The sequence below is a fragment of the Electrona antarctica genome (assembly GCF_951216825.1).
Source record: "Electrona antarctica genome assembly, chromosome: 24".
NCBI classification, from domain to species: domain Eukaryota; kingdom Metazoa; phylum Chordata; class Actinopteri; order Myctophiformes; family Myctophidae; genus Electrona; species Electrona antarctica.
The window spans coordinates 22,335,961-22,397,174 of NC_136803.1; the positions used below are offsets into that span (position 1 = coordinate 22,335,961).

Below are 61,214 nucleotides of genomic sequence, written 5' to 3' on the forward strand. Positions count from 1 at the left end.
ACGATGGAGTTTGTCCAGAAGCAAGTGGAGGAATATAACGTTGGGAAACGCCACCTGGCCAACATGATGGGAGAAGACCCAGAGAACTTCACGCAAAAGGACATTGACGTAAGAGAGAGAGAGAGGGAGGCACGCACTAGAGATGCTCCGATAATCGGCCAGCGATCGGTGATCGGCCATATCGGCCGATATTCACTCTGATCTGTAATCGGCATTTACCCTATCTGGAGAAACTGATCTTTTACACCATTTAAGTGGTATAAATGTCAATCAGATATATAATATAACATCATTTTGCATCTTTGTGACAGGCCTAAACATTCTCCTCATCCTCCCCACACACACAGGAACAGTTTTGACGTGGGTTTTGACATATAATCATTTTGGAAATATTACAATTTGCAACATTTCACAAGATCGGTATCGGCCGATCATGAGAAAAACAATCGGTGATCGGTATCGGTCCCAAAAAACCTGATCGGAGCATCCCTAGCACGCACGCACGCACACACGCACGCACACACACCTTTTCTTCTCAGAACTAGCGTGCAGGTTCTTGCAGTATATTAGGTTAATATATCAAGTTTTCTAAGAAGAGCTTGCTATATATAAAATTAATATAATTATTTTCCATATGATTACTTCACTGAAACCCCAGAAGTGGATTTTTGAAGGAAAACTAAAATACATCGAGGCTACGATTTAATACAATGAGACAAAATGCTATTTCTGAGAGGCTGGATGGGATTTGCTGTGCCCTCTGTAGAAAGTGGGGTCCTTGAGGGAGTTCCAGGGGGTCCCCAGCTAAATGATAGTTAGGAACCAAATGGACCCTTATGGGTCTGTAACTCAGATCGGGTACAAATGGAACCAAATTTGTTTCTCTCACACAACAAACAAAACAGTTTTAAGGTCACACCAATGCAACTCCTTGCAACAACACAGTTTATTGTCACATATTCCATATTCAAATGTATATTCGAGTAAAAAATAAAAGAATAATCAAATTTATAAAATTAAGATTTGAATTAAAAGAATAACAATACAATTGCTGTGAGTTCTGGCGAGACTCTGTGCCACAAACTAAAACATTATACAACAATTAGGCTATTAAGATAATTATGAATCATTCATTTGATCTCGAGAGCGCATTTCTCAGCACCAACCGCGGCCCATACAGGACCGGACCATATAGATAAAGAAAGAGAAAAGTTTATAGCATATTAGGCTGCAATATTCGAATAATATTCATATTAAAATCATATCCATTCGACATTCGAAATAATTCGAAATTCGTTTGAATCCATGTGGTGTTTTAAAAGGAATATTCCAATGTCATTTTTGGCCAATTCTGGCAGCACTAACGGTTGCATGCAACTACTCGCAAACGTTTGGTTGCAAGGAGTTGCGGGGCGAGTCATTGGTGCAGTTTTGGCCTTCAAGAAACTTCTGCCACATCAGGTGGCCTCAATATATAATATAATAAATGTATATTATGAATGAATGAATTCAATATTTCTCCTTTCTCTTTTCCTTTGAACTTCGGACCCACCCTCACTACAGCCAGGCATGTTCTTCTACGTTATAAATTCATATTTGGTTCATCCTGTTCTACCGTCGCTCCCATCAGTGGCTGTTCACATTTCCATTTGGAATGAGCATTCCTATTTAGCATGCGCCATTCAGGAGGCTTAATGAGGCCATAAAGAAAGCATTTTAAATAATCCATTTTGATGTCTTTTCACCGACAGCCAAAACTTCTTGCCTCTCCGTTAATCTGCCATTATTCGCCCCTAATGAGACAGAGACTGAATGCCTTGTGCAGTTAAAGCGTGTTAGACAGCCACTGGACCCCAGATAATTCTCCCAGCATTCCAGCTGATGTGTTGGTGGTGCCGGCTGTGCTCCTGGCCCGCCTGCCTGCCTGCGCTGTCAGCTGTTGTCATTAAGTCGCGTATCCACCGGCAGTGGCCAGGAGGGGCCAGCACTGGGTAATGTGCTGTGTCAGGGATATTAGCGACGCCCTTCACAAGGGGCTTGATTACGTATATCTATATACCGAACATTCCCGGATCTACAAATTCACAAAGCGTCACAGCGCAGCGCTGCGTGAGCTTGTATATCGGGGGGGATTTTTCGGTGCTGGGGCACTGCTGCGCAGCACATGCACACACAGTTCTCAGCAAACGATTAACCCCCATTTCTCTAATCATTTAGACTTGATTTCCCTCCACTCTCTGGCCTGCTTCCTCACGTTGCTCCACTTCTCGGATGTAATGAAAAGAGTTGTTAACGGCAGGCTGTGTAAGCTGAGCTGACGTGATGTCTGCATCATCGGCTAGCTAAGCAGCCACCCGTCCTCGGATGTTTGGACACGGTCGGCGAGTGGGACCCGGGAGGGGTGCAGACAGAGAGAGAGAGAACGGGGCACATGATGCCCCCCAAAAAATGCGCGCCCAGCCCAGTGCCAACCTGGTTTGAGTCCAAGCTCCTCAGCCATGACAGCAGGCCCAATTAACTGGCTGATGGAGAACTCCCAGGAACCCATTGAATTATTTAAATACAACTAATCTGTCAGAGAGTGACGTTGAACCGCTGGTTTTGAAGTAAAGATTAATCGAGCTCAGAAGTGCCATGGGTTGGGATTCTGGGAACATCATTTCTGTCACACAATGGGTTATATATGCAGCCAACACTTCCGCGTTCGGTTTGTGTCGCCGGTCCGGTGCGCTTCCGGTCGGCAGCCGCTCATTCACTGAGAACGTACGGTCGTGATTTTTGTAGGAAAGTTGTGACTATAGTTGCATTGATTTGGGCCTTAAGGGCCTTGCAAACGGGGAGCGATAAAACGCGCCTATAGTTCATTTTCAATGAGACCTGCGTTTTTGCTCGGAGAAGTCGCGGTGCGACAACGCAAGTGTATTTATGTGAGCGCGGCCCCGTGAATTTGTTGCCCGGGTGCTCGTTACGTGCACACGCCCACGACTCACCAGACTTGGATAGTGGGTTTTTTTACGCTTGCGTTGTCACGCCCCTCTTGAGCAGACCTGTCATTGATCCAGGCAACAACGCCTGCGTTCCTCGCTTCACGTTTGAAACGCCCTTTAGATCGATTTTTAAAAGGTGTCTCCTCTTTTCACCAGACTTTCTGTCCATTCCCTGCTATGTGTTGTTGTCTCTGTTTCTCTTCTGCTGTCTCTTCACTTCACTTTTCTTTTCTTTTTCCTCTCTCTCTCTCTCTCTCTCTCTCTCTCTGTCACATTGTCCCCTGGGTCTCTCTCTCTAGCAGATTGTGCAAAGGAACAGGTGTTACCTCATCTGTTCACCTCTTAGCGGTCTTCTTCTCAACTAACCTCTCTCTCTCTCTCTCTCGCTGTCTCACTTGCTGACATGCCTGTACACAAGTTACACACACACACACACACACACACACACACACACACACACACACACACACACACACACACACACACACACACACACACACCTCTCCCTCATCCATCCTGTCACCTCCACTCCTTGTTGTCTCGACAACCTTAAAAGTTGAAACCTCCGCTCCGTCCATGAAGGCAGCACCTGCTCCCTCACTAATGAGAGAGAGTTCACGACACGCACGCACACACACGTGCAGTTGAGTCGCTGACAGGCAGAAACCTTGGCTTGTATCTCCATAATTTTTACGTTATAGTTTTTTTTATATACTTATATATCCTACTACTTCAATACAGCACAAGTACAAGAGTAGCAAAAGTAGCTACTTTTTTAAACTTTTTTATCCCACGATTTTGTAACGCATTTGTTTTTCACCCAGTGTCAATTATCTAATGTAATCCAGGGCGCTACACTTCCTCTGCCTCTTCTCATCAACTAGTACCAACAAGGTCGACTAGTGGATTTACTAGTCGACTAGTTGAATTGTCGACTAGGGAATTGAACATGGTGGACCCTCTTGTAAACAAGTGTAATGCTTAATTGGGTCGTCCACTCACAGTTAACAGCCTTTGTATTGAGTTTGTGCTTGAAATGCACTGTAATTCTGCAAACTGTTAATACATATTTCAATCAATCAATCAATCAGTTGCTTAAAGCCCTAGACTTTCAGAAAGAGGTACTCTCTAGGGCCTAGAGAGTACCTCTTTCTGAAACATTTTGAAAGTGTGTTGAAAGTGAAAGTGTGTACAGTAAGTGTGTCTGAGCAATACTATAAGTATTGCACCAAAATAATACCATTGGGAAAACAGGTTATCCCCCCCACATCTCCCTGACACACCCCCACCCCCTCCCCCCTCCTCGCCATTGCCTGACAAGTCACAGTGTTGTTTGTGGACATCTGAGGTTTCCTGTTGACAAGGACGGTCTGTTGAACTCTCAGTGAACCGGTGGCTGCAGAAGGCAGCCTGTCCTCTCTCTCTCTGTTCAGTGTCATGGTCTCTCTCTCTCTGTTCAGTGTCATGGTCTCTCTCTCTCTGTTCAGTGTCATGGTCTCTCTCTCTCTGTTCAGTGTCATGGCATCCAACAGCCAGAAGCCTGCCGTTGCGTTGCGTGCTGTTCCCTTCCTGTGAGCCATCTCTCTCTCCTCTTAACACCCCAATCACCCAGGACGAAGTTCACCGTCCTTTTCTATTTCTAAGTTTTATCCAAAAGACGAAGTTTATTGATGTGAAAACGGATCGCATCGCTCCACAGCCTAGGAGCGCCTGTTGCGCAATACTCAATGTTGCGTAACAGTGGGACGTCATCGAAAATGTTCCCCCCCTGTTTACGAGAACAAAAATCTTAAAATGTTAATGACTCGCGATCTAAATCATCCCGTCCAATTCTAAGAAAAGATCATGTGTTAGACGGCCCACCGCTGTCCAGTATAACACCAGTCGCTAGTGGTAGATTACCTCCCGTTGTTGTCGATCGCTAGTCGCGATAGATTTAATCATACCTGTGTTTTGGCTACATTTAGCTGCTCCAGCCACATCCGGGATAACATCCGGTCCGTCGGTAAAAGTGCTCCGCTACTATAAATTGCTGGGCGCTATGATTTAATGGATTAAATAACTCCGGGCAATCGGAGTGTTAACTCTGCCCTGCCCTCTGTGTGAACTCTGCACCAGTGTTGTTTATGGCAGCAAATTTTGTATTTTAGTTTTAGTCGTAGCCTCTTGGAATAGTTTTCATTTAGTTTTAGTCACATTTTAGAGTCTAGTTTTAGTCGACTAAAGATTGTCATAAGATTTTAGTCTAGTTTATTCTACAGTTGATTTAGCCGACTAAAATGTATTTTGGCGGGCCTTTATGTCGTCGTAATGGTATAATTTACACTTGCTGAAAATAGGGGGGGTGAGTGGAGGGTTGAACATTACGAGAAAATGGCAGATATCGTCAGATATTGATCGAGCTTGCAGATCTGCTATTTTTGAAATATCGTGAAAGTGTAGCGCAAATCTTTCTTTCAGAGCGAATGTTTTTAACTTAAATCTTTGCTTCTGGGAGGTTCCTGGAACAACATATTTTGAGATGGGGATAATACAGATAATTTTGTTGGGTCCTTTACATGAAGAAGGTTGAGCATCACTGACATAGAAACATAGGTTTTTCAGAAGAATTATTTAGAAGCATTCTTTTTTTTTTTTAAATCGGCCTCAGGTCTGTGGTTACTGGTTAGACTTATAGGTATACTCACACTTGTGTAAACTAAAATGTTTGAATTTGACAAAGTCCCTGAAAGAAAAGAAAACAAATGCTTTTTGTGCAGTCCACCTTGAGATTGTTCTATTTATTTTGTTCTTATTTTAAATAATGTGTAATTCTCTCTCCTCCCCAGAGGTCCATCGCCTACCTATTTCCTTCCAGCTTGTTTCAAAAGAGGGCCAGGCCTGTAATGAAGGTAAGCTGCACGCACGCACGCACGCACGCACGCACGCACGCACGCACGCACGCACGCACGCACGCATGCACGCACGCACGCCAGCTTATTGGCACATGCATTACAATGTATTGATCTTGACTTTAACTGTTCTGAGAGACATTTCCCGTTGTGTTCTTTCTGTCCTTCTCAGCATCCAGACGAGATATTCCCAAAGCAGAGAGGTACGTGATCTTTGCACCACGGACAAAGCTTTTGATTGATTTGAAAAAAAGGGGAAAAAAAGCCTATACATTAACACATCTTCACTGTTGGGCAGAACCCCCAAATTTACATTTTCAGGAAATTAAAAATATAAATTCTTAAGGAAATGAAGAAAACCTTTTTTTTAAAACCAAGCAATACTACCTCATCAAAGTTGGTATTGTGACTTTATATATAGAGGGTTATGCGCGTGACATCATCATCAAACCCGTAAGTTATGCGGGAACGCCTACCGTGTGGAAAAAAACTACTTTCTGGCCTTGACAGCCCATGCATCCAAATCCATCTGATTGCATTAAACGACGTTAAACAATGTTAAACTCAATTTGCCACTCGATTTGCCGTTCACTTTATGCATGCGCATACCTCTCCAGTAACAACGTTATTTGACCTCAAACAAATTGCAAAAAAACAAACTTGTATCTTCAATATGTCCTGAATAACAAAAAAAAAGTTGCCTGGAATTGTCTGAGGGGAAAGTTTTGAAAATGGCCTGTAAAGTATGGCCACCGTTGACATCTATATATAAGGCAAATATTTTCTACATTTTATCATATTTTAAGTAGCATGTGACGTGTCAACCTAGAGGGTTTCCATGATTCTGAATCCATTCCAAGCATTAGTTTGGCACAAAAACAAAATACCTCTCAGTCCCGGCAGAGTAGTTCCGGAGTGGTTCCAACGGATTCTGTGGCCCTAGTCTTTCCCTAGTGGGTCTGATCGAGGGTAGCTACTGGGACGTAAAGTCGGGACTTGATCACCCCGGCTGGGTCACCCGAATGAGGTGTATGATGTTCGCGAGACCCGAAACCCCGATGACCTTGGGATACATCACTGAGGTATTTTCATTCTGTTTTGGCTCAACTGTGCTTCTTCTCTCTCTGTGGCGTTCCAGCGGTGCAGTGGGGAGCGGACGGCCGGCCCTTCCACTTCCTCTTCTACACGGGCAAACAGTCCTACTACAGCCTGATGCACGTGAGTAGTTTTATAATGGCCTGTACTAATTGTTGATATTTTACTTGTTTAGTAAGGAAATGTTCCTCTAAAAGCACAGCCAACTTCATTGGCTTCATTTCTGGTTTCACACAAGGTTTTGTGAAACACAACAGATGAATCAAACATAGGCGACACATCTTTGGCAATAATGTTAAGAATTCTGTCATGCCTGGCTATTACAGTCCTTTGTAAATATTACAGCCGTTTAAAATATATGAGACATAGACTCTAGTCTATGGTCTGATGCTGTCCATGGTGTAGACAGTGAGGGTCATGATTATTGACACACACACACACACACACACACACACACACACACACTGATGCTTGCGAGTACCGCTCTACACAGTCTACAAAGCAGAAAGGCGAGGAGGTTGGGCTGAAGCGTCTTTCGGGGGCCCCCAAGTCTTCCCCTATCCCTTCCAGAACCCCCCCCCCCCCCCCCCCCCTCCTGCCCCGAAGCATTGTACCATGCTCCTCCTGGCCTCCTCCCTTTCATGGCCAAAGTGACAACAGACAGAATGCAAGTGGCCCGCGTTCGTTGTCCCAAAGGGACGGCCCGCTGTCACCTCCTGTTCTCCACGCACAGCGCTACAGCTGAATACAGCCCGGGTGAAGGAGAGGTTGCTACGGTACGGGGGGGGGGGGGAGCGCAGCACGGGGAGGTTAACTTATCCCATTTAGACCTGAGGACGATTCTACAAAATGGCTTCTAATCTAAATCCTGACAGTTTTCTGAAAAACCCTATGTTTCTGTGTCAGACATTCTCAAACATTTTCATGTCAAGGACCCGCAAGATTATATGTAATTGGCCGCCGACCCCCATCTGAAAATTGTTGTTGTTGGGGGACCTCCCCCAGAAGCAAAGATTTGAGTTAAGAAGGTTCGCTCTGAAAGAATATATATTCAAAGATTTGCACTACATTTTCAAGATTTTTCAAAAATAGCAGACCTACAAGCTTATAGCGCGGCACTCGGTGCCACGCTATAAGCTTGTGGATCTGCTATTGTTCAATAGCTAAAGTATAACATAATGCTTAAAAGTTAAAACACTAAAAGGGGTTCCCAACTTCCCACCCAAAATGGGTTAAGATGCTGCCTCAGTTTGAAAGCTACCCCACCCCCCAACCCACCCCAGCTGGACTTGGAACGAAATCCCACAAGAGCGGCCGTATACCCTCTTGTGTATCCCTGTCTCCCTCTGCTTTCTTGCTGTCTGTTTTGAATAAAGCCAACAGATTCCCAAGGAAAAATAAACACAAATAAATCTAAGAATCTAAACTGTTAACTCGTTCCCCCCAGAGAGAGAGGGAGAGAGAGAGTGCATGAGTGAGTGACGCAGACAGTTTATTTATTTATTTCTCTATTGGGGTTTGTAAATGGTGTTTGAGGCCCTAGCCCCTTTCGGACATTAATCCGACCTCGCGGATCGCATGCACCCTTGTCGGGGAATTGGGAACCCCCCCCTCTCTCCCCCCTCACAGAGAGGGTGGGCGTCACCACCACACATACAGTACATAGCCTAACTCCTCCTGTGGAGTGTTGATTTCATCGACTAATACTCTCCTGACTGCTGAGAAGTGTTGATTTCATCGACTAATACTCTCCTGACTGCTGAGAAGTGTTGATTTAATCGACTAATACTCTCCTGACTGCTGAGAAGTGTTGATTTCATGGACTAATACTCTACTGACTGCTGAGAAGTGTTGATTTCATGGACTAATACTCTCCTGACTGCTGAGAAGTGTTGATTATTTCATCGACTAATACTCTCCTGACTGCTGAGAAGTGTTGATTTCATCGACTAATACTCTACTGACTGCTGAGAAGTGTTGATTTAATCGACTAATACTCTCCTGACTGCTGAGAAGTGTTGATTTCATCGACTAATACTCTCCTGACTGCTGAGAAGTGTTGATTTCATCGACTAATACTATGATGAAAAATGTTCGTCAACTACCTTTTCTTTTCACTGACAAACTACATAAAAGCCAAAAAACTACATAAAAACAAAGCCATGATGACTAAGACTAAATATACTGTCAATTTTGTCAACAAATAAAAAATAGACTAAAATGTTAGGAAGGGACTAGTGGACGAGCGATCCAGTAGAAGTAAAATACACAAGTCGTTTTACACTTGGTTGCATGCTGAAAATTGCAGATCTACAAGCTTGTAGATCTGCTATTTTCAGCAATCGTAAAATCAGTCATTACGACGGCATCAAGGCCAGCATCAAGACTCAATCACCTGTAGATTTAGCCGACTAAAATCTTCTGATATTTAGTCGACTAAAACATTCCGGGTGACTAAAATGTAACTAAAACTAAATGAGAACTATTCTGTGACTAAAACTAAAATAGAAATTTGCTGCCAAAAAGAACACTGCAGCTGACACTGTGGTGCGTTGACCCTGTGTGTCCAAACAAAGACCCATTTTGTCCAGCTGTGTGTGTGTGTTTTTTTTCTGGGATGGAGTCTGGGTCCGGGCCCACACACTCGTGTCATTCTGTCTCTGCAGCGCGCGCACGCACGCACGCACGCACGCACGCACGCACGCACGCACGCACGCACGCACGCACGCACGCACGCACGCACGCACGCACGCACGCACGCACGCACGCACGCACGCACGCACGCACGCACGCACGCGCGCACGCACACACAGCGCACTCTATTGTGCCCTGCAGCAGTCTGCTCTCACCCCCTGCTGTTGGTTTAAATAGGTATGTCAGACCTGTCTGTCTGTCTGTGTGCAGGCCTGGTTCCTCTCCTCTCCTCTCCCCTCCCCTCCCCTCCCCTCCCCTCTCCTCTCCTCTCCTCTCCTCTCCTCTCCTCTCCTCTCCTCACTTTTCCTCTCCTCAGAGTCCCACCCTCAACTTTTCTCACTCCTTGCGTGTACATGTTTTGCATCCTGCATATAGAATGCTATCACAGACTAAACATGCGCACGTGTGTGTGTGGTGTGCACAAACTCCCATGCACATACAGACACACCTACACAGTACAGACACACACTTATACACTGCATTAACACACGCGCACGCACCACAGGAGTCCTGCCAGGAGAGGGCAGTGATGTGTAAAGTGGTTCACTGTGGGTCCCAGGCAGGGAGCCAGCGTTGCTTCATTAACCTCTCCCTCACCGCACCGCTGAGCCCTTTATAGACGGACCCCCCCCCCCCCCCCCCCCCCCCCCCCCCCCCCCTGGGAGGGAGACGCCCGGAACCCCCAGACCCCGGTTTTTGGGGGTGGGGGTGGGGGGGGGTTCGTCCGTTTGATTTATTTTTGTATATTTCACCCAGAAGCGAGACAACCTTTTTCATATCAAGCAGTGTTGTTTTTGGCGGCAGATTTCTGTTTTAGTTTTAGTCAGTCTTTGAAATGAAACTTATTTTAGTTATTTTAGTCACATTTTGTCCATTCTGAAAAAATACATGTAAGAGGGTGTCTGCACTGCAGGCTTAGACAAGTCCGATTTAACTTTAATACCTTTTATTAATATTGTGAGCTTGTAGATCTGTTCAAGCTGTTACCTTGGGGTTGTTTATCTGTAAAAACAGACCGATTCATTGGACCGATTAATCAAACCGATGCAGATTAATCTAAAAGCGACTAGAATCGTCCGATACCGATGTGTGTGTGTGCCGATTAATCTCCCATCACTACTGGAAACTGATTCTGAATACAGTGAAATAACTAAACCAAGTATTAATGAATGGCTGTGGCTTTTTGTACAGTTGGGCACGACGTCGCATTACGCCATCCTGGGCGGGAACCCCTCTTGGTGTTTTAACTTTAGCTGTTGAAAAATAGCAGATCTACAAGCTCATAGCGCGGCACCAAGTGCCGCGCTACGAGCTTGTAGGTCTGCTATTTTTGAAAAAATCGTGAAAATGTGGCGCAAATCTTTATATATATATTCTTTCAGAGCGAACCTGGAACATATTTTGAGATGGGGGTCGTCGGCCAAATAGACATAATTCTGACATGACATATTGAGCACCACACTGAGGTATTTCAGAAAACTGTTGGGATTTAGAAGACATTTTTTAATTTCCATGTCAGGCCTAAATGGGTTAAAGTCATTTCCAACGTATTCCTTTCCCCAGTGAGCAGCACCCTATGACAGTGGTTCCCAAACTTGTTCGTGTCAAGGACCCCCAAATCAACATTTATTAGGCCACGGACTCCCCATTTGAAAACATATGCCAGTTTACGGCTCTAGCAGTGATTCCGAAACATATTAATTTCAAGGACCCCCAGTTTCACACACACATTATACTACGGACCCCCGATTTAATGGCATTTCTATCTCTGGTACCCCAATTTATATTGTAAAACCACTGTTCATTTAACTCTGAGTGAACAAATGGAACCAAATGGACCCGTTAGGGTCCATTTGTACACTCTCTGAGTTACAGAACCATAAGGGTCCATTTGGTTCCTTATATCTCTAATTGAGCTAGGTACCCCCTGGAACCCCCTCAAGTACCCTAGGGGTCCCCGGACCCCACTTTGGGAACCCATGCCCTATGACACCTTCCTATGACACCCTATGACACCGAGGCTCTGCTGTGTGTGTGTGGAGAGCACCGGGCGTTTATTAAAAACTACAATAGAGCACCGGGCGTTTATTAAAAACTACAATAGAGCACCGGGCGTTTATTAAAAACTACAATAGAGCACCGGGCGTTTATTAAACACTACAATAGAGGACCGGGCGTTTATTAAAAACTACAGTAGAGCACCGGGCGTTTATTAAACACTACAATAGAGCACCGGGCGTTTATTAAACACTACAATAGAGCACCGGGCGTTTATTAAAAACTACAATAGAGCACCGGGCGTTTATTAAAAACTACAATAGAGCACCGGGCGTTTATTAAAAACTACAGTAGAGCACCGGGCGTTTATTAAACACTACAATAGAGCACCGGGCGTTTATTAAACACTACAATAGAGCACCGGGCGTTTATTAAACACTACAATAGAGCACCGGGCGTTTATTAAAAACTACAATAGAGCACCGGGCGTTTATTAAAAACTACAATAGAGGACCGGGCATTTATTAAAAACTACAATAGAGGACCGGGCGTTTATTAAACACTACAATATAATGAGTTTGTAACTGTAACGGGGGCTCGCTCCCTTTCCCTCTGCTCAGCCTTTCATCTAACCGGCCATTTGTATCATTCTCCGCCATTGCACGCACGCACGCACGCACGCACGCACACCCTCATCCCCATTTCTTTTTTTCTGGTTTTCTATTACCCTCTCTTTTTTAACAGGAAAATTGGTTTTAGCTTGATGTTTGCTTTTTCTTCCAACCGCTTCCCTCTCCCTCTCTCTCCCTCCCTCCCTCCCTCCCCATCTCTCTCTCTCTCTCTCTCTCTCTCTCTCTCTCTCTCTCTCTCTCTCTCTCTCTCTCTCTCCCTCTCCCCTCTCCCTCTCTCTCTCTCTCTCTCTCTCTCTTCCCTCTCCCTCTCTCTCTCTCTCTCTCGCTCTCTCTCTCGCTCTCTCTTCCCTCTCCCTCTCTCTCTCTCTCTCTCTCTCTCTCTCTCTCTCTCTCTCTCTTCCCTCTCCCTTCCCTCTCTCTCTTCCCTCTCCCTCTCTCTCTCCCTCCCCCCCCCCCCCCCCCCCCCCTCTCTCTCTCTCTCTCTCTCTCTCTCTCTCTCCGTGGAGGAGGATTAGGCACACTCTATTAAGGAGAAATTAAACAAACATCTGGGTGAATAATTGACAGGGAAATTAGTTATGTGTGTGTGTGTGTGTGTGTACCATTGTAGTATTATTTGCGTAGCCTCTACTGTATCTGTCCGTCCATCTGGCTGTCTCAATTCAATTCAAAGGAGCTTTATTGGCATCAGTGTTGTTTTTGGCAGCAAATTTTGATTTGAGTCATAGTCTCTTCAATAGTTTTCATTTAGTTCTAGTCACATTTTAGTCATCTGGAATGTTTTAGTGTTAGTCTAGTTTTAGTCGACTAAATATCATGAGATTTTAGTCGACTAAATCTACAGTTGATTTAGTCAAACAAAATGTATTTGGGCGGGCCTTGATGAAAATAGCCGATCTACAAGCTCACGGCGCGTTGTGAGCTTGTAGATCGGCTATTTTCAGCATGCAACTAATTGTAAAATGACTTATAGTGGATCTCTTGTCCACAGATGTGTTATCTGCTATTTTTCAATAGCTGAAGTATAACATAATGCTTAAAACACCAAATGGGGTTCCCACCCAGAATGGGTTAATATCACCCCCACAACGCACACGCACACGCACACGCACACACACGCACACGTACACAGACACAGACACATATAATGCCTTTTCATTTATTTTATTTTTTTTTGTTTTTTATTCATAAACAGATGGTTTCAGCCTTTGTATCTTAAGTAACGCTATGGTATCTCTCTCTCTCTCTCTCTCTCTCTCTGTCTCTGTCTCTGTCTCTCTCTCTCTCTCTCTCTCTCTCTCTTCATTGGGTGTTTCAGGAGATTTACAGTAAAGTCCTGAACATCGAGAATCACCAGGATCGTCTCAGAGCAAAGGGCCTTTTGTCTCTGGATACCAAGCCCATGTAAGCTAATGCACACTGTAATGTTTTATCCATTATAAAACGCATTTAAATGCATACTGGACTACACACTGTAATGTTTTATCCATTATAAAACACATTTAATGCATACTGTACTACACACTGTAAATGGTAAATGGTGCATTTATATAGCGCCCCCTTTCATGACGACGCCAGGCCCAGGAAATAATTCCCAATGCATTTTTCCCATAGACATTTCAAAAAGTATTTATTTAAAGACCTTATAAGTGAAAAAAACAACAACAAAAAAGTGTTGTAACCTGCCGTTTTTTTCTTCTTTCTAATTATTTGTTCGGCCCATGTTGTTTGTTGTCATGATTTGTCACAACTCAAGTTGGCTTTGTACGACGCTTAAAATGTTTTAAAATAAATACTTTTTGAAATGTCTATGAGGAAAATGAACGGGTAATCATTTCCTGGGCCCTGGTAGGGGGCGGGACTGCGACGCTCTATAGCGCCTTCATCCAAGGCGCTTTACATAGATAGTACATTACATTCACCCATTCATACACCGATGGCGGCGGAAACCATGCAAGGCACCAACCTGCACATCGGGAGCAATTAGGGGTTCAGAGTCTTGCTCAAGGACACTTCGACACTAACTCTGGGGGAGCCCACAGTGTTCGGACTGCAACCTTGCGGTTACCACCTTGCTTTATCTATCTATCTATCTATCTATCTATCTATCTATCTATCTATCTATCTATCTATCTATCTATCTATCTATAAGAAGCTCGGGGTGCTGGGAAGATATGTCCGCTTTTACTCTGTAAGCCCCTCCCCCCCTTCCGTTCCAGACAAAACCCGGGAGACATATTTTTGCTTGCTTACCTCTAAGATTACGATATAAGTCGCTGATGATCGCTCGCTTCATATTTTGTGTGTGTGTGTGTGTCACAGTTCTCTAGGAGGCAGCAGGTGGTTGATAAAAGAAGAGTTGGGTGACCTGATAGTGGAGTCCATCTCTGACCACGATGTAAGCTCCGCCTCCTCATCTCCTCTCGTCTCCACCTCTCTTTCTCAACCCATTTAGACCTGAGACCAGATTCTACAAATGTCTTCTAAATCATGACGGTTTTCAAAAAAATCTGCATTTGGCTGCCGACCCCCATCTGAAAATATGTTGTTCCAGGGACCCCTGGATTTGAGTTAAAAACGTTCGCTGTGAAATAATATATATTCAAAGATTTGCACCACGTTTTCACAATTTTTCAAAAAATTGCAGATCTACATGCTCATAGCGCGGCACTCAGTGACGCGCTATGAGCTTGTAGATCTGCTATTTTTCATTAGCTAAAGTATAACACAATGCTTCAAACACCAAAAGGGGTTCCCGCCCAGAATGGGTTAACCCATTTATACCTGAGACCAGCTTCTACAAATGTCTTCTAAATCATGACTTTTCTCTGAAAAACCTTGAAGCAAAGATATGAGTTAAAATATTTGCTGTGGAAGAATATATGTTCAAAGATTTGCACCACATTTTCAGGATTTTAGATCTGTTATTTTTCAACAGGTAAAGTTTAAAATAACGTGTGTGTGTGTGTGCGACTGTGCGTGCGTGTGCGTGCCTGTGTGTGTGTCCAGTACACACGCTTCATCCAGCTGATGGAGCGCATGCTGTCCATGCCCTACGGCTTCACGGAGGAAGAGTTCATCCTTCGCCATCGGTGCCACCTGGAGGTCCAGTCCAGCAAGCAGGTGGTCCCCCCGCTGCAGAAGGACGAGCGGGGAGTAGCCTTCAGCACGGCGGAAGGTAGGACGACAGTTAGTGGAACTTTGTTTTTCATTTATTACGCCTTTCATGCGTGGTCGTCCCACACTGTGCTAAAATACATAGAGCGCCAAAGTCCTGACGTCACTCGCTCATCCCTTGGTTCACAGACATTTTTCTCTATGGAGAATAACATTGGGTCTTCTTAAAATCGTTAACGTTCGCTCTGAAAGAAGATATATTCAAAGATTTTCGACACTTTTTAATTATTTTTCAAAAATAAATTGAGCTTGTCAATCATTTACTTTTGAATTTGAATCCTGAAAAGTAATATGGTCAAAAAGTATACAAAAGAAAGAGTGGCCTTTCTTTCCCGAATGTACAAGCCAAGGAACATGAAGATGCTGCATCATGAGCACAGATTTAGCAATCCATATTTTTTTTTCCTGGTACAAGTGAACGATTAGGCGTTTGGTCGAGGTTCATTAAGGTTAAGGGGCTAGGGAAGGAATCCACTCTACATTGAGAATGGAGCTAGTTTGTGTGCGTGACTGTGTGTGACTGTGATTGTGTGTGTGTGTGACTGTGTGTGTGCGTGTGCTGTGCGTGTGTGCGTGCACCTTCAGGGAGGAGGAAGTCATCGACCAGCTCGGTGGTGATGAGAGACAGCGGCTGTGGACGGATCACGGTCAACGGTCAAGATTACCTCCACTACTTCCCTGTTCTGCAGGACAGGTGAGTGCAGAGTAGAGATTGGTTAAAATCTAATTGAGCCCCCTTTCATGACGACGAGCGACCCAGAAGGGAATCCCCCCGTTCATTTTTCCCATAGACGTTTCAAAAAGTATTTATTTAAAGAACTTTTAAGCCTCAGACAAAGCCAACTGTTCAAGAGAATACAGTATGACTAAAACTAAAATCTAAATTGGCTATCGAAATCAACACTTCTTCCTCTCCATTGCTCCTCTTCTCTCCTGGTCTCCTCTTCTTCTCTTCTCTCCTGGTCTTTCTCTGTTCTTCTCTCCTGGTCTCCTCTTCTTCTCTTCTCTCCTGGTCTTTCTCTCCTCTTCTCTCCTGGTCTCCTGGTCTCCTCTTCTCTCCTGGTCTGTGGTTCCAGGGAGCAGCTGATGTTCCCCCTTCAGTTCATGGGCCTGCTCGGCCGCTTCGACCTGGACTGCACGGTGAGCGGAGGCGGCCGCTCTGGCCAGGTGGGGGCGCTGCGTCTGGCCTTCTCGCGCTGTCTGCTCAGCTTCCTGCCTGAGGGGGACATGGAGACCATGAGACAAGGTGGGCACGTTTTGTCTTTTTATTTGGTTTATTAATTCAAGATAATTTTTTTGTGACCACAAATGTGTTTTGTAGTGTTCCGTAACCACTTTTTCAACCTGGTGCCCCTATTTTGGCCATGTCGTTATTAGGGATGGAGCTAGAAACCTGATACCCGAAAAAATAACCTGATAAGCTTATTGACTACCCGGTATCAACAAGCTTTGGGCTTATCAAGCCTGTTAAAACGCTTTAAAGTGATGGTACACACATTAACCAGCTAACAGTTTCTTCAATATTATTTTCCAAAAGTAAAAAGGTCAATTGCCTTTCGTCTTTTAGAAAAGTACTAAATTTCAAGGCCCTAGTAAAATAAGTTCAGAGGTTATTGTCACCTCCTGTCTTTTCACAAAATAATAGAAAATGATAAGAACCCGACACGATAAGCCTGATCGATCCATCAGGTGCTCGTTACCAATAAAAATTAACAAGCTAATTATAGGCAAATATAAAAAACGTTTTCCCCTCCACACCTCTTCACAAATAGCTAAAATAGCCGATCTACATGCTCACATATCTACCGGTTTGTGAGTTTGTAAATCAGCTACTTTTCGTATTTCTGCACCGAGTGCCACGCTATGAGCTTGTAGATCTGCAATTATTATTATTTTTAAATCGTGATAATGTGGCACAAATCTTTGAATAGATATTATTTCAGAGCGAACGTTTTTAACTCATATCTTTGTTTCTGGGGGGTGTCCCTGGAACAACATATTTTGAGATGAGGGTAAGCGGCCAAATACAGATAAGGTCCTTGACATGAAATAGGTTGAGCACCACCGATGTAGAAACCTATAGGTTTTTCAGAAAGCTGGATTTAGAAGCCTTTTTTAATCAACCTCGGTTCTAAATGGGTCAAACTGACATGTACATGTCATGTGTCTTCTATGCAACAAAATAATCCTCTCTCTCTCTCTCTCTCTCTCTCTCTCTCTCTCTCTCTCTCTCTCTCTCTCTCTCTCTCTCTCTCCAGCTGGGCTGTTGACTCCAGACCCCAGGGTGAGAGAGAGGAAAAAGCCTGGGCAGGAAGGAGCACGCAGGAAGTTCACCTGGAACAAAAGATGAAGAGGAAATGTCACGAGAACTGATAGAACATGTATTGTGGACTGTGAAATTACAGGAACCTTGTTGTTGTATGTCCACAACTGTTGTTATTTTCCAGAAAACAGAAACCTGTGTTCCAAATGGATCCAATGTAGTTATTATTTTTGTCACAAGCTCTTGTTAATGTTTTTCATTGGTTCAATAATTACAAACCCCACAGACATTTCACTTTTTTTAGTTGGCCTCCAAGGCCACCATACTCTTCGCACATCCGCGGTCCCGTTCACTTCCCTGTTTACCACTGCAGAAAGAATCCCTCGTATCTGCTAATCTAGGGAGCTCTCCGTGGCTTTGATCAGATGGATATAATAAGCTCTTAATTTCTGACTTCTGACCTGCCTCTCGTTCAAAATTATGAACGAGAGGGATTATTTCGCGATTTTTATCGTAACGAGACTCGAGAGCAAGGTAAGCAAGCAAACATATGTCTCAGGTTTTTTTCCGGAACGGAAGGGGGGGGCTTTACAGAGTAAAAGCGACCATATCTTCCCAGCACCCTGAGCTTCTATTTTGAAAGAAATCCCGGCGCTGATTGTGTTGATTAACACAAGATAATGCAAAGTTTGAATGTGGAGATGCAAAGTGTCTACCCGACGAATGATGCAGGTTGACTGCTGACTTCCACATGCATAAAAAAGGCTCTTATTTAAATGGCATAGCCTTATTTCTTGAAAGAACGCCTATGGTTCACTTCAGCCTTTTCAGCTACCGGTATTTCAACTTTAAGAGCTCTTATCAAGAAGTCAAGAGGATTTTTGCGGCCAACATGAAAAAGACGGGCCATAGTTCACAGCATGCATTATTCAGCTTGCTATCCAAGTACAATGGCATCTAGGGCACCTCTCAGAGTCTGAGGTGCCCTCTCAGAGTCTCTGGTGGTGTCTCTTTTTGACGTCAATATCGGTAGAGGGCCCATATCCACGGGTTCATGCATTGTAATCCCCATAGGGGGATTTTAGACCGCCTCATAAGAACTGTGTATGAAAAATAAACAAATCATCCCGGCCGTTTCACTCATATGGATATGAAGAATCAACTGAGAGAAAACGCTATTGTTACTGCTGCTGAATTAGTCACATTTTCGCTAGAAACAGACTATCATATTATGAGTGACTGACAGTCTTAAACGATAGAGACACCTCCCCGACAATAATATTGTCTCAGCGTTATTGTCGGGGAGGTGTCTCTGTATCGTTATATTATAACGATATATTACAGAGACACCTCCCCGAAAATAACGCTGAGACGGTTTGTTTATTTTTGGACCGCAATGCTTATATGAGACGATTTTAAGATGACCCCACTGGTTTCAGGGGTTCACACTGCATATATTATGACATGCAGGCAGACTATGGCCATACATGCATTCAATACATTGTACAGTCTCAACTGCAGTGTACTTCATCGGCCACTGGAGGTCAGTGTATGTCAAGGAATGAATGAACGAACGAACATAACTTTCATTACTGCTTGCTTGGTAATCAATGTGTTGACCATTAAATTAAGTTTTTCATATGAAAGATGCGTTATTATTTAATACAAATGTTAAAGTATCATTGCACCAGGAATCTTTTATTATTATTATACCTGGCTCAGCTGGCCGCATTCTGTATTTGTTATTTGAACAAGTGAGCGTTTCCTTTGGGTGCAATGACACATTTCAAACACAAAGTGGCGCCAGCATTTTAAATGTCCAATCTATTGGGGGACTATATTTATTTTAAACACTGATGGCTGTCAGTCACAATGTGGGACAGGGTCTCAATTTGAACACTGATGCCTGTCAATCACAATGTGGGACAGGGTCTCAATTTGAACACCTATGCCTGTCAGTCACAATGTGGGACAGGGTCTCAATTTGAACACTGATGGCTGTCAGTCACAATGTGGGACAGGGTCTCAATGTGAACACCGATGCCTGTCAGTCACAATGTGGGACAGGGTCTCAATGTGAACACCGATGCCTGTCAGTCACAATGTGGGACAGGGTCTCAATGTGAACACCGATGCCTGCCAGTCACAATGTGGGACAGGGTCTCAATGTGAACACCGATGCCTGTCAGTCACAATGTGGGACAGGGTCTCAAGTTGAACACTGATGCCTGTCAGTCACAATGTGGGACAGGGTCTCAATTTGTGGGAAAAAAAGAAAAAGAAGAAAATACAATGTATATAGCTGTAATTAACATAATATGTTCCCACACAACAAGGATGTTTTTTTGTTTCCATTATTTGGCAAATTTGAGCAGGACAGGTGTGCAGTACTCGAGTGCTCACCTGGGTGGCTACCATCAATCAGAGAAGGGCATCCAGTGGTTCCCAAAGGGGTACGGGGACCCCCAGGGGTCCATTTAGGTTTGGAACCTAAATGGACCCTATATTGGTCTGTAACTCAGAGAGTGTACAAATGGAATTCAACGGACCCTGATGGGTCCATTTGATTCCATTTGTACACTATCAGAGTTAAATTTATAACATTGATTTTACAATATAAATTTGGGTCTCAGACATAGAAATGCCATTAAATGGGGGTCCGTATAACCTCTTGCATAATATCAAACTGGGAGGTCCTTGAAATAAAAAAAATGGTTGAAAATCACCGCTTAGACCTTTAAAAATCTTCTCTTATCATGTTATGGGGGTCCGTGCAGGCTATTGACTGACTGAGTGTCATTTTGGGGGTCTTCCTTGTCCTTGACATTCCCAAACTTTTCCATGTCAATTATTGGGAACCACTGACTTAATTGAGAGGACGGGAGGGGGCGGGGCTGGTGATGGTGTAGCAGGCAGCTCATTGGTTGATGCTTTGTTACAGGCAGGTCAGGAGGAGACGGAATTACAACACACCGGTAACCAACAAACCACAACCCACTCACTGCACCTTTCATTCTCACACAGAACACACACAGAATCACGGCGAGGAGAGAGAGAGAGGAGGGCATCCTGCAGCCCCACCGTAGATTCTACAGGCTGCTTTTTTATGCACAATTATTCCTCCATTAAAAGGCAAAGCCAACATTATATTAAACGTGTTCTTCAATCAACTCATGGAGGCAGTGGCGGCGGCGCTGAAAAAACACCTTAGTCCGATCATGATGATGACTTCGACGGACTGCAACGGCAACAACAGCCCGCTGAACCTGAACCACGCCGAGCTGGAGGTGGTGAAGCTCCAGGCGCTCATCCGGAGGCTGGAGCGGCAGAACGAGCAGCTGAGGACGGCGCGGGCTAACGGCTGCTGCAGCCCGCACAGGCTGGCCCCTTCCCCGCCTTGCATCGGCGGTGGTGGCTGCTGCCTGCCCACCACCACGTCCTCGGTGGCAGTACCACCGGCCCTCCGGTGCCAGTCACCATCATCATCCTCATCATCATTATTGGGGCCCCCGGCCGAGCTGTTCTCCTCCTTCCACACCTCTGATGGTTCCGAGGAGGAGGAGGAGGAGGATTCGGTCCTGGATGGAGTGGAGCTGCTGGACCTGGACTCTGTGTTCCCCAGCTCGGATGAGGATGCTGAGACGTGGTAAACTGTTTTGTTGTTTAATTTATACATAGATATCCATTCCTCCAATGATCTGACCATGTGTTGCTTGCTTTCTTGCTTGCTTCCCCCCTGGGGGCGAAGAAGCTGACATTATCACTGTCTCCACTCTCCACTTGTATTTCTGCATGTGGAATTGATCAAATTATTTACTACAAAACACAGCCACACCTTGGCTTAATTGGCCACTGATTTGTTGTCTTCTCCGACATATTAATAATGTTCAAGTCAGATAGACTGAGGGGAAGTTCACGTGATTAAAAATAATCATTCATAGCGGCTATTAAAACATAATAATATTAGGCAATTTATTTATGGCGGAGGAGCCTGCCAAAATAGTGAGTTCTGTCTGTCTGGGGAGACACAGGAGATCCCATTCAAAACAAAGCTGTGAATTAACATGTACATGAAGTCATGCACACTGCAGGTTAAAACTCAATTTGATTAGGGGTGTGTGTGTGTGTGTGTGTGTGTGTGTGTGTGTGAGGCTCCTGTAAGACTCTTGTTTCTGAGAGAGAGAGAGAGAGAGAGAGAGAGAGAGTCATCAGGGGGCAGTGGTTAGACCCATCTATAATTCAGCCTCCCCTGTGCCTTCTGTCAAGGGGAAATGAGCAGTCGAAAAATACGATTTATTTTCAAAGAAAAGTTCAAACATAGATGTACAAGCTTTCAGTGCGGCACGACGTGACAACGCCATGAGCTTGTAGATTTGCTATTTCTTTTGGATATCCAACTTGTAAACGGATAAAGTGGTTAAAATGATTGTGATGCTTTACTAACACATTTTGCTGGGGAGTCGGACCCCCCTGGAACTCCCCCAACGACCCCCGCCTGGAACCCCCCCCCCCCCCCTCCAAGGACCCCACTTTGAGAACCAATGGATGTTCTAAGGCAGGGGTGGGCAACTTTGACGATGGAGAGGGCCATTATATTTCTAAACTCATTCCAGGGGGCCACATCAGTGTTGATTTCGTCGACTAAAACTAAGATGAAAAATGTTCATCTACTACTACCTTTTTCCACTAACGAACTAAATGGAAACTAAATAAAAACTAAGCTATGATGGCTAAAACTAAGACTACTAAAAACTACTATATATTGAAATTTTATTTCTTTAGAGGATAGCCCCTTGAGTTGTATCAACTTGTTTTAGAGGGGGTCCTCGAACTACTACTACTAAGAATACTGACAATTTAGTCAACAAGACTAAAATGTTAGGAAGGGACTAGTGGACAAGAGATCCAGTATAAGTCATTTTACAATTGGTTGCATGCTGAAAATAGCTGATATACAAGCTCACAACGTGTCGCGCTGCGAGCATGTAGATCGGCTATTTTCCGCAAGTGTAAGAATTGTCATTTCCCTCTCTCTGCAGGTTATACGTGTCTTCCAAAGCCAGGCGGTGCGTGGACAGCCCGCTCACGCCCGTGCAGTGGTGCAGAATGGTGCTGGACGTGCCCAAGTCCGAGGTGGAGGTGGCCAGACGCTCGCTCTCACTCAAACTGGACCAAGGTACAGAGTTCACGTGAAGGCAAAGAGTGAGGAAAAAGTAGGATTTCTTTTTAGGCCTGACTGTCTTCTAAATCCTGATGTGTTGACATGTTTCTTTTGTCAGTGGTGCTCAATATTTCATGTCAAGGACCCCGAAAATGATATGTAATTGGCCGCCGACCCCCATCTGAAAATATGTTGTTCCAGGAACCTACAAGCTCGCAGCGCTCGGTGACTAAAAACAAACATTAAACCTGTATATAGGAGGGGCCCCTCAACAAAATGTGGGGACCGACAAATGTGTCCATGACCCCCAAATGGGTCTCGAGTTGAAGGAGAAGACGCTAGAGCAGCTCGGGACACTTTAAGCCTATTATTTAGGTGCTAGTAGTATAAAAAAAATCACACCCGTGTGAAGTGAGGGGTGCTCTTATCATCGTACATCATCATGATGTACAGTAACATGTCGGTTTGCTCAGACACGTATGACGTAAATTCTCCTTTCATTGTCAACGACATTTAATGTTTGCTCGGAAACATAATGTGACATTTTTTTTTTGTTTATCCAAAATGAGTTAATAACACAGGCAGACTCTTCACATACTAGAGCATGTCTGAAATAAGTGTTGGAGCTGAAATCGACATGTAAATATGAAATAAATGCTTAAACATGTAGCTAGGTAGGTGTAATGTTAGAGTCCACATAAGTGAACCTTTCAACCTGTTTTCTCAACTCGCTGTTTTCTGCAAGACATTACTCTATAAGCCATATCTCCAAAACTGGTGGGTCAAACTGAACAACCAATATGTAAATTTGAAGCTATGATTCCCTGCGAAAATTCCAAAAAATTCAATGGCAGTCCCTCAGTCAAATGTATGACGCAAATTCTCTGTTCATTGTCAATGGCATTTAATGTTTGTTTTGTTAGCCGATTTGCTCAGACACATATGCCGTAAATGCTCCTTTCATTGCCAATGGCATTTAATGTTAGTTAGAACAAAAATCGACACTATAGCTGAATATAGGAGTGGCTAGCCCCCCACTCAATAATGACTAACATTTTATTTAGGTGCTAGTATAAATATTGACCGTTTTTATTTAGGTGCTAGTAGTATAAATATTGACCGTTTTATTTAGGTGCTAGTATAAATTATGACTAACGTTTGGACCGATACGGTCTTCATCAGAGTCATGAAGCCAGTGTTCGGGTACCTTCCCTCATGATGGATGGACTGTCTCCGAGGTGTGAGAGACTCGAATCCTGCTGACTATCGCAAGTGGAGAGTCGTATATTATTTTTATTTCTGGCTCTGCTGTATCACAAACAGTGAGTGGTTTACTGCTAAGCAAACCTCAAAAGCCTTATAGATATTACATTTGTAACCTTCATATCAGAGGGATTTATTTATTTTGCGAGCATGTCGGATTTCTCTGAAGACCCAAGAGATGAAAAAACAAAGCGTGGGCTCGCAACCTTTTATTTTATAATTTTTATCCCACGATTTTGTAACCCATTTTTACACCCCTGTGTCAATTATCTAATGTGATCCTGGGCTCTACACACCCTCCGCCAACCTAGTCCCCATATATGGGGGACATGGGGAGAGCAACGGACTTGAACTCATGCTTCCTTCATGCCGGAGTGTCCAAGTCGCTCCTTTACACCTGACAAGGGGGAGTTTCCCTGGTTGGACGTAGCGCGTGGAAGGAACACGTTATTCCAAACAGTTCCTTTCCCCTCCCATCAGGCTCCCCGGCTGGCCAGGGGGAGGCAGTTTAGAGATCAGGATTACTGCATGTTTTTTGAGCATACCTACCCTAGGGGACACGGGGAGAACATGCAAACTCCACACAGAAAGGCCCTCACTTTTGATTGCTTCCATATTGTATTCGCGAAAAATGCCACGTACAACGTTTCGACCCTCCTATGCTATTTTCAGCAAGTATAAAATCAGTCATTACGAGGGCATCAAAATCACCTGTAGGTTTAGTCTACTACAATTGTATGATATTTAGTCGACTAAAATGTGACTAAAACTAAGTGAAAACTATTCAAGAGACTTATGACTAAAACTCTAAATTTGCTGCCAAAAACAACACTGCTCCGGCTCTGGGGCGTATGCTCTCAAGTGAGGGCAAGCTTCCGCGTTGGCGCTTCACTAGTCTCGTGTTGCCAGACTGTTGCCTCTCGCAATTTCTAAATGCCTCCGTCATACAGTCTGGAGCAACGGAAGCTTCTATCGCGAGTAAAAGTGAAGGCTCCCCACTTCTGTTTCGTCTTTACAGTTGCGCAAATATATATACTTATACGTATAAATCATATAATAGCTTGGTTGCTTCGCAGAAATGGAAATTAAAAATAAAATAAAATGTAAAGATATTTTTAAATATATTTGCGTGAACGGAAATGTCAGCTTCCTTACTCTAATTTTGGGAGCTATAGCGCGTCGAAGTCCCGCCCCCTTTCATGACGACGCCAGGCCCAGGAAATAATTCCCAATGCATTTTCAACAGACATTTCAAAAAGTATTTATTTAAAGACCTTTTTAAGCGTCGTACAAAGCCAACTCGAGTTGTGACAAATCATGACGACAAACACAATATTTTGGACCAAACAAATAATTAGGAGAAAAACAACAAAACAAGTGTTGTAACCTGCCGTTTTTTCTTCTTTCTAACTATTTGTTCGGCCCAAAACATTGTGTTTTTGTCATGATTTGTCACAACTCGAGTTGGCTTTGTCCGCGGCGTAAACGTATTTAAATAAATACTTTTTGAAAAGTCTATGAGGAAAATGAACGGGGAATTCCTTTTCTCTCGAGGGGGTGGGACTACGACACTATAATTCCAGACTTCAACTTTCATCACATTTCAAGCAGAGATGCCAGTTTTCTTTCTCCCAGGTCTGAAATGAAAACAGGGAACTGAGGGAGCAGAAGAGAAGGCCTGTAGAACTGGTGAAACAAAAACATGTGACTCACTCTAAACTGCGTCATTAGAGCTCTGAAAGGGTTGAAGCCAGCTCCACGACTTTTGTAACGCAGAGTCACAGACTACAACTAGATAAAGTGCTCCTCAAGGCACAGGTCTCCGCCAGGGCAGGTCAGGTTGTGGCCTCCTGGTGGCGCTATAATAGGCCAATGTGAAAAGGGTGACATTTCTTCTTGGATGGCAATTGGATGATTTTGTTCCAAAAATGTGTTTTGCAAAAAATCCACCTGTTGGTGGCACTATAACAGGCCAATGTGAAAAGGGTGGGATATATTCCTCAGCCTAGTAGGAAAGTCTGTGACAGATTTCACAAAAAAATTGCAATAAATTAAATTGCACGCTCCGTTCATGATTTGAGGGTTTTTGTTCAAAACGAGCCAATCCTGCAAACTTTGAAAGCCAATGTTATGTTATAGCCAATTAGGGTGGAATATGAAATATCGGACAGATCCGTCTTGAACACATGGCTATAGAGTGTGTGTGTGTGTAACGATTTGCGGGATTTTTGGACAGAATCTGGTGGAGTAATATAAAAAAATGTGTTTTTCAAAAGTCGGCCTCCTGGTGGCGCTATAACAGGCTGTTCTGGAAAATTTGGTGCAGAGGTTCATCGTTGGCATTCACGGAGTGTGTGTGCAAAATTTGGCATCGACCGGGTTAACGGTGCCGGAGATTAGCTGGTAACGGACGGACGGACGGACGGAGTGCAAAACATACTCTCTCCCCATGCCTTCAGCCTGGTGGAGACAAACATAGGGGCAATTCACACTATGGTCCCGGGTTCGCACTCGGGACCACTTGGCAGATGTTGTGGTAGTGTGAATGATGCGTACCGTTCCCGGGAGCGGATCGCCCAACCGTCCCCGAGACCACATGGGGGGTGGGTCTCTGGACCGTTGAAGTGTATTCAGATACGGATCGTTCCAATGTGAATGCATGCGTACCTAAAGAAGGAAGTGGACTGTTTTTTTTAAAGAACGTGACATAATCTCTAGTCGACGAGCCAAGCGTCAACAAAAAAAACACACAGACGCTGCATGACGCGTAACACCAGCGCATTTCTCAACGCCGCCCGTCTCCTGTTGAATCTGCGTATACGCGCAGCACCGCAGTACGTGCTGATCTTATTATGCGGACTACACGTGGCTCTTGGGCTTTGCTTGGCATAGTTTCCAAAGTAAAACAAAATAATAATAATGCTAAAGTAGAATCCATAGCAAACTAATATCAAACACGACACTGGAGCACAGAACTGACTGACACTGTGAATAGCAGGCAGGCTGACAGTGAAAACGGCAAAGAGGCAATGCAATGCGTGTCTGGATTTATTGGAGATAATGTCGCAGAGTTGATGGTCAGTGTCCGGGCGCGCCAGCCATCAACTCAAGCACACTGCTATCTGGAGGATTAAAGTGTGTTATGCAAGTGTACCCGGGTGCGCTGTTGAATCTCGGGCAATGTGAATCATGGCCATCGGGGACCAGGCAACCGTATTGGGAAACGGTTCCAATGAAACGGATTCAGTCCGTCTCAGTGTGAATTGCCTAATACTCTCTCCCCATGCCTTCAGCCTGGTGGAGACAAACTTACTCTCTCCCCATGCCTTCGGCCTGGTGGAGACAAACATACTCTCTCCCCATGCCTTCAGCCTGGTGGAGACAAACTTACTCTCTCCCCATGCCTTCGGCCTGGTGGAGACAAACTTACTCTCTCCCCATGCCTTCAGCCGGGTGGAGACAAACTTACTCTCTCCCCATGCCTTCGGCCTGGTGGAGACAAACATACTCTCTCCCCATGCCTTCGGCCTGGTGGAGACAAACATACTCTCTCCCCATGCCTTCGGCCTGGTGGAGACAAACTTACTCTCTCCCCATGCCTTCGGCCTGGTGGAGACAACTAGTGACGGTAAAGCTTTTGTCAGACTACCAATGGTAGTGTCAGACTCACTCAACAGAGATGTTGGAGGTGACAGCTTCTAGTCTCTGCTGCATGTTTGGAATGAATGAATGGAGACAGCTTAACACGTTCAAGACGGGAACCCCCTTTAAGCATTGTGTTATACTTTAGCTATTGAAAAATAGCAGATCTACAAGCTCATAGCGCGGCACCGAGTGCCGCGCTACAAGCTTGTAGGTCTGCTATTTTTGAAAAATCGTGAAAATGTGGCGCAGATCTTCGAATATATTCTTTCAGAGTCTTTGCTTCTGGGTGTTCACTGAAACATGTTTTCAGACGGGGGTCGGTGGCCAATTACATATATTTCTTTGGGGTCCTTGACATGAAAATGTTTAAGAACAACTGACAGAAACATAGGATTTTCAGAAAACTGTCAGGAGCATTTGTAGAATCGTCCTCGGGTCTAAATGGGTTAACACCCTGAAGATCTTAATGAGAGGAGATGGAGCACGACTCACGACTCAGCCAGTGGGTTTGTGTGCCCCGGTGGTGGAAAGTCTGCAGATCTGCAGGCTCAAACGACGTTTGTTGACTTATGGATCCGCCATTTTGTAATAGACAGACTTAATTCGACAGGCTTAATTGGTCAATGTATGTCTTGTAATAAACGGTAGTAACTAAAGGTTTCAAATATTTGTAGTAAACCTTTACCTCTGAGTGGAGCTAAATTGAAAAAGTATTGAAAATAGAAGAAAAACAAGTACCAACATGATTGACTTTGTTGCATAAATTGGAATCGGAGTGAGGCTGAAATCGATCAAAGTACACCAATCTGCATTTCACAATGTTTGGCCAATCTGTGTTTGGGCTGTAGGTACAACCATAGGGATTACTGTAGGTACAACCATAGGGATTACTGTAGGTACAACCATAGGGTTTACTTCACTCGTTAGGTACAACCATAGGGTTTACTGTAGGTACAACCATAGGGTTTACTTCACTTGTTAGGTACAACCATAGGGTTTACTGTAGGTACAACCATAGGGTTTACTGTAGGTACAACCATAGGGTTTACTGTAGGTACAACCATAGGGTTTACTTCACTATAGGTACAACCATAGGGTTTACTTCACTATAGGTACAACCATAGGGTTTACTGTAGGTACAACCATAAGGTTTACTTCACTATAGGTACAACCATAGGGTTTACTTCACTATAGGTACAACCATAGGGTTTACTGTAGGTACAACCATATGGTTTACTGTAGGTACAACCATAGGGTTTACTGTAGGTACAACCATAGGGTTTACTTCACTATAGGTACAACCATAGGGTTTACTTCACTATAGGTACAACCATAGGGTTTACTGTAGGTACAACCATAAGGTTTACTTCACTATAGGTACAACCATAGGGTTTACTTCACTATAGGTACAACCATAGGGTTTACTTCACTCGTTAGGTACAACCATAGGGTTTACTGTAGGTACAACCATAAGGTTTACTTCACTATAGGTACAACCATAGGGTTTACTTCACTATAGGTACAACCATAGGGTTTACTGTAGGTACAACCATAAGGTTTACTTCACTATAGGTACAACCATAGGGTTTACTTCACTATAGGTACAACCATAGGGTTTACTTCACTATAGGTACAACCATAGGGTTTACTTCACTATAGGTACAACCATAGGGTTTACTGTAGGTACAACCATAAGGTTTACTTCACTATAGGTACAACCATAGGGTTTACTTCACTATAGGTACAACCATAGGGTTTACTTCACTATAGGTACAACCATAGGGTTTACTGTAGGTACAACCATATGGTTTACTGTAGGTACAACCATAGGGTTTACTTCACTATAGGTACAACCATAGGGTTTACTTCACTATAGGTACAAAAATAGGGTTTACTGTTGGTACAACAATAGGGTTTACTTCACTTGTTATGTTGTACCTCTCTAACAAAGGGTGTGAAACAAAAGGCTCAGAATTAATTCAAGGGAACTTGAAAATTGCTGCCGCTCAGAGGCGTGTTGCATCAGAGTGTGTGCGTGCGTGCGTGCGTGCGCGCGCGCGTGCTGCTTCCCCACAGGCCTCATCTCTGACTTCAAGTCATAAAGAGAGAGCAACTTGTTTCAATCTATGCTGTATTGCCTCAATGTCACACAGTTACAACATAAAAGAGTGGCTGAAATTCTTTGTGCTGGCTCTCAACATTGCAGTTAACTCTTTGACTGCTCTTGCAGTAAATAAATCACAATGTCGATTCTGGCCCTTGAGGTCATTTGTAGTTTTTCATTGATTCAGCTCTGCCTAGCATTCCCCGTCGCTAGGCTACGCTCGGATCGGTGTCTTTTTGCCCTCAAGATGGCCGCCCGCTCAATGCTATGGGCGCCGCGATCTTTAGAGGCGTTATTCTCGAAATTGAGCCCCGGATTGCGGTGATTGATCAAATCGTGGATGTTCTAGGGCCCAATACTAAATTGTCGCTACCTCACGTTATATGAATGCTTCTGAAAGATAAAAGGTTGTCTAGGGGATTAAAGGAGAATTTAGGATTAGAAGGCTTTCTTGCCTTTTATTTGTAGTTGTTACATCCCCACCAAAGAGGTGTTATTTTGTGCAAAAGTGCATTATTGGCTATTTCCCCTACCATAAGCCCTCAATGGGGGTTGGGTGTTTGTGCTAATTCGCTTATTTCCATCGAAATAAGTAGTAAAGTGTGCCGCTTGGGATACTATTTACATTATGAAGAGAGGATATATACAAGTTATTTTTTATTTTTGAGCGATGGAAATAAGCGAATTGGCACAAAAACTCAATGCCCCATTCAATTCATTGAGGGCTTATGGTAGGGGAAATAGCCAACAATGCGCTTTTGTACAAAATAACACCTGGACCTCTTTGGTGGGGACGTAACGACTACAAATAAAGCTAAGCTTTCTAGTCTGAAATGTTCCTTTAACACCCTGAGCGACATAAACGGAGTTCTCCGTCCTATCAAGTAAGCGCTCAGGATGGAGATTAATACAAGGACGGAACTTTATTGATATCAAAACCGATCACATCGCTCCACAGGCTGGAAGCGTCTGTTGGGCAACATTCGATGTCATTTCCAATAAATACTTTCAATATAATTACTTCCATAAATAACACCTTGCATAAAAGTAATCTAAACATTAAGATGCATTACAATTAAACAAGTATAACTTGGGTTGTAAACTCAATGACAATTAAACTGAAAGCATAGGAAACACCCCTCCCCTGCCCAGCACTTGGCCCCTTCCTAAATCAAGGGAAATGCCACCAGCAGTGCAGGAGAGACAATTAGCAAACAATCAGTGAAGACACAGTTTTCAATACACCAGTTTAAAACATTAGTCCTTGCATGTTATAGAAAGCAGTTTGATGTACAGGGCACGGGTTGCCCCGTGACAGGGACGTCATCCAAAATATTCCCCCCCCCCATTTTAGCGGATCAGATCGAAAATCTTAAAACGTGAATACAGTAACTCTTGATCTAAATCATTCCGTCCAATTCTAATCGAAGATTATGTTTTAGACGGCCCATCGCTAGAGTCAACACCCTTCGTGGTGTTGACTATAGCTGATTTTGACGTTTGCACTAGGCGGAGGGGGAAGTGAAACTGAAGCGTAAAAGCACCATAATAGCAGTGGCAGTGTCCAACAGCACTGGAGGTGTGGTGTCAGTCAAAGAGTGGAAAAGTTAACCCATTTTGACCAGAGGCCGATTCTAACAAAAAAAATCGCTTCTTAACATAGAAACCTGTTTCTATGTTAGTGGTGCTCAACCTTTTTCATATCAAAGACCCCCAGAATTATCTGTATTTGGCTGTGAGTGTGGACCCCCATCTGAAAATGAAAGAATATATATTCTGAAATTTCATGATTTTTTTTTCCCAATAGCATAGGAATAGGGGTTACCTGGTTAAATTCAGAGAAGCAAAGAATGGGGAGTAAAATCAAGATGGCAGGGTACCGTATAAGGTTTATACAATAACAAAAGAACAGAGTGTACAATCCGTACATTCAATTTGAACCCTAGCTTCCTTATTCCTTATACATGTCAAAATAGGCAAACATCTGATAATAATAAATGTTGGTTTTTAGGATTTGGTGGTGGCGAGGGTGAGGAGGAGTGTATATAGACCCATGTGTGAAAGAGGTGTTTTGCTGCATAAACATGTAAATCGATTCATGTGTGTGACCATTCCGTCCGTGCGTCGCTTCTAGAAGAGACTGGGAACGTTCCCCAGCGTTGTTGAAGAACAGCTTGTGTACCTGGCACTTTTTAATCCGCTCTCGATTGCTCAGAGACGTGCCTTTTTAAATATTCGAGTCAGGAGACATCCGCGTCGACTGTGTTACTCGGGCAGAGCAGCTTGTTGCGTCAAAGGAGGTGAGCATGATGGAGCATGCACTAATCCCAGTGCATCAAGCTGGCTGCGGTCATGTACCTGTTTTTTAACCCATTTTGGGCGGGAACCCCTTTTGGTGTTTTAAGCATTATGTTATACTTTAGCTATTGAAAAAATAGCAGATCTACAAGCTCATAGCGCGGCACCGAGTGCCTACAAGCTTGTAGGTCTGCTATTTTTGAAAATTCGTGAAAATGTAGTGCAAATCTTTGAATATATATATATATTCTTTCCGAGCTAACGTTTTTTTACTCGAATCTTTGCTTCTGGGAGGGTCCCTGGAACACCATATTTTCATATTGTAGTCGACGGCCGAATAATTTTTTTTTTTTGGAGGTCCTTGACATGAAAATGTTTGAGAACGAAAACTGTCAGGATTTAGTAGACATTTGTAGAATCGAACTTGGCTCTAAATGGGTTAATTGTGGGCTCAGAAGCAAGCAGCCTCCCCACCAGCTCGGCCTAGTATCTGGGAGCCCCGCGGTAAGACTCTGGCGGAGCCTGATCAGACCCCGGTAGTGCCGTTGCCATAGTAACCGTGCTTACATGAAAGGCACGCGCCCCCCGCTTTTTACATCGCCGAGTGGCTTACATTTCACATCCACGGAGCTACCAGAGAGAGACCGATGCATCTTCCTCTGCTGTCTGTCTGTCTGCACATGGGTGTGGGTTGAACCGTGCGTGCGTGCGTGCGTGCGTGGATGCAGACCACATACAGGCACGCATGCATGATGTACAGTATGTGCACATTCTTTTGCATTGCGCGCACATACACTCACACATAAATCTAAAGGGATATGTGATGGGATTAGCAATGCAGTACTTTTAAAAAAAATAGAAAAAAAAAAAATATCATCCTTCCTCTCTTTTGTTCAATCTTCTTTTGGCTGCATGTTTCAATGTATATTATAGTGAGGGGATGGTGATATCTGGGAATGCATTTCCTTGCCAAGACATTTCTTCACCAATGTGTTTTGTAAAGATGTCGAGTAACACATTTCACAAATGTGATGAGGTCGTCACATTTGGGCAATACAAGAGACTGGCCGTTTTTAGCCCAAGGAGTGTTTTTCGTGCACAACAAATGCTTGGAATGGGTTCAGAATCATGAGGTTTGACCCGTCACATGCTACTTAAGCAGAATGAAAATTAGAAATGTTTACCTTTTTATATAGGTTGTTAATGGTACCCAACGTTCATCAGCTGTCACAGATTTGAAACTGAATTTCAACCTTTTGTGAAATGTCTTACTAGTCACTAGTTAGTCAAGGCATGCTGCCTTGATCCCGCCTCTAGCTGCCGCTGATTGGCCAGGCCGTTTGGTGGCCGGAGCATCAAGTCTGCCTGAGAGTTCCCAGATGGGAGCAGGAGGGGGGGAACCCAGTGTACTCTCTGCTGCCCCATCTGGCGGAGTCGGGTTACGAGTTAGAATCCCGGGCGTTACATATACAGTACTATAATTATGTACTACAAAGTCACCTACAGAGACATCTGTCATCGTCCTTGTTTCACGTGGCACATAAAAACAGCCTTAAAATGTTCCTCTTTGAACAAGCATTTGTGAATGGTTCAACCTGAATTTTCTGATTTGTCCTATATGTATTGACTCTTCATGCTTGTATTGTCATGTATTTGAGATGAATTGTACAGCAATTTCTTATCGGCTTTGTTTTCGTTATCTTGTATTTTATTGCATGTAAAGCACTTTGTGAGTTCTCTCTGTGAAAGGTGCTATATAAATAACATTTACTTACTTACATTAACCGGGACCAGTTCCTGTCTACACACTGGTACTAAATGGATTGATTCTGACTTCTGAGTGGTGTGAGTGGTGTACAACAGGCACTTGTGTGCACAGACAGACAGACAGACAGCCCTGTCTGTGCCGTACCTGGCACTGCCTGCTGGGTGTCAGACAGAGCATTGTCTCTGCCCTGAGCTGAGGGCTGAACGGAGCTTTGTCCTCTGTGTGCCGGGCAGAGCAGATGTGCTGCTGCTGCTGTGACAGGAGAGGACGAACGAACGGGGCTGATTTGTGGCACCATGAGGTGATGAGGGCACTGCTGCCTGCCTGCCTGCGTGTGTGCGTGTGCGTGCGTGTGCGTGTGCGTGTGTGTGTGTGTGTGTGTGTGTGTGTGTGTGTGTGTGTGTGTGTGTGTGTGTGTGTGTGTGTGTGTGTGTGTGTGTGTGTGTGTGTGTGTGTGTGTGTGTGTGTGTGTGTGTGTGTGTGTGTGTGTGTGTGTGTGTGTGTTGCTATTCTTGTGAGGGGCACAGTAGTGTTGATTTCATCGACTAAAACTAAGATGGTGTCTATTACCTTTTTTCACTAACAAATTAAATAGAAACTAAATAAACTTGGCTATGATGACTAAAACTAAGGCTAAATATACTGATTTCGTCAACAAATAAAAACTAGACTAAAAGGTTAGGAAGGGACTAGTGGACATGAGATCCAATTGAAGTCATTTTACAATTAGTTGCATGCTGAAAATAGACTATCTACAAGCTCACAACACGTCGTGCTGCGACACGTTGTGGGCTTGTAGATCGGCTATTTTCAGCAAGTGAAAAGAAACATTCCAGGTGACTAAAATGTCACTAAATAAACTATTCAAGAGACTATGACTAAAACTAAAATCAAAATTTGCTGCCAAAAATAACACTGCTGCCTGCCGTTGTGTGTGTGTGTGTGTGTCTTGTGAGGGGCAAAGTACCCCACAGGTCTCATAAGAGAAATGCTTACTTTTATTGTTGAAATCTTTAGGAACAGGCTTTTATAGATTTACGGGGTCTGGGTTCAGTGTTTTCTGAAGGGGAAGAAAATAAAAAAAATTAGGGGTGCACGATTATGAAATTATGACCGATATCCGATCTCCGATTATTTGCAGGCTCATATCTGCCGATACCGATTCCGATATTATACAGGGGACCATAATGGTAACAAGCCTAGGTCCTAGAGGGGCTTGGCCCAAAGCCTGTTAATAAAGTATTCAATCAATAAATAGCCTATAGTCTTTAGCGTCTGTTTTCACAACTGAATGACTACTGAATGAGATGAGTAAACAAATTAAATGTAGATTTATTTTTAATTATTTTTGCTGGTGAAAACAGATTAATCTGTAATATTTTGAGACCGTTCCGATACCGATATGGCTGATTCCGATTATGCTACCGATTAACACCCCAAACGCCCGGGGTTATTTAATCGGAAGGTATGATTAATTCTAACGCCACTAGCGACGGGACCGCAGTGGGCCGTCTAACACATCTTTTCTTAGAATTGGATGGAATGATTTTCGGTCTCGTCGGCTAAAATGGGGAACATTTTCGATGACGTCCCACCGGAAAATAACATTGAATGTTGCGCAACAGACGCTCCCAGCCTGTGGAGCGATGCGATCGGTTTTGATATCAATAATCTCCGTCCTTTTTATCAATTTCCGTCCTGAGCGCTAATTGCGTTACTAATTGATTGAACAGAGAACAAAAATCTTTGGTTTGCATGTTTTAGGACAAGCATGTAGTTAAGATCGTTCTGTATTACCCGACAGTGCTTTTAAAATCAAATCTCTCTCTCTCTCTCTCTCTCTCTCTCTCTCTCTCTCTCTCTCTCTCTCTCTCCGTGTCCAGTCTCCAGGTGGCGTTCGATGTTTTCCAGTCCTGCTGCCGCCTCTCCCTTTAATGGAGTATCTGGCGTGCCTCCGCTCAGTTCATCTCCGTTGGCCAGAGCCTGCTCCACGCCTCAACTGTCAGAAAGACACGGTAAACACGCTTGATTTGTGAACGAAGCGTGTGTGACCTGACTGTTCACACAGTCCAGTCTACATTTGATGGGAGTGCTGACTGACAATTGGGGCGTTGCTGTAGGACCACTTTTCTAACACATATTTGCGTATATTTTTTTATATCTCGTGTCACAACATGACTTATGTTGGCAAAATCGCACCGTGTCAAATTGATGTTCACTATGAATTGCATGGTGCTGCTATTCGTGTTACAGTGTTGTTTTTGGCAGCACATTTTTTATTTTAGTTTTAGTCCTAGTCTCTTGAATCGTCATTTAGTTTGAAAGTTCTAATGTCAGCGTCACTGACATAGAAACAGAGGTTTTTCAGAAAACTGTCAGGATTTAGAAGACATTATTTTAAATTTCGACGTCGGGACTAAATGGGTTAAAGTACATATTGATACCAATACATTCGTACTTTGAATACGTTACGTTTATACGTTTAGTACATTTTTAATTCAGGTCTTTTACTTGTAACAGAGTAGTTCTACATTGTAGTATTGATACCTTTCCTTAAGTAAAACATGCAAGTACTTTTTTCCACCACTGGGTCCATGGCGGTATGGACGTCGCTATCAAGGTGTCGCCCGGCTGGGATCCGCTGTGTATTATTTATGACCCCCTATGTCACACCTCTCTCTTGTCCTTCTCAGCCCTGGCCCTCTCCTCCCCCGTCCATCCCATCCTCCAGAGGGCTGTGAGTCCCATGGGCAGGGAGGCCGCCGTGCTGTCTGACAGGACGCCCACCTTCTTCCCTCACCTAGGCAACCGCAGTAAGCTGTGTGTGTGTGTGTGTGTGTGGCCTTCTGTGGGAAGGACTCTTGCTTTGGCATTTAGCAGACGCTCTTAACCGTTTCCGTGCGTAGGACGTCGCCACACGTCCTAGGGGTCCCAATCGACGCGTACATACGACGTCCTCAGACGTCCTAGCGCATCCTCAATGATATGGGGCGAGATAATAATATTGTGAATTTTTTCCTTTTTTTTTTTTTTTTTAGTTCGCCTTTCGGCTACTGTATGCTACACTCTCGGCTCGTGTTAGCTTACCGTTGACTTGCTGCGCGGCAGAAAGAATGACTCGTCTCTCCTAATCCTGGGCGCTCTCCGTGGTTTTGAACGGATCGATATACTAGCGCTTCATTTCTGCTCCTCATCCGTCTCTCCCGCAAAATATGAACGCTTTTTGGATCATATATCGTATAAATTAAAACTATAGGAATGTAAGCTAGCAATGTAAATCAAACTTTTTTTTGAGCGGATTGTTTCCGGGTCATGGGTTTCCGAGTAAAAGCGGCCATATCTTTCCTGCACCCCAGAGCTCCTATTTTTCCGGCACTGATTGTGTTAAGGGCAGGTTCACACTATGGTCCCAGCTTTGCACTCGGGACCACTTGGCAGATGTTGTGGTAGTGTGAATGCTGTGTACTGTTCCCCGGGAGCGGATCACCCAACCGTTCCCGGGACCGCATGGGGAGGTGGTCCCGGGACCGATTTAAGTTTACTCGGATACGGATCGATCGATGCAATGTGGAAGCATTGGATACAGTTGAATGAAGTGTACTCGGATACGGATCGCTGCAATGTGCAAAAATAATGAATTTGCTGTTTTCCGCAGACCGCAGCCTGCAGCGTTCCGCGTCCAGCCCCCAGTCGTCGAATCTGGACGGCGAGCGGCTGACGGTGGCCTCCATGATGGAGGATGACGACCAGCTGCTGCTGCAGGGATACAAGCTGAACGACCTCACCGATGTCCAGGTCATGGCCCGACTACAGGAGGAGAGTAAGTAACCTCCCCATCCCCCCCTCCCAGTAGTGTTGTTTTTGGCAGCAAGTTTTAGTTTTAGTCATAGTCTCTTGAATAGTTTTCATTTAGTTTTAGTCACATTTTAGTCACCTGGAATTTTTTAGACTAAATCTACAGGTGATTTAGTCGAACAAAGTGTATTTTGGCGGGCCTTGATGCCGTCGTAATTACTGATTTTAAATGACTTATACTGGATCTCTTATATGGCCATCTTGGTCGTATCGGCGGTGTCATTTATCTTTTTTCAGTTTCCTAAACGTGCGTTTCCTGTTCTGCTACCTCTCTCTCTCCTTTCCTAATTAATATATTAACATGTACTAGATCTCAGAGCTCATCGCTACTTCAGCTTCATTAACGTCAAAAGGTCACTGTGTGTGTGTGTGTGTGTGTGTGTGTGTGTGTGTGTGTGTGTGTGTGTGTGTGTGTGTGTGTGTGTGTGTGTGTGTGTGTGTGTGTGTGTACACATGTGATGCCTGTGTGCGTGCTTCTTGTCTTCCTCTTGTGTGTGTGCATGCACATGTGATGCCTGTGTGCGTGCTTCTTGTCTTCCTCTTGTGTGTGTGTGTGCGTGCATATGTGATGCCTGTGCGTGCTTCTTGTCTTCCTCGTGTGCGTGCATATGTGATGCCTGTGTACGTGCTTCTTGTCTTCCTCTTGTGTGCGTGCGTGTGTGCGTGCACATGTGATGCCTGTGTGCGTGCTTCTTGTCTTCCTCTTGTGTGCGTGCGTGTGCATATGTGATGCCTGTGTGCGTGCTTCTTGTCTTCCTCTTGTGTGCGTGCGTGTGTGCGTGCACATGTGATGCATGTGTGCGTGCTTCTTGTCTTCCTCCTGTGTGTGTGCTTCTTGTCTTCCTCGTGTGTGTGTGTGCGTGCTGCCGCTGCACCTCATGTCTGCCCCCCTCAGGTCTAAGGCAGGACTACGCCAGCAGCAGCAGCAGCATGTCGGCCTCCCCCCTGCTCCCCCCGCGCCGCAGCCGCAGCCTGTCCCTGCACCTGAGCGGCCTCAGGTACGACCACAGACTTGAACCGGGGAACGCCCTTTTGGTGTTTTAACCCATTTTGACCTGAGACCAGATTCTACAAATGTCAGTTTTCTGAAAAACCCTATGTTTCTATGTCAGTGTGGTGCTAAACCTTTTTCATGCCAAGGACTCCTAGAATTTTTCAAAAATAGAACTGAACAAAAATTAACTTGTAGATTGAGCTTGTAGATTTTTTTTAAATTAAATCTTTGCTTCTGGTGGGTCCCTGGTACAACATATTTTCAGATGCGGGGGGGGGGGGGGGGGGGGGGGGGGGGGGACTGGTCGGCGGCCAATTACATAACATTTTTGGAGTCCTTGACATGAAATAGTTTGAGAACCACTGACATAGAAACATGGGTTTTTCAGAAAACTGATGATTTAGAAGAAGATTTTTTTAGAATCGGCCTCAGGTCTAAATGGAAACAAGGCTGCAAGGTGGTGCTATTGTTTGACTGTGCTATTGTCTAATAAACTAATCAATCAATCAATCAATTGCCCAGCGCCGCTGTTCCCGGCCTGGACGAGGTCTCCGACGAGGAGGAAGAGGAGGAAGACTACGCCCTCCTGCCGCCGCCGCAGCCGCGCCTCGCCCGCCTCTCCCACTCCCACACCTTCTCCAGCCTCCGAGACTGGCGAAGAAGCACCAGCTCGCTGCTCGCCACCCCTCCCTCCTCCTCCACCACCCCTCCCTGTCCCTCCGCAGGCTGGGGTATGCAGCACCACCACGCCCTGGGTATGGACTTGGGCATGGCGGGTATGGGCATGGCGGGCCTGGGTCTGGGTATGGGCATGGCGGGTCTGGGTATGGGCAGCTCCTACGCAACCGACCTACAGCAGTCCTTCAGAACCGGATCAGGTGAGCGCCACGGTTCCTCGTATAGCTGTGGTACTGTATGTATGTGTGTAGTGTACTTTAAGACTAGAAGGCTTTCTTACCTTTATTTGTAGTTGTTACGTCCCCACCAAAGAGGTCCAGGTGTTATTTTGTGCAAAAGCGCATTATTGGCTATTTCCCCTACCATAAGCCCTCAATTAATTGAATTGCATTGCATTGAATTGAAATGAATGGGGCGTTGGGTTTTAGTGCTAATTCGCTTATTTCCATCACTTGCTTATCGCTTATATCCTTTCTTCATAATGTAAATAGTATCCCAAGTGGTACTACTTATTTCGATGGAAATAAGCGAATTAGCACAAAAAAAAACCAACCCCCATTGATGGCTTATGGTAGGGGAAATAGCCAATATGCACTTTTGCACAAAATAACACCTGGACCTCGTTGGTGGGGACGTAACAACTACAAATAAAAAGTAAGAAAGCCTTCTAGTCCGAAATTCTCCTTTAATATTTGGGAAGATTTGAGAAATTGCCAGTTAAAGTTTCCCTGCTCTACTTCTCAGAAGAGCAATGGTTTGTTTTATAGTTAAAAATGTTTTAGGCTTACATTTGGGAAAACATTCCGATTAGGGGGTTAGAATTTGAGGTTATGCTGAATTACTGTAGTTTCTTGCACACTTCGGTTAGTGTTGGTATAAGGGATGGGGTGGGCAACTGGTGGCCCGGGGGCCACATGCGGCCCCCACCTTCACTTAATGCGGCCCGCATGTTAATATCAGAATACTGATATAGTATTGATTTCAGCTGTTACAATTCCAAACCCGCTTGAATTACTTCCATTGTCTTTTTGTGTCCAATGTAGTTATGTTAACAGTTCATATAGTTAACATAACTATCTAAATGCATTTGAAATTCAATAAAAAGGTTACTTTTCAGGATTCCAATTCAAATATAGCAAAAATAGCTGATCGACAATCTCAAAAGAGCTTGTAGATTGGCTATTTTTGCTACGACAGTAATATTATATGCACTGTGGCCCTCTGGAGTGAGTGTGGAAATATATTGGCCCTCGCCCTCGTCAAAGTTGCCCAGCCCTGGTATAAGGGATGGGGGATTTTGAGATTGGCGTTAGGCGGAGTCAACTAAAGTCATTCAATGTTCTTGTACATGTAACATTTGTGTGTATTTAGCGTATGTACTGTATATCCATGCATGTTGTTGGCCATATTGTTTTGGGGAAACATCCGTTGGAAATCCAGCCGAATATGATTGTAAGTTTATCTTGGTGGTGGTGTTTTTTTTTCTCCGCTTGTGCTCAATTCACACTTAATCAATTATTAATTACCTTACAAACACTCGCCAACTATGAGGGAACATTATGTGATTCTGTATAATGGCAAATACATACAGTAGTTTTGACATTTTGAGTTGAACGCATTTTGTATTCAAAATGCTTACATAGTGGTGGTCATCAGCACTATTGGGCATTCGATAACTCTGACCGACCTGCACTGACGTACTAAATGCTTGCTAATAGCGAGCTTTTTGCTTTTTGTAGCTGCATTGTAGCTTGAACTCTCAGGCCAAAGTCAGAGTTAAAGAGAATCCTGATTCCCAGCCATGACACCATGGCCATCTAATCTCCTACACATTTTTGACATTTTGTTGCGTTTAGTGCGTCCCTATTTTGGGGGGAAAACTATTAGACAAAAAAATAGCAGCTGTACAAGCTCACAATGTGTCCGTTAAGCGTTTGTAGCTTTTGTATTTTTTCTATTTGTTGTAGAATGAAGTGTGTATATAGGGCTTAACCCATTTAGACCTGAGAACGCATCTGTGTCACCTTATAACATAACTTATAAACGTAATTTTTTAACCATTTTAAACTTTAACTGTTGAAAAATAGCACATCTACAAGCTTGCAGATCTGCTATTTTTGAAAAATCATGAAAATGTGTGCAAAAATATTTGCTTCTGGGGGGGGGGGGGGGGGGTCCCTGGAACAACAGATGGGGTTCAGATGGGGCCAAATACAGATAATTTCGTGGGTCCTTGACATGAAATGGTTTGAGAACCACCAATCTGAGAACCCATTGGCAAATAAAGGAGAAACTGCGGCCTCTTTTCCAACAGTCTGTCTCGAGAGACTAGAGAACCACGGATATAGAAACGGGTTTTTTCGGAAAACGGTTAGGATTTTAGACTTTTGTAGAATCTGGTCTCAGGTCTTAAAGGGTTTAACCCATTCTGGGTGGGTTTAGCATTGTTATACTTTAGCTATTTAAAAATAGCAGATCTACAAGCTCATAGCGAGCTTGTAGGTCTGCTATTTTTGAAAAATCGTGAAAATGTGGTGCAAATATATATTATTTCAGAGCGAACGTTTTGAACTCAAATCTTTCCATTTGCTTCTGGGAGGTCAGATGGGGGTCGATACAGATATTTTTGGGGGTCCTTGACATGAAAATGTTTGAGAACGACTGACATAGAAATTACATTTGTAGAATCGTCCTCAGGTCAAAATGGGTTAACCTTGGCGTTGTTCGTTGTGTGCCTCTGTGTCTCTCTGTTAGATAAGCTGCGGAGGAGCATGCCCAACCTGGTGAAGGCCAGCATGACCTGCGTGCCCAGCATTCCAGCCTATCACGTCGCTCCTACTACTACTACCACCCCCTTGCTTCGTAACAGCCAGAGCTTTGATTCGTCCAGTGGGTTGGCCCGCCTGCAATCCTCCAGTGAGACGCCAGCATTTTACTTCACGCTATGAACCTTTTTAGTTTCCTATTTGAGTATTTCTATATATCTCTGCTGTCGGGAGGAAACCTCATAACTCCAAAATGTTCATTTTTCAGGAAATGAAAAATATATACATTTGTCAGGAAATAAAGAAAACCTTATATTTTTAAAACAAAGCAATACAGCCTCATCAAGGTTGGTGTTGTAACTTTATATATTGTCAATTACTTCCACGAGAGGGTGAGAGGTGGTGGAGTTAGTTGCTTTAGCAGACATTTTGAGGGTCCAATGGAGTTGAGATGTTTTGTCCAAAGCACTTTTTACTACTTTCCATTGGTTCAATAACAACACACAGATGTAAAGGGTGTTCAATAGCACTGATTTATGCCAAAAAACCTCAAAAATGGAGTTATGAGGTTTCCTCCCGACAGCAACGATATCAGGTTTCCAACCCTTTTCATATCGGGGTCCATTTTTTATTCAGCATTTGAGCCACGGACCACCATTTGATGACATTTAGCCTCTCAGACCCAAAACTGCATACGATCTTTCTATGCTGTAGTGGTGTGGTACCATAGGCGAGATATAACATGCAAACGATCAAAATAACAATCTTCTACATTCTCTAATTGTGAAATGGATCTGGTTTAATTTTACGCTCAAGAGTGGTAGGTAGAAAAAAGAGAATCCCGCACACTGTCTTCACTTAGGTTGGTTTTTATTGCAACGTTTCGGTCGTCAGACCTTCATCAGGCATTCTCAAGAGTTAAATAATTTTAAGGGTCCATTTGGTTTCCAAATCTCCATTTACCTGAGGACCACCTCGAACCGCCTCAAGGACCACTGGTTGAAAAACACTGATTTATGTCATCTTAACAGCTATGTTGGTTGTCCTCTCTCTCTCTGTGTTAACAACACTGTCTGTGTGTCTTCACAGTTCCCTCCCCGGGCCAGCTTCAAAACAGAGTCCAGAGCGTGGGAAACTTTGTGCCCTTGTCGCGGCAGCCGCTCAAGGCCACCGCTTACGTCAGCCCCACCATCAAGGGCGGCTCGCCTTCCATGTCGACCGCCACCAGCCTCCAGTCCCTCAACAACACCAGCTGTGGCGGGGTTGGAGCAGGTGGTGGGGTCGGCAGTGGGATCCCGCTGCTCGGCAAAGTAGCTGGAAGCGGCACGCCCACTTCAAACCCCGCGGCCACCCCGCCGACGCCGCCGCGCAGCAGTGGGCTGCCTCGCCCCGCCTCCTTCATAGGCGCCACAAGCTCCACCCCCCGCAGCAAGCTCAGCCAACCAGCACGCAGGTAGGTACGCTAACGGGTGACCAGTCACGGCAGTGTTGGTTACGGTGAGCCTTTGCGTTTGTATCATGGTTATAATCACTTAACCCTATTCTGGGCGGGAATCCCTTTTGGTGTTTTAACCTATTTAGGCCTGACGTCGAAATTTAAAAAAAAAAGTCTTCTGATATATATTCAAAGAATTTCACAAGCATTCACGATTTTTCAAAAATAGCAGACCAACATAATGCTTAGTTATAAAACACCAAAAGGGTTTCCCGTCCAGAATGGGTTAAGCATTATGTTATACTTTAGCTATTGAAAAAATAGCAGATCTACAAGCTCATAGCGCTACGAGCTTGTAGATCTGGTATTTTTTGAAAAATCGTGAAAATGAGTTAAAGTTGGAATATGTATTATTTCAGAGCGAACATTTTTAACTCAAATCTTTTCAGATGGGGATCGGTGGACAAATACAGATAATTTTTGTGGTCCTTGACATGAAAAGGTTGAGCACCACTGACATAGAAACATGATGTTTTTCAGAAAACTGTCAGGATTTAGAAGACATTTGTAGAATTGTCTTCCGGTCTAAACTGTCAAGATCAGCCCTTATCAAGACCGTGAAATGGAGCCAGTATGGACATTTCCTACATTGACGTTGTCGTCAGCCATTGTCCGACATCGCGTTTGATACGTTGTCCGACTACTAACCCTAAATCTAACCCTAACTCTACCCCTAACCTCAGTCTTAACCCGGCTACATAACTAAACATAAGGCATAGTTGTTGTATAGTGCACTGTGTTTCTGCTTCGGCGGCAGTCATTTCACTTCCGCGTTTCCTACTTGCCGACTGGCGGTTGGCAGTATGTAGGAATTGTCCATATTGCTCCATTGCATGGTGTTGATTAGAACATATTGGTGATTTAATATCGGTTGATAACATTCGAAGTGGGTGACTTAAAGGGGGTGTAAGTGATGTAAAATAATTGTTAAAGGGGGTGTAAGTGATGTAAAATAAGTGTTAAAGGGGATGTAAGTGATAAGGATAAGGGTTAAATAGCAGTCATTGCTATTTATTATTATTGAAATATAGAGCTTTGACGTTTTAACACCTTTCTTTCACCTTTATTTATTCAGGGAAGTCAATTGAGAACCAGCTCTCTTTCACAATGACGCCCTGATTACACACAGTACATAACATACAATTCAAACAAAAATACATTACAAGAAAAATAAACAATTCAGATTGAACAAGTACAGCTATATGTCAAATTATTCCATACAAGACTTTTAACTCGATTAAATCGAGTGAAATCAAGTTCTTCAGTTTTAAAACTGATTGTAGACAGTTCTATATGTGGGCGGCATAGTATTGATAGGCAGTCTTACCCAGTTCAGAATTAATATCAGGATTTTAACCACTGTTTTAGTCTGGTTTCATCATTTTTAATTTTTTTTTTTTTTCATAGTTCAGGTAAAAAATAAACTTAATAATGGGTGTTGTAGATTTAGGTGTGAATGTGCATACATTGACCAGTAGCACACCCACACCTAATGTAATCATTCTCTCTCTCTCTCTCTCTCTCTCTCTCTCTCTCTCTCCCCCTCACTCAGTTTATTGACACCCCCAAAGAGCCTGTCCACCTTCAGTGCCCTTCGAGACACCAGCTGGAGAGACGGCTGTTATTGATGAGTGGAGGATAAATGGATTGAAGATGGCGAGTAGGAGTAGGAGTCGTCTGACCGAGTTGGAAGTGCCCTGCTGGCTGGGGTCCGTCGCCACACTGTTAAGGAAAGATTGTTTTTTATGAATATGAGAGAGAGAGCGAGGCCAACCAACGTAGCTGTTAAGATGACATAAATCAGTGTTTTTCAACCTTGAAGCGGTTCCAGGTGGTCCTCAGGTAAATGATGGAGAAGTGGTAACCAAATGGACCCTTTATAGTTCTTTAACTCTTGAGAGCGTAAAATGAAACCAAATGGACCCATCCATGTGGGTCCATTTGGTTTAATTTTACGCTCTCGAGAGTTACATTACTGTTAAACATCTGCATTGCTTAATTTACAAGAAGTCTACACGATTAGAGAACGTAGAAGTCAACAACATATTCTCTAGTTTTGGGTCTGAGAGGCTAAATGCCATCAAATGGTGGTCCGTCCGTGGCTCAAATTCTGAATAAATAATGGGCCTTGATATGAAAATGGTTGAAAACCACTGACATGAATGAAGATGACGACGAGCTGTAGAGATCCTGCGCAGAATCATTGGAAACAAAGTGACGATGATGCACTTTAAATTACCGTGCAGGATTTAATCACACAAAAGGGGGTCTCGGTTATCAAAGGGCACTCCTTGTGCTTGCAATCAAATCAAATCTTAAACCAATTAAGGTTTTTGGCGTTGCAATCGGCCCCATCTAATTTATTTTTTAAATGTATGAAAAGTCTAAAAAAAGATGTATCTGAGCCAAAGTCTAGAGATGGTACAAAAACATGATTAGTGTTTAAAAATGAACCGATGATGCTTCTACGTGTTTTATATTTGAGGCCCCCAATATCAACCTTGATGGAGGCTATTGGTAGCCTGGCTTGGCCAGCCTCATAGCGGGGATTCACATGCGGGGAGGAATCTTCAGTGAATCCCCGCTTTGAGGCTGGCCAAGCCAGGCTAGGCTATTGGGGTTCTAAACTGTGCCCTAATGCATCTCTGACCATTTGAAAGGGCCGATTGAGCGCGGTCTGTGCCAAGCGTCTGTGGTTCCCTGTTGCTCTTGTGCAATAAATCACTGGGCTCTGGGCTAAAGCATGCTAACCTACTGCAGAGGGCTGCATCGTCTTAACTAATGAAGCCTCAGATTCTTTGAATTGCTTTGTTTTTTACTTTTAACATTTTTACTAAAATAAAAAAATATCAGGGGTGTTTTTCCTGTGATGAGGAATGCCAATTATGCTGCTAAAACTGAATCGGCCCCGGTAGTTCTTTGGGCATATTTGGTCTAATTTTTAATCTCCACAAGCCAGGAAATTCTATTATTTATTGGTGTGTACAAAGTTAACTCTGGAGTGGGCGTTGTACGTATATTATGTTTATATATTATTGATGCAATATTATTGACATGTATGTCGGTAAATATTTCGACCAAAATGTCTTGTGTTTACACCACTGTCTCACCTTGGAACCAGCATTGCAAAATGTTGTGCATATTAACTAATAATTTATAATGTAATGATATAAAGGGTATTTGTGTATGTTGCACTTTGTATATGTACTGTATCTGAACGGAATGAAGATTTTCTTTTATTTATTACACATTGGTTTCTCTGGGCTGAGCACTGAATATTGTGGTTTTCAGCTTTTTCTTTGGTGATGGAAGTTCTCTTTTCACTCGCGGCATAATGTAGCACTGTTTGTAATATTGGAGTTTTGTTTATAAATGACACACTTTAACACACATTTCACAATATCTACTCTTTTTGCTACTGTATTTGATTGAAGGAGACATTTTAATAAAACATGATTTTACAGTAGGCTACTTGTCTTTGTTTTTTTTTGTATTAACATTTTATTTCAGATCAACTCAATACTGTTTTTACTACCGGGTAATGTACTGTGCCCAACTGCCCATGATCAGGATCAACCCAGACAACACAGTCTCAGGGGGAAAAATGTCACATTTGATCCAGAAGTTAACTCTGGCAAATGGGTTCCATAGGTAACCATAGGTTCTAACCTGACTCTGCCAGATGGGGGCGGTATTGATTCACAACAGAAACCAATGTGATTGTGATTCTCTTCCATCAGGTGAAATGGGTTCCCCTCTGCAGATTTACCAGTGCAGTGAGTGGACCAGATAATTAGGGGAGAACGGGGTAAGATGAACCACTTTTTGCTTAAGTTGTCCTGGAAGCAAGGCAAAATGAGATGGCAGTAAAATCTAATGATGTACCCAGATGTCAGGATGTCTTCTATTGATTTAAATGATGAGTAAGCATCTATGACAAAGGGCCATGAAAATAATAAGGTAATGTGGCTCAATTTGCCCCAGGTAAGGGGTAAGTTGATCCAAGTCGAGGGGTAAGTTGAACCACATGATCTTTGAATGTTAAAAGCTTAAGCTTGAACAGATAATGTATTCACGTATCGATAATAATATAATAGTTTTCCCTTTTGCAAATAGTCTTATTTGTTTATTTATTATTTAAACAATATTAAGACAATTAAATAAAGTTTGTTATTCAGAACCTTATATTTGCAATATTGTTAATACAATATTGCAAACTTCTCTTAAATGAGTATGTACATGCAAATTAAAGGTCATTCAGTATAATTTGAGTAGCAAAGACTTAATACAAAATAATATGAATGGTGATTCCCATTGACTCAATTTACCCCCGGACATCGGTTAATTTTACCCCCAGCCTCCATTTTAGAAAACAATGACTAGAATAATACTTCAGACAATTTATTTGCTAAATGATTCACATGGTTCTATCCATTGGCAAATCATCAACGTGTATGATATTACATTTTAGACCTAGGTACATTTTGCTTTGTATAACAGTCATTTTACATGATGTGTCGAAATTTTACTTTGACCGACAAAAACTTGTTTTTTGTGTAAAATAATGTTTTCTACTTTCCCCATGTGCTTCCCAACTTCACAGCCAGGTGTAAATGATGGATGCTTACTAGATTTAAGGTCACATGGCAACACAGTTTTCTAGTTTTCTAGATAAAGGGGGTGGTTCAACTTACCCCTCATCTTACCCCGTTCTCCCCTACCTAATTTTAAAAGTTGTGACCAGTTGACTTTAATTGGGCTTTGTTGTTGCTTTGATATCGGTATAGCCTATCTGTAGTGTACTTTTAGAAGTGGGTGGACCGTGGACGCCCGATAAACTCTGACCACAGACAACAAGGTCAGACTTTATGAATGAGTTCATGAGCTGGACTCTGGCAGTGGGTGATATATTATTATTGAGTGTCGGAAAACCTTACTCCAACAGTATTGTCATTGTGACATCTCTGTTCACGTAGCAGACATGATGGGGACTTTAAGCAACGACTGTTTTCAGGACGGCTCCGCTGAAAACACGGCGGCTATGACGCCGTAGCTGTCAAAATCGTTAAGCAAACAGCCTCCGGCGACGGTGACATTGGTTGCCATGGTGACGCGTCCATGCAGCATGTGTCAAACAAACACATTATTAAGGGACCAAGAAGTCACGAAGTGACTTTGGTCACTTATTGTTTTTGTGTTTTTTTTCCTTCTCCTTCTTCCGCCAAAAATAGCTGTTCTGGCTGAACCGTGCAGTCGGTTTTCGCGAAACTTGTCAACATGGTAGAGGGCCATGCCAAACGGTGACTATGCGAAGCCCATGACGATTGGCCAAATGGTGGCGCTATAGCACTCATTTGAAAATGCAAACTTTGAACGTGCATATCTCATGAACCGTTTGACCGTTGGACAACGTTGGATCAATGACACCTTGATACACATACAGTATGTGTCTCCTCATGCCGAACAACTTTCGTGTTCTGACTTTTGACCTCTAGATCACCCGCCATTTTGTATTATATGATAAACAGTTAAATGTATCTCCTCCCAGGATGTTTGATAAAAATGCACGAAAACTTCTACACGTGAACTTTGGACCTATACGGACAATTAATCGTAGCACATTTTTTCTAAGTGAAAAAAAGTGCTACGAAAGTTTTTATGAGCCAATGAAAATTGCTGTTTTGTGAAACTTCTTCTTCTGCACCCAATACCTAAATGAATACTGGAAGATGTTAGTGTTTAGAATGAGTCAACTGACTGTGTCTGCATAGCTCAGTCGGTAGAGCTCTCGCCGTTGGACCACAAGGTTGTGTGTTCAAATCCGGGTAATGACAACTCGGTGTATGCATTGTGTGCTGCGAGTTTTGTGATGACTCAACTATAGAAATATTGAAGTAAGCTAAATTTGACCTCACTTTTTGACCCATCAGGCACTAGGACATGGCATCACAATAATAGAGATACTAGTATCGTATAGTATAGTATAGTATAGTAATAGTGAAATAGTGTAATAAGTCTCATTTTGTAATAGTGTAATAAGTGTATTTAGTGTAATAGTGTAATAGTAGTGTAATAGTGTAATAGTGTAACAAGTGTAATAAGTGTAATAGTGTAATAGTGTAATAGTGAAATAGTGTAATAAGTCTAATTTTGTAATAAGTGTAATAATGTAATAAGTGCAATAGTGTAATAAGTGCAATAGTGTAATACCGTACTGTACCATACTGTGCTGTACCGTACTGTACCATATGGTACTGTACTGTACTGTACTGTACCGTACCGTACCGTACTGTACTGTACTGTACTGTACTGTATGAGAATGTAGATCTGCTAATTTCTAAAAGTTTGAGTACTTATGCTGAACTAACACGGACTGACTTTCCTGTTAACAATGGAGTAACTGATTGTCTTCGTGTAGCTCAGTCAGTAGAGCTCTTGCCCTTGGACCGCAAGGGCATGTCGCGCGTCAGCTAACTTGCCGATATTGCTTAATTCTTACATGCTCAGTAGTGGAAAGAGGAAGGTGCTGGAGAAATCTGTTATTCTAAAACAGTTTTAATAAACATGGTTAATATGACAATATTAAATATATATTTTTCAACAGCTAAAGTATAACATAATGCTTTAAAACACTAGGGGTTCCTGCCCAAAATGGGTTTGTCAAGCTACCCAGTACCCAAGGTTGAAGCCCTTCAAATTTGGGCAGATCTACAAGCTCGTAGTGCGGCACCGAGTGCCACGCTACGAGCTTGTAGATCTGCTATTTTTCAGTGGGGTACATTGAATCACTGGTCCTGGGTCAATCCAAGGGCCTACCACTCCACTCTCTTGATATGTTGTTCCCCAACTCTTGGAGAGTATTTAGGCCTTTTTTTTACTGGTGGTCCCAGCCCCTAAAATGACCCCAGGAGGAAGTGTTGACCTCATAGAAAACTTGAAAAAGTGCCACTCGGGGCACAGGTCGATCTCCACCAGGGCAGGTCAAGTTATGGCCTCCTGGTGGCGCTATTATAGGCCAATGTGAAAAGGGTGCCATTTCTTCTTACGCCTTGGATGGCAATTGGATGATTTGAGGCATTTTGTTCCAAAAATGTGTTTTGCAAAAGTCCACCTGTTGGTGGCGCTATAACAGGCCAATGTGAAAAGGGTGGGATATATTCCTCAGCCTAGTAGAAACGTCTGTGAAAGATTTCACGTAAATTGCACGCTGCGTTCATGATTTGAGGGTTTTTGTTAAAAATGGGCAAATCCTGTTTTGGAACTGTACCCACACTGACCAGTTTTGGAAGGATGTGTCCCTGTTTATTGTTGATAATATTGACTCTGACTTCTGTCCTTATTTGGCAACGTGCCGTTTGGCTTCAGTAATGACAGGAAAAATGAAAGTATACATAATGAATTTGATCATTGTTCTAATCTTGCTCCATTAAGGGCTCAGAGTCTTGCTCAAGGATGCTTCGACACAAACTCTCTCTCTGTGTGCGTGCGTGCGTGCGTGCGCTGGGGGGTTCAATGTCCCCGGCGCCGGTCTCGCACCGGCGGCCTTGGGGCGCTTGGGGGTCGTGTCGCCCCCAGAAACCAAACTCGTTGTCGTGAAACCCCCGGCAGTCAAGGGTTCGAGGGGGGGGGGGGGGGGGGCTTGCTGGCTGCATAGAGAGATAGGAAGTGTGTGTGGGGGGGTAAATACCACAGAGCAGAAGTAGGAAGTGACATTATTATCTGTCAGGCAGAAACGATGTGTAAAGTGCCAGGAGGAGGCTTGTATCCCTACACTTCTTTAGGCCTTTTTTTTATTATTATTTTGTCGATGTAGATCGGCTAGTTGATTGAAGTATTAACAGTTTGCAGAATTACAGTACATTTCAAGCACAACTCAATACAAAGACTGTTAACTGGACGACACCATAAATCATTACACTTGTTTACAACAGGTCCACCTTTTTCATTTCATTTAGATACGTACAAATATACACTTCTTTATAACCATGAACATGTAGGAAAGGAGGTATGATGGAGTTTATGGAGGTTTAGGCCTGAGAGCTACTGCATGTGGGGCCACGGGGAGGGCGTTTCGACATCTGTAGGTGAGAAGGAGGAAGAGTTTGTGTTTAGAAAATAGATGCAGAACTTGACAGGAAGCCAGTGCGGTTGTTTTCCGTGTGGGGGAGATTTGCTGACGAGGCTATTGGTGTGAGTTAGAACTCTGGCAGCTGAATGTTGTACTAGTAGGCGAGTGTGTGGTTCAAGGTTTCTTTATTTTGTCTCCCAAGGGAGAAATTTGTCTTGGACCCCAAGGACCCGCCCTGCAGCATACAGATACAGATACAATACAATACATTAAACAGTACACAATACAAGCCAACAAAGGCACACAGTGACCCGTACAACATTAAAACCACACACCATCAGAACATCACCTCATAACTGAGTGTGATTGACAGAGGGACAAAGGAATGCTTGTACCTATATTTGTATTATATTTGCACGCATGGACCTCGTACCTCCTACCTGATGGCATTAGCCGATACTCAGGGTATAGTACATGGGAGGGGTCAGACACAATTCTTTTAACCTGTCCAATGGTGGCCTGCTCAAAGATGACCTGGGGGGTGATCGGAGGTGTAGACATACCCATACATGTGGAGTCCTGTCCTGTCCTGTCAGAGCTGCTTACACCACTTGTCTTAGACTGAGGATGTCTTCTAGACCCGTGGACTCTGTCCTGTCATAGAACGCCAGGTAAGAACTTCACTTCTGGATCTTCATTCCGAGGACCTGGAGTCTATATAGGCCTCATTTATCAATGTGGTGTATCCTTAAATGTTTTATATGTTCATGTTTATATTCTGCCTTGAATCTTTGCTTTAGGAATGTACGTTCGCCCACGTCAACGTGACAGCTGAAACCGACCGTCATTTAAATAAACACGGCCTTATTATTTTCTTATTGGAAAGCAAATAAGAAAATAGTTTTTCCCCCGCTCGCCTCGCTGCCTGTCATGTCTGCGCACACATGCATGCTCGCACACATGCGCGTCGCACACACGCACACACACTACTTGCAACCGTGCATTTTGACACTGGAAAGAATCAGCAGTGTTTGCCAGTAGGATTATTCCATGTGTGTGGGTACAACCTTTGTCCAACAGTAGGCTACACACATCACAGTTACATCAACCTACGTTTGTATGATATCAATTTAATCCATTCTTAAAAGGACACTTCACCCCTTTTGCAACCAGATCTTATTTTAATGATGTTTGGGAGACAAGAAACACGTTCTTGGGGTTTTTATGTGGGTAATAATGTGTTTTTTCTTTTTTTCTTTTTTATATTTTAGTATTTCAAACTGTCAATGATGTCATGGACACTGGGCTCACTTCCTTCCTGGACTACAATTCCCATAATGCTTTGGTGCACTGCTCCACCTTGTGGATAGGGGGAGGTATGTAGTCCAGGAAGGAAATGAGCCCAGTGTCCATGGCATCATGGACACTTTGAAATTCATTAAAACCAGTAAGACGCCTGAGGGCAAGAAGAGACCTCGCCCCAAAGTGCACGCATCCGCCTGGGTAACAGCAGACTGCTGGGCGAGCGCTGGCGCTTTGGCATGGGGGGTATCTTATTTTTCGGGCCTGTTGAGAACTCTAGTTTTAGTCGGCTGCCGGGCGCGGCTGCACTAATAACTTTGGGTCAGGCCCGTCTACAGTTTAAATGGACAGGTATCAGTCAACAGGCCTGTCTAGAGATTAAATGGACAGGTATCAAAAGGGAGACATCGAAGAGGAAGGATGGATGGGGAAGGATCAACATATGGAATGTCAGAACAGGTCAGCTCCGTATATGGAGATCTATAAGGGTTTGAGGTCAGATGTAAATTTGCGCGTGTGCGTGCGTGTGCGCGCATGCGTCACTATACTTCTGGGCTTTTCCAGATTACTGCCCCAGAAATGCCCATGGTGTCATGTCACAACATGGTGAAACAGCACCCTCCAGTTTGGCTGTAATACTGTGACAAGCATACACGGTCCATCCCTTGTCGTGGGGTGGTGGCTTGAGTGCCTCCGTGACCCAAAGAGCTATGCCAGCGGGTGCGCAAGCACCTGGTAGGGACACCCATGCTGGACAGGTCAAAGGGTAGAGGTGAGACAAATTGGACCACCTCGCCCGGAGGTTAAAGGGGTTGGCGTAGGGCCAACAACCCTATCCATAAAAAATATATATGTTACAGAAGCATCAACGACAATTCGAAACCAACACGGCCTGGGAGAGAAAGGGCTTCCACACAGGAGGTTTATGACGCCGTGCAGTGAAAGCCGAAAGGAAGCTGTAAGGCCGACCCCCCTTCTAACACCCAGGAAAACCACCAACATTTCTACATGGAACGTCAGGACCATGTATGAAACGGGTAAGACAGTTCAGGTAGCACAGGAGATGAGAAACTACAACATCTCTCTCCTGGGGCTGTGCGAGACAAGGTGGCTGCAGACAGGGCAGCTGAGACTGACATCAGGAGAGATGGTGCTGTACTCCGGTCACACAGAAGATGGTGCCCCACACACAGAAGGGGTGGCCTTGATGCTGGCTCCGGAGGCACAACGCTCTCTCATCGGCTGGGAACCAGTCAACCCACGAATCATCACCGCCATGTTCGCCACCAAGAAGGACAACATCAAACTGAACATAATCCAATGCTACGCTCCAACAAATGATGCTGAAGAAGAAAAGAAAGACGATTTCTACGAACAACTGCAGTATGTGCTGGACAGACAAAGAGCAAAGGACATCACTATTCTCATGGGTGATTTCAATGCAAAGATCGGAGCTGACAACACAGGCTATGAAGACATCATGGGCGTACATGGATTGGGGCAGATGAACGAAAATGGCGAAAGGTTTGCAGACCTGTGCTCCCTCAACCAACTGGTAATTGGAGGGAGCACCTTCCCCCACAAAAAGATTCACAAAGCCACATGGAGATCTCCAGATCACATCACGGAGAACCAAATAGACCACATTTGCATCAGTCAGAAGTTCAGGAGGTCATGCCAAGATGTGCGAGTCAGGAGGGGAGCAGATGTGGCATCAGACCATCACCTCCTGCAAATGACTGCAAAACTACGTCTGAAGAAACATTCCACAATCACCAGTGGAAGAGCAAGGTACGATGTCGGACTACTAAGGAATAAAGAGGTACAGAGCAGATTTCAGATCAGCCTTTCCAACAGATTCCAGCAGCTACAGGAGCAGGAGGAAGACACGGACACAGACGTAGAGACACAATGGCAGGTCTCAAAGAAGTTGTGGCAAGATACCTGTGAGGAAATTCTGGGGAAGAAAAAGGCAACACACAAGGAATGGGTCTCCATTGAAACACACCAACTATTGAAAGGAAGGAAGGAAATGAAAGAGAAAATGAACACAAGCAAAACAAGAGCAGCAAAAGTAAGGGCACAGAACGATTACACACAAGCTAATAAAGGGGTGAAGAAGAGCATTAGGAAGGACAAAAGGGATCATATAGACAACCTGGCCAGACAAGCAGAAACAGCGGCAGGCCAGGGCAACTTGAAAGAACTCTATATGATAACCAAGAAGCTAGCGGGCAAGTTCCAGCAGGCAGACAAGCCAGTAAAAGATAAACACGGAAACCCACTCACAACAACTGAGGACCAGCGGAGAAGATGGGCGGAGCACTTTAAAGAGCTGCTGAACCAACCTACTCCAGCGGAAGCACCGGACATTCCACCAGCAGAGACAGTACTACCAATAAACTGTCACAAGCCCAGCAAAGCAGAGATCAAAAAGGCCATCATGTCCATGAAGGATGGCAAAGCTGCAGGACCGGATGGAATACCAGCAGAAGCTATTAAGGCGGACATCAATACTGCTGTTGATATGCTCCACAGCCTCTTCACTAGGATCTGGGAGGAAGAGAACATTCCAGAAGAATGGAGAGAGGGAATCCTCATCAAACTCCCAAAAAAGGGAGATCTTACCAACTGCAACAACTACAGAGGAATAATGCTTCTCTCAATACCTGGTAAAGTTCTCAACAGAATCCTACTGGACAGGATGAGTTCAGCAGTTGACCCCCTCCTTCGAGACCAACAGGCAGGATTTCGGAGTAATAGATCATGTAAGCAATAGAATGGAACTCTCCCTTATACATAAATTTCATAGACTACGAAAAAGCTTTTGACAGCGTAGACAGAGAGACACTGTGGAAACTTCTGCGGCATTATGGCATACCAGAGAAAATCATCAGCCTAATCAAAAAAACATACCAAGGAATGTCATGCAAGGTGCTACATGCAGGCCAAATGTCAGACAGTTTTGAGGTCCAGACTGGAGTCCGGCAGGGATGCCTCCTATCGCCGTTCATGTTCCTAATAGTCATTGACTGGATCATGAAGACCACCACAGCAGGTAGGAAAAACGGCATTCAGTGGACCCTATGGTCACAACTGGATGACCTGGACTTTGCGGATGACTGGCTCTCTTGTCACACAACCACCAGCAGATGCAGGACAAGACAACCAGGCTGGCAAATACATCCCTGGGTATAGGCTTAAGAATCAACCAGAAGAAGACCAACATAATGTCAATCAACACCCAGAACAATAACCCAATTACAGTAGGCGACAAACCAATTCAGGCAGTTGACTCCTTCACCTACCTCGGCAGCATTCTAGATAAACAGGGCGGAACAGAGAGCGACATCACAGCTAGAGTAGGTAAAGCTAGAGCAGCCTTCATCATCCTGAAGAACATCTGGTCCTCGAAGCAAATAGCCTTGACAACCAAAGTGCGGATCTTCAATTCCAACGTCAAATCCATACTTCTCTACGGTTCAGAGACGTGGAGGATGACAAAGAGGACATTGCAAAGGATCCAGACATTTATTAACAGCTGCCTGAAGCGCATTTTCAAGATCTGGTGGCCAAACAAAATTAGAAGTGAAGAACTCTGGAGGAAAGGGAGTCAGGAGCCAGTGGAGAAACAGATCCTAAGGAGAAAGTGGGGATGGATTGGCCACACCCTGAGGAAACCGGCAGCTAGTACAACGCGCCAGGCACTGACTTGGAACCCCCAGGGGAAGCGGAAGAGAGGGCGGCCTAAGAACACCTGGAGGCGGGACACTGAGGCGGAGCTGAAGAGACAGGGAATCAGCTGGGGAGAGGCGGAAAGGACAGCCCAAAACCGTGTTGGCTGGAGAAGAGTCGTTGATGGCCTATGCTCCACTGGGAGCGACGGGCCTAAGTAAGTAAGTAATTCTACATCTGTCCACCTGTTTCTATCTACAGTATCTATTCTACATCTATCTATCCACCTGTTTCGGCGGGAATGTACTGGCGCTCCTTGTGTGTGTGCTTCACTTCCTTCAGCCAGTGTTGCCATGTCTGCTTATTATAAGCGACTTTTGGCTTGTTGTTCTGTAAAGTCGCTTATAGATTATTGGTAGTTGTAACTTGCTGGTTTGATTTGGGCTTGTTTCTAAAGTGTACAGTAGTACAGGCTTGCTTCCTAATGTTGTTTAAACCAGTGGTTCCCACATTTCTTCACGTCAAGGAACCCCAGATTGATATATAATTGTCCACGGAAATCCATCTGAAAATATTTTGTGCCATTTTTGTTAAAATGTTAAAAGAATATATTCAAAATATGTAAATTCTTTCTCAATATCGTGTATTTGAGTATTTATCAGTACTCTTGGATTACTTTCTTAAAAGTATTTTTACAGTTATAGCTCTGTGCAGCTCAGTAATTCAGTTATACAGTCCTTTATATCTTTGGTGAATCATTAATTGTCCCTTCTGCATTTTATATGTAACAAATTGGTTTTATCCTAATTATAATTCCAACAGCTACTGCATGTGGGGCCACGGGGAGGGCATTTCGACATCTGTAGGTGAGAAGGAGGAAGAGTTTGTGTTTTGTAAATAGATGCAGAACTTGACAAGAAGCCAGTGCGGTTGTTTTCCGAGATGTGCTGACGAGGCTATTGGTGTGAGTTAGAACTCTGGCAGCTGAATGTTGTACTAGTAGGCGAGGCCTGAGCAACACGCTGACCAATCGGACCTGCATCCTCCAATGACACTGTTCATGTCCTTTCATGGGCAGGTGGAGTGGAGTCCTTCGTTAAGCAGTTGACTAGACCTGTCCTGTCATAGCACTGAGGTCGTCTTCTTAGACTGCAGCACAACAACGCCAGGTAAGAATCATCATGGAATCAATCCAGACCCCGTTTACCATGTAGCAGTTTATTATTATTATTATATTATTACTATTACTATTACTATTATTTTGTTTTATCATTATGGGACCAAGCCCGAAGGTATTTGCTGTTTTCTTTTTAAAATTCTTCCAAAAATAGCAGTTCTGTCTGAAACGTGCAGTCGTTTTTTGCGAAACTTTGCAATAGAGGGTGACGTGACATCACGTGACATCATCTTCATATACTTTCTGGCCTTGACAGCCCCATTCATCCACACAGAAAAGTCCTATCTGATTGCATTAAACAACGTTAAAGCACAACTTTAGTTTTTTTCAACCAAGGTTCATGTTTTAGGTTGTTATTAGAGAAAGTAAAAGATGAGTGTTAATCTTTTTTCATTTGCTGCTTTCTTTCGTTTTAGGGATTTTAGCTGTTTTTGACAGGGGGGCGGGGGCATTCGAGCATGGGGCTAAACATAGGATCTTAAACGGCGAAGGAAATAGATTCTTTGCTTTGTTTTCTTACACACTGATTCAGTCTGATCTTTCCACGACAGTAGGTGATCTATTTCTACTCCTAGATATTTATATGAACATACCTGGTTGATCTGTTCACTATGAATAGTGATCGGGCATCTGTGTGTCTCTAGAGGTGCACCAAAAATAATCTCTTCTGTCTTTTTTGTGTTAATGATGAGAGCGTTGTTATCACTCCATTCAACCACTTTATTTACTCTGTGTTGGTGCAGTCCAGGATCACTGGAACTATCTAGAAGAGAAATTAAAGTTGTATCATCTGAGTACTTTAGAATGTACTGATCTAGTGTGTCGGTGCGACAATCAGACAGACATTCCTCAGTACGACAGCTGTCAGTATAAAGGGTGAAAAGTACAGCTGAGCTTACACACCCCTGGGGGGCCCCAACATTCGTAGTTAATGCTGAAGAGAGGCTTGTGTTCACTTTCACCCTCTGTACTCTGTTAGTAAGAAAGGAAGCATACCAGTGAATTAAGTATGGATTCAGTTCCAACTGTACCATCTTTGACACTAGTATGTCAGACTGTATTGTATTGAAAGCTGAAGAGAAGTCTAAGAACAGCACCCTTGCATAATTCTTATTTGACTTATCTAGGTGTTTCGTAATTAGGTGGACCAGTGTGACAACCGCATCCTTTGTGCCGCAACCCTTTTTATAAGCAAACTGACAGGGGTCGAATTTATCTTTGGTTATACTAACAAGATGTTGTAAAAGTATTCTTTCAAGTGATTTCATAATCACTGAAGTGAGGGCTATGGGTCTATAATCCTTATGTTCTTTTGGACATTGGATTTTGGGTAATGGCTTTATGTGTGAGGTTTTCCAAGACAGAGGAATTGTGTGTGTGTCTACAGAGGTTTGAAATATTGGTTGCCACACTGGGGCCAACTGTGTTAGTACACTGAAACACTTTCCTGACATCCTCTTCTGTGATGATGATTCTGTCTGAGGGGGCAGGTGTTACAGCCTTAAGTATATCAGTGCACTTATAAGAATTGTCCAGTGATTCGAATCTGGCAAAGAAAGTGTTTAGGTGTTTAGGTCGCTTATAGATTATTGGTAGTTGTAACTTGCTGGTTTGATTTGGGCTTGTTTCTAAAGTGTACAGTAGTACAGGCTTGCTTCCTAATGTTGTTTAAACCAGTGGTTCCCACATTTCTTCACGTCAAGGAACCCTAGATTGATATATAATTGTCCATGTCCACGGAAATCCATCTGAAAATATTTTGTGCCATTTTTGTTAAAATGTTAAAAGAATATATTCAAAATATGTAAATTCTTTCTCAATATCGTTTTAATAACAGATGTACAACCTGTTGCTGTGAGCTTGTAGATCAGCTATTTTCATTTGTGCTTGTTTTCGTAGACCTGGCCACTTATTTCTTTTGCAAAACTGGCAACACCGCAAGAGGAAGTTTTGCACACACAAAATGCAAAGACTTCTGGGCCATAGGAAACGGGCCAATAAATGCACCACGTCTCTCTACGTCAAATTCGACACGCGCGTCCCACACCACCACAGGGAGTGCAGTGCCCGGTATAGAGTCAGTCAGCACACGGTTCTCCAGAACAACCACAAAAGGCTCTGCCAGTGGACCTAATCAGCCTAAGTCCCCACACCTGTGCAAATCCCAGCCTCTGCCATGGCAACCCCACACCTGCCAATTTATTACTTAACCAGTCCACTTTTCACAGTCAGTTTGCACTCTTCAGACACAGTCAGACAGACAGACACAGAGATCTCCATATATGGGCACAACAGGGACACAGAAAGATAGTTATAACGGGTGCTATGACAACGGGTATTGCATACTAGGTTCCCAACTTGAATCGTTCCCAATTAGTTTGGTGGCCGACGGGCACAGGTCTAGTGAACACAATAGTCATGAACGTTACTGTTGTTGTCATTTGTCACCAGAACTGTTAGAAGAAGCAACAAGGAAGACATCAAAATGGGAAACTTCCCAGGCAGACGCAGACGAAAGGTATGTTTATTTACAGACTAACTGAAGACCAGAGTTGAGTTGTTTAAATGTATTGCAAACATTCACATTCACAAGTATAAAGACATAGGCATTAGTATCTGTACATTAAAATCAAACAGGTCAATTAGCCCTTCTTCGCTAAGTCCCAATAATCATCTGCAACACATTTCTTGACAGGAAGTAGCTCATAACATGTCTACGGTGGATTTTTATGAAACAAACACTTGCAGATAGTAAGACAATAATTCAAGCTTTTCGTACAGCTGCAATGTTGGTGATTTTGACGTTTAATATAATTGGATAGGACTTTTCTGTTTGGATGAATGGGCTGTCTATGGGAAGTTGCACCTAGGTAGCACCTTGCTGGCAAGATGGCAGCCGTGTGCATATCATCAATAGGCACGTTAGCAATGATAAGTCCCTCCCCAACACGTCCTTGTCCAATAGGCACGTTAGCAACGCTAAGTCCCTCCCCAACCTGTCCTTGTCCAATAGGCACGTTAGCAGCGAGGTGACAGGGCAAGCTGTCCCCCCCCCCCCCCCCCCCATTGGCCATATTCAGACCGCAGCCAGAGGCTCGGCCCGACCCTAACAATTACCATAATGTTAAGCCCGAAGCCCGAAAAAAGCCTGTGGTTCAGTGTGAGAGTGAGATATATCGCCTAAATAATGATTTATGTAACTTCCGTTAGGCTGTTCCATTTCCATCAT

The 61,214-nt window shown here is 43.8% G+C and overlaps 2 protein-coding genes across 4 annotated transcripts in view; both read left to right on the forward strand.

The window, feature by feature from the left end:
• Window positions 1-18,029, forward strand: part of mrps9 (mitochondrial ribosomal protein S9) — a 19,694-nt gene extending 1,665 nt beyond the window's left edge. The window contains exons 2-11 of the mRNA XM_079495418.1: window positions 1-108; window positions 5,816-5,878; window positions 6,051-6,081; window positions 7,017-7,096; window positions 13,616-13,701; window positions 14,620-14,695; window positions 15,307-15,475; window positions 16,060-16,168; window positions 16,551-16,720; window positions 17,733-18,029. The exon at window positions 1-108 is cut by the window's left edge and continues 78 nt beyond it. Of these exons, the coding sequence (XP_079351544.1) occupies window positions 1-108; window positions 5,816-5,878; window positions 6,051-6,081; window positions 7,017-7,096; window positions 13,616-13,701; window positions 14,620-14,695; window positions 15,307-15,475; window positions 16,060-16,168; window positions 16,551-16,720; window positions 17,733-17,824 (984 nt within the window). The 3' untranslated portion in view covers window positions 17,825-18,029. The remainder of the gene's footprint in view (window positions 109-5,815; window positions 5,879-6,050; window positions 6,082-7,016; window positions 7,097-13,615; window positions 13,702-14,619; window positions 14,696-15,306; window positions 15,476-16,059; window positions 16,169-16,550; window positions 16,721-17,732) is intronic.
• A 2,694-nt stretch (window positions 18,030-20,723) lies between these two features.
• Window positions 20,724-47,229, forward strand: LOC306916925 (SLAIN motif-containing protein 1-like). 3 transcript variants are annotated; one of them, XR_013789054.1, is made up of 11 exons: window positions 20,724-21,383; window positions 22,777-22,913; window positions 35,860-35,991; window positions 36,670-36,789; window positions 37,632-37,796; window positions 38,727-38,829; window positions 39,348-39,703; window positions 42,258-42,419; window positions 43,358-43,721; window positions 45,316-46,273; window positions 46,369-47,229. XR_013789054.1 is itself a non-coding variant. In XM_079495017.1 (10 exons), the coding sequence occupies exons 1-10, from the start codon at window positions 20,911-20,913 to the stop codon at window positions 45,389-45,391; spliced, it is 2,088 nt and encodes a 695-aa protein (XP_079351143.1). In that variant the 5' UTR covers window positions 20,724-20,910; the 3' UTR covers window positions 45,392-47,229. The 3 variants fall into 3 exon arrangements, 2 of the variants coding, with proteins under 2 accessions (XP_079351143.1, XP_079351144.1); XM_079495017.1 differs by having other exon boundaries at window positions 45,316-47,229; XM_079495018.1 differs by having other exon boundaries at window positions 39,348-39,580; window positions 45,316-47,229.
• Window positions 47,230-61,214: the final 13,985 nt, after the last annotated feature.

Excerpts from the sequence above, each read along its gene's own strand:
- LOC306916925 (XM_079495017.1), top strand. The coding sequence starts at position 20,911 with ATGGAGGCAGTGGCGGCGGCGCTGAAAAAACACCTTAGTCCGATCATG. Across the intron at positions 36,790-37,631 it reads CCCTCACCTAGGCAACCGCA|ACCGCAGCCTGCAGCGTTCC; the intron begins GTAAGCTGTGTG and ends TGTTTTCCGCAG. Across the intron at positions 38,830-39,347 it reads CTGCACCTGAGCGGCCTCAG|CGCCGCTGTTCCCGGCCTGG; the intron begins GTACGACCACAG and ends TCAATTGCCCAG.